Source organism: Ochotona princeps, chromosome 17 (assembly GCF_030435755.1).
Source record: "Ochotona princeps isolate mOchPri1 chromosome 17, mOchPri1.hap1, whole genome shotgun sequence".
Classification (NCBI taxonomy): domain Eukaryota; kingdom Metazoa; phylum Chordata; class Mammalia; order Lagomorpha; family Ochotonidae; genus Ochotona; species Ochotona princeps.
In genome coordinates this window covers 20574699-20644189 of record NC_080848.1, presented here as the reverse complement: position 1 = coordinate 20644189, position 69491 = coordinate 20574699, and the positions used below count along the sequence as shown (strand labels likewise).

The 69491-nt window shown below is 55.8% G+C and overlaps 1 protein-coding gene across 1 annotated transcript; it reads right to left on the bottom strand.

Moving 5' to 3' along the window:
• Window positions 1-42661: 42661 nt before the first annotated feature.
• On the bottom strand, window positions 42662-61029 carry NGFR (nerve growth factor receptor). The gene is made up of 8 exons (XM_058675886.1): window positions 60964-61029; window positions 59263-59375; window positions 57859-58069; window positions 52046-52187; window positions 48316-48675; window positions 44975-45227; window positions 43745-43905; window positions 42662-43185 (listed from the first exon to the last, which is right to left on the bottom strand). Exons 1-8 carry the CDS (start codon window positions 61027-61029, stop codon window positions 42884-42886), a joined length of 1608 nt encoding a protein of 535 aa, XP_058531869.1. The 3' UTR covers window positions 42662-42883.
• Window positions 61030-69491: the final 8462 nt, after the last annotated feature.

Here is a 69491-nt window from a genome sequence, read left to right as displayed (position 1 = left end):
CGCTGCCCCGCGCCGCGAGCGCTCTGGGCGCCCCGGCGACTCCCGCTTCCTCGTTCCTCCCACCGGCGGCGGTGGCGGCGGCAGGTACAGTGAGCCCAGCCGGTACCTCCGGAGTTAACTCCTCCCCTGCCGGCCCGCAGCGCGGGCACCTAGGACACTGGCCCTCCAGCCCGAGCCAGTCAGGACGCCGGGCCGGGGAGCTCTGGAGGGCCAGGACGAGAATGGTGGCCAGTGACTAGCAGCTCTGACCTTTCTGACGCCTTTCGCAGGTCATCGGTTCTCCCTGGAGCGGACGTCGGGGTCGGCTGCGTCGTCCCCCCCGCTGGAATTGGGACAGAGCCGTTTTCCCCCCCATCCCATTCTAAGAGCCAAATGAGGACATCTCCTCGGAAGGGCAGCCTGGGCCCTCAAGGGCATGTCCACTCTCTGCAGGACTTGCTTTTGTGCCAAGGGAAGTTCTTCCAGGTGTCTAGCCAGCACTCCTTTGGTTACCAAATCCTTCCCAACTGCTGTACTCGGAGAGGCTGGCATCATCTCTGGGCCTTCTCAGAAGGTACAGAGGATGTGGCAGGGGGTCCTGAGTGGAAAAGACCCAGATGGGCTGGGCTGGATTCTGGGGCTTGGGTCAGGGGTCAGCCCCTTGAGAGCCCTCAAGGGATGGGGGTGAGGCAGGCAAGGGGCTCTCTGGTGGCTGAGGTTCTGTCCTTAACCATGGCACAGGCATCACCATGTGGAGGTGCTCCTGTGTCCCCCCCCCCCCCCCCGGTCCTCATATCTCTGGGCTCTACAAAGCACTTGGTGGAGGAGGAAGCAGGAGCCCTTGACTGGAGGTCCCCAAAGGTTGTGGGGGTGGGGCTGTCTCCATCCCCTCCACGCTCCCTCTCTCCAGGTCTCCTTCCTGGGATTTCAGGCGCCCCCCATTTAGGAGGAAAGGTCAAGTCCTTGCACCCCCTTGGAGGCTGTGAGGCAAATGGGTACTGTGCCCTGTGGCCCTCCCGGGCCCAGCACGCACCCAGCCTCCTCCCCCACCATCTGCCAGGCGGGTGCGCTGGGAATGCAGATGAATCTTAATATCAGCCTGGGCCAAGTGCGATGAGGGAGACAGATCTGCAGAACCCAGACAGCAACCACTGAGCCCCCCCATTATGTGCCAGGACCCCTCCCCCGCCATACAGGGCGCAGCAGCAACCCCTAGGGCAGGTGTAAGGGGTTGGAGGATCTAGTCCCAGACTCCAGAAGCCAGGGGAGGCAGGGAGGAACAGAGCGATCCTGGGGTGGCCTCCTAGCCTCCGGACTGGCTGGGAGGAAGAAGCCGGAGCGTGGGCAGCTGGTTCCGGCGCTAAGCCAGGCAGAGGCGGAGCCGGGCCCACTCCTTGTCCGTTCCAGAAGGTCTTGTCCCCGGGAGGCCAGTGTGGTCCGGCAGCTAACTTGGTACTCGGCATTTGGGCCAGACAGCCACAGATTTCCTTCCACACCTGGCCCTGCTGTGTGACCTTGGGCAGGGGAATGAGACTCTCTGATGCCAGTTGTTCCGGTCTAGTGTTGCAAGAACAGAATGAGATGAGGGAGGTGTGCAGACAAGGTGGCCGGCAGGCAGGCAGGCAGGCAGTCGTAGGAGTTCTCACAGCTCCGCTGCTTCCCACACATTTGCTCTGGCTGCTTCTGCTGCTAGACTTGCCCTCGCGCCCCTCTTGGCCGTTCCTGGCTCCCACTTCCTACCAGTTTCAGCTCCGTGTTCATCCATCAAACACTGGCTGAGCCTGTCTTCCGTGCTAGGCACCTGGCCAGGGGCTGGGCTGCAGAGATGAATGGGGTGTGGGCCCTACCCTCCAGGATCTCAGCAGCTAATGGGGAGCAAGGACACATATGTTTAGCATCACATCTCTCAGTTGACGATTGGAATAGCAGGTCCACGCACAAGGCATATGAACGCAGAGTAGGGGGCCAGGGTGAGGCAATCAGAGGTGGTTTCCTGGAGGAGGCGTCCTGGAGTGTGAGGACTCAGCTGGACCAGAGGGCATTGAATGAGTGGGAGCTGAGGGCAGGTTGATGTTGCTGGAGCCAGAGTAGAGAGGCAGGGCAAACCTGAGGGTGTAGGACCCTCGTTAAAAGCAAAGCCTTTAAATCTTAAAGGGGCTGGTGATTACCATCTGATTTGCCTTTTCGAAAGCTTTTGGAGAATTTTCCTGGAGGAGGAGGAGACACTCGAGGGAGGAAGAAGGAAGGAAGTAGTTAGGACTGAAATGGGTGGGCTAGGGAGGGGTGGGGAATGTCGGGTCCCCCTATGGGCTGGATGCCAAAATCCTTAGACCTGCCCCTGTCAAGGCAACCACAGGTGGGATTCAAAATTCCATCCCTCTAGAGAGAGCAGCTGACTTTTTTTTTTTTTTTTAAGATTTTATTATTATTGGAAAGCCAGATATACAGAGAGGAGGAGAGACAGAGAAGAAGATCTTCCATCCGATGTTTCACTCCCCAAGTGAGCCGCAACGGGCTGGTACGCGCCAATCCGATGCCGGGAACCAGGAACCTCTTCCAGGTCTCCCACGCGGGTGCAGGGTCCCAAAGCTTTGGGCCGTCCTCGACTGCTTTCCCAGGCCACAAGCAGGGAGCTGGATGGGAAGTGGAGCTGCCGAGATTAGAACTGGCAACCATATGGGATCCCGGGGCTTTTAAGGCGAGGACTTTAGCTGCTGGACTATGCCACCGGGCCCGAGAGCAGCTGACTTTTAAGTTGATAATTGTGCCAGGGCAGTGCAGGGTAGACAGAAGACCAGATGGGGAGGAAGGGGTGGTGCCCTTGGCTGGCTGATCAGATGGGCACCGCAAGCGGGGCTGGAGGATGAGACAGAGTTGAGTGGGATCAGCAAGAGCCACCAAAGGGAAGAGAACGTCCAGCCTGGGGTGCTGGAGTGGGGAAGGTTCGAGAGAAGCAGCAGGCAGGAGCCTGGGGCACCCTGACATTTAAGGGGTGAGCAGCAGAGGGGACCCCCCTGAAAAAAAAACACCCTAAGGAGGAACAGGCAGCCAGGGCAGTGGGGCATGTAGGGTGGAGTCTGGCAGCATTGAGCAGGGGTGTTCACACTTGCGGGGTTCAGCAGAGTGGGAAGCATAATGGCCCCAGTCACTGCGCATCCTCCGAGGTCCACCCCACACAGCCTGAGCTGGCTTGTGGGGCCCTGCGACTGTGCAGCCTCAGTGGAGACTGGAGGAGAAACTCAGGGGTGTGTGTGTGTGTGTGTGTGTTGGGAGGCTGCCACAAGGAGGAAATGAACAGCAAACATTGCCAAGAACCTGGGAGACCTGGCATGGGAGAGACAGAAAGGGGACCCCTGGGTCTGGCTGAGATTCCTCCAGCAGCCGCACCCCCAGGGGTGGCGTGGGGTCAAGACAGGCCACAGGCACAGCCTGAGGCACCACAGCGACTGAGCTTCAGGGGATGCCCAGGCCATGTCTGTCTTTCAGACCCACTGTTTTGTGTCTCCATCAGTCTCTGCCCCTTGGCCTGCACACCGTGGTTATCCCAAGAAGGGGTGCTGGGGGGGGGGGCGGCTGGAGGGGGAGGCAGAACTAAATGCACAAGTGCCCGCCCTCAGCCCCCCACGCCTCCTGGTGCCCTGGGGTGAGATTGTCAGACGTAGGCCTGGCTCCTGGACTGATCTTCCCTGGTCCTGCCTTGCCTTGAGAGCTATCCTGTCTGCCTGGCTTCCCTCCCCAGCAATGACTGTGGTGGAGACAACAGCTCACTAGGCACTTGTTCAGAGCCTCATGGGTGATTGGCAAACAGGGTTCCTGATAGCCCGAGAGGCACCCACTGGAAGCCGTTGAGTTGGTTGGAGGGGCCAGGGCAGAGACAGGTGCAGGTCTTTCTTGCTAATAACTGCTCCTGTGAACTGGCAATGTGCAATTTTCAAGCTTTAGGATTGAGCCCCGCATACCTGGGGAAGGCAGCGGGGGGGGGGGGGGCACTGAGAGACTCTGAGTCCCAGGGAAGGGCCAAGGCTGTGTCCCCTAGAACTTAGCCTTCAGTGCTGGGGGACTGGCCCCAGTGGGAGGGGGAGGCAGGAAGCTTCCTGCCAAGGGGGCCCCTCCTGCCAAGGACAGAGATGAAAGCGCGTCTGAGTGTGGGGTTCTGAAGAGGACGAGATGAAAGGCCCATTTGTTCTACAAATAGTTAGCCAGGGTCCACTTTTATGTCCAGCTTGGGCTGGGGTACGGCCAGGAGTGGGAGAGACCACAGTCTGCCTGTGCATGGAGGATTGGGCCTGTAGGCGCGACAAGCTCAGCTGGCGGAAACACTGGCTCTCTAATGCTGGCAGGTGGCATTAGGGAAGAAGGTGACCACTTCCCAAGGACAGGCCAACTAGGGAGGGTCCTAATGGACAGGGAGGGGCCTGAGTAAGCCTCGGTGTGTGTGTGGGGGGAATGCCACCCTGCAGCCAGGACCCAGGGGACGAGCAGGCTCGCACCAGCTACGCAGCAAGGGGAGGAGTCTGCCCGGAAAAGGAAACAAACACATGTTAAGACCCTGAGTTCTGGAAGAGCCCTGCGCTGTGGCCAAATGGAAGAAGGCTAAGTGTCCAGGAGGAGGAGAGAGCCTGGCCGTGAGGGGGTCGGCCAGGGCTTTGTGGGGTCGCCCCCTTGTAACTCAGGTGTTTGTGCTTTAAGCCAGAGTGAGATCTGCACTTGAGAAAGATCTTTCTGTGGGCAGCGTGACGGTGGGCCCGAGAGTGTGGGTGAACCAAAGCTGCCAGGTGAGGCTGGCCCGAATGAGCACAATGACAGCAGGCTTGGAAGAAGCAGGTGGCCCAAGAGACACGAGGGGACAAACAGGCGAATTAAGAACTGAAGATTCCAAGATGTCCCCTTAGTCTCTGGTTGAAAGAACACACGTGTTCCTTCTCCTGGATCGGAGGCTGGGCAGGTGGCTAAGGGGGCCCAGAAGTGGAGGCCAGACTGGGAGGTCGGGGTGTGGGAATTTGCAATGGCCAGAGTAAGGGTGAGGTAGGTGGGAGCCATCAGAGCGGGTTTGAGGTGGAGGCCCCGGTGAGGGGGGACGGGCTCTGGCAGGAGCCAAAGCGCCAGGCACGTGGTTAGGGGATCCACAAAGAGTCCTGCAGCTCTGCGTCTGAGCTGGGCCGCCCGGGACCATCTATCTCTCCAAGGGACAATCCTGCCCCTCTCGTGGGTCGCAGCCATGGGCAGCGCCAGAGCCTGGCTCCCCTGCTAGGCTTCTCTTCTGCTGCTGGAAGACGCCTGGTACACAGCAAAGTCCTGGATGAAAGGACTTGAGGCGTTTCCGCGTCCTCAGAGGTGTGAGGCCGGGGGTGGCAACAGCCGCTGTGAGACTGCACGAAACCAACACCTGGCACCGAGTCAGGGGCTGCCCGCCCCCCGCCCTCGGCCACCTGTCGGCTCGCCCTGAGGCGCTGCGGCCAACGCCGGCTCCGCTGGGGGCGATGGAGAGCCGGCGCGGTGTGGCCGGCCCGCGCCACCTGCTGGGCGCCCGGCAAGTGCGCGGCCACACGCACCCAACTCCGACGCCAGCCCCAGCCTGGCACCTAGGGGCACGCCAGGAAGGCATTTTTCAAAGAATGATGAGTGCCGCTCAGAGGCGTCGTGACGCGCGGTTACTCCGGCCAGACCGTCTGGATTCCCATCCTGGGTTTGCCACTGTGTCTTGGGCCCAATTTTTTCCCCGTCCCGTGCCTCAGTTTCCCCCGTAGGGAAAGCCCCAGGATCTACACGGAGGGTTGTGGAGCGCCTTGCCTGGCACGGGGTTGGAGCTCATGGCGCGCCGGCAACCCTCAGGGCCTCCTTGCTGCATTCACCCGCCCACACGGCGGCCGCAGAGGGGTCGCGCAGCAGAGCACCGGGGCCTGTCTGGGACTCGGGCTGCAGCCTCGGCGCCGCCAAGTGCCCGTGGCCTCCGCCGTCGAGGAGCGCGCAGGGACAGCACCCAGGGCTCCACCGTAGCTCTGGTCCCCGCTTTCGGGAGTCAGGGAGGGAGTGCTTGTCACTTGGACCCCCGATGAACTTTAGGGCCAGAAAACCTGCTGGCAGCCAACTTTGGAAGTCTGGGATCCCCATCGGAGGCGTTTCAGGGCCGCTCCAACCCGCCCTGGGGGGATGGTTCCTGGGCGCCAGACCCACCAGGCTGCGCCTTCATCTGCAGGCAGCGAGTGACGCCTGGCGGTGGAGAGGAGGATCGCCGCGACCCCACCCCCTACGAGGTGCAGGAGGCTCCCGGGGAGGGCGCGAGGTCCTCCTTGTCCCTGCGCTGTCCCTGCGATCAGCGCATGCCACTCCACACTGCGCGGCACTTCCCGCTCAGAGCCGGCTGGGAGGGAAGTGGAGCGGCCGGGACATGATCCGGCATTCCTATGGGATTCTGGCGGAACTTTACCCATTATGCCACAATGCTGAGCTGAGATGTGAATCCGATGGTGTCCCTCTCCCGTCCCAAAGGCCTGAGCAGCGTCCCGTGGGCCCAAAGTGGCCAAGGAAAAAGCATTTCTTGTCGCTCACACACTCTTGCCTTTAATTACACAGCCCGTGAGTTGGGTTCCATTGGTGCCATGTTATACAGATGAGACCACGGAGGCTTCGGAAGGTGAGGCGGGTTCCCCACAGACCTGCAGCCAGTGCTGCACGTTCGGAGCCCCTGCCTGCGTCACCTGGGAGACTGCTCTTGTTTTTATACATAGGACACTTTACATGTGAACAAAAAATGTTTTTTCTGTTACATTAGTGGCAATGGACTACTACTTCCCATTTGTGGGAATGTTGCAAGATGTTCTCAAATAAACTTACAGGGGCTGGCGCTGTGGTATAGCCAGTAAAACCACTGCCTGAAGCGCCAGCATCCCGGATGGGCGCTGGTTCATGTCCCAGCTGCTGTACTTCTGATCCAGCTCCCTGCTTGTGGCCTGGGAAATCAGTAGAGGACAGCCCAAAACTTTGGGACCCTGCACCCACGTCGGAGACCCAGAAGCTCCTGACTCCTGGCTTTGGATCGGCTCGGTCCGGCTGTTGCAGAAACTTGGGGAGTGAACTAGCAGATGCTTGGGCCCCTGCCACCTATGAGGCAGACCAAGAAGAAACTCCTGGCTCTTGGCATCAGCCTGGCCCAAAAGAGAAGTCGTGCTCATGTTTGACGGGGTGGAGGAGTGTGGCTGTGCAGAGGTGAGATAGCTGACTTAGGAGGGACCCCAGCCCCACCCCTGCCATTTCTCTTCCTCACCTTCCTCTCACTGCTGAGCCTCTGAAGCAGCATAACCCTCCTTGCAGTAGGCACTGTGTGTGTGCTGTTCCCTCCACCCCACCTCCTCCTTCCTGAGCCTTCCCCAGCTCAGGCATCAGCCTCCCTCGCCCTCCACTACCCGCCCCTGCCCCAAGCTCCACCAAGCCTTTCAGGTCCCTCCAGAGTCACCTGTCCACAGGCTTAATGACACCTTGTTTTCCTTCTCCCCTGCCCTCTCCCCGTCCTCCTGCCGGGCCCTCCACCATCCATGGTGCCAACATTACTAGGTCACCAGCCAGCAGCCACGTGGGAGGACTCGGGGCGGAGGGACGTGACCTTCAGAGCAGGGTGGTGATGGAGGTCAGCGTGGAGAAGCAGGAGCTGGCCTCGCCGAAGCCCTCCAGACGCTGGACGATCTCTGTAAGGACGAAATGTCAGCTCGGGCGGAAAGTCAGCTTGGTTAATAACTGATGTTGCTGCACCCGTGGTCCATCTGGAAGGAATAAAGCAAATCCTTTTTCCCATCCGACACCACCTGCAAAATCGATCCCAGATGGATACAAGATTTATGGCGTAAAAGGAAATACGTTAGAAGAAACTAAAAACATTAGAAGAAACTTTAGAAGATTCATTCTTTAACCTTTGGGGATGAGGAAGCTCTTTCTAAGTAAGACAGGAAATCAAGAAGAGAGACTGCCGCAGCCAGGCCCGAGTCTCCCATGTGGGTGCAGGGACCCAGGCACTTGGCCATCTCACACTGCTTTTCCAAGCACTTTAACAGTGCGCTGGATCAGAAGCGGAGTAACTGGGACTCCGACTAGAACTCACATAAGATGCCAGCATTGGAGTGGCAGCTTAACCCTCTGCACTACAAGGCAGACCCTGAGATGTGTATTTTTAAAACAGCAGATTTTAGTTTTTAGAACACTTTAAAAATATTTATATTTTATTTTTACTCGAAAGAGTTACAGAGAGAAGAGACTAGTTCATTCCCCAAATGACTATAGTGGCCAGAGCTAGATAATCTGAAGCCAGAAGCCAGGACCCTTGTCTGAGTCTCCCATGTAGGTGTAGAAAATCGAGGCCTTGGGCCACCTGCTGCTTTACTAGGCCGTTCGCAGGGAGCTGGATCAGAAGCGGAGCATCCATGATTAGAACCCTTGCCTATATGGCATGCCGGAGCCTCAGGCAGAAAATTGAAAGTGTGCTGGCCCCAGAACTTTTTAAAAAGACTTATATTTTTCTTTGAAAGGCAGATTTACAGAAAGGAGACACAGAGAGAGATCTCCCATCTGCTGGTTCACTCCCCAAATGGCTGCAACAGAGCTTCTTCTGAAGTTCTCACATGGATATAGGGGTCCAAGGATTCAGGCCATCCTCTGCTGCTTTCCCAGGCACATCGGGGGGAGCTGGATTGGAAGTGCAGCAACTGGGACTCGAACCAGTGCCCATATGGAATGTTGGCATCATAGGCTGAGACCCAACCTTCCACACCACGGCAATGGCCCCTGAACACTTTAAACTTACAGGAAAACGTTGTACAAATAGTACAGAGTTCTGGCTTCTTCTACAGCCCAGCTCCCCTGCTTACTGAGGCTGTAACCATGAAGGAACCAACTTTGAGGTATTGGTAACTCAAGGCCCCATCACTAGGATGTCCTCTGCTGATAGCTGAGGCCCTTCTGTCCCGCGACACTTCATCATGCCGAGTCATCATTTCTCTAGCGGATCCTCCTGGCCGCGGTCAGTTCTCAGCCTTGACCTTGGCACTTGGAGTAGCGGCCAGATGCCCTGTGGGATGCTGCTCTATTGGAAGTTTGCTTGGTCTTTTTCTCCTGAATGGGCGGTAGGTTTCAAGGAGGGGGGGGACCCATGTTCATCCCGGCACACCGCAGGTCTCCACTGTGCGCAGGGCTTCCTCCCATGTACACGGCCCCAGGTCACCTGGCTGTGGTGCTGTGCCAGGCTCCTCCTTGGCGGCCGTCTCCCCTGCAGTGCTGTTTAGAATTAAGTCCTTGTGTGCAGCCCTGGGGAGGGACTGCGGAGTCGTAGCCCCCACTTGAAGGGTGAAACCACCACAAGTTCATCACCTGTCACTCCTCCATCCATTACCTACCATGTATCAATCACCTACTATTATCTATCATCTATTCATCACCTACCATCTGTATAGCTCCCTGTCACCTACCTGCTGACCTAACCTGTCTCCCTACAGCCACACCGTGTCACCCAGTCTCCACCCAGCAGACATATCATGTCACTCATTCTTTTTTTTTTAAAGATTTATTTATTTTATTACAAAGCTAGATATACACAGAGGAGGAGAGACAGAGAGGAAGATCTTCCGTCCGATGAGTCACTCCCCAAGTGAGCCACAACGGCCGGTGCTGCGCCGATCCGGCGCTGGGAACCTGGAACCTCCTCCAGGTCTCCCACGTGGGTGCAGGGTCCCAATGCATTGGGCCGTCCTCGACTGCTTTCGCAGGCCACAAGCAGGGAGCTGGATGGGAAGTGGAGCTGCCGGAACCAGAACCGGTGCCCATATGGAATCCCGGTGCGTTCAAGGCGAGGACTTTAGCCACTAGGCCACGCCGCCGGGCCCCCATGTCACTCATTCTCCACCCAGCAAACACTGGGGGAGACCCTGACCATCCCTATTAAACCAGCCTCCTCCCTCCCCTCTTAGAGTCCTACTCGGCCTCCTTCTGGTGGCCTCCAGCACCCTCTGCCGGAGTTCCACTCAAATGTCCCTGTCAGAGAGCCCTCCCCCAGCAGTGCCACCAGGATCCCTCCCCCTTACCCCTTCCCTTACCCTCCCCTCCCCCTCCTCCCTGTGTGAGTCACTGCTCCTCCCAACATGAGACTCCCATTCTGTCTGGTTTGCTCCAGGGCCCAGGCTCTGGCCAGGGCTGCTGTCTTTGTGCTTGGCCAGTGACTGGCAGTGCAGCAGCGGGAGCTGGGCCACCCAGCCCTGTTGCCCTCCGCCCCCAGAGCTGGGGCTGGCAGGCAGGAAGCTACCAGCTGCATGTCTCTGCACCTCTAGTTTGTTTGCACTGTTATAAAAGAACATGTCATACTACGGTTTGTAATTAAAGAGAAAAATTCAATAAAGTTAGTATATAAAAAAGAAAAGCTTTCATTTCCCTGGGCAAAATAAGGAAGCACAAAGTTTCAAGTGGGAAATTGTTGGCACTGGAGGAAAACAGGTGGTCTCTTGAGTCTGGGGAGTTGGAGTGGGGCCAACAGGGCGATGAAGTTGGGATTGGTGTAGACTGTGGGGTTTGCAACTAGGAGTGGCGGGGGAAAAAGGTGAGGCGGCATGCTTTCTAGAAGCTGTGTTTGTAGTTGACTTGGGGAAGGTTTGGAGGTGGAGATAGCTAGGGGATCCAGGCCATCCGATTGGGGTGTACGGTGGGGATAGCAGCTCTTCAGAACGATTGAGGGGTTCCAGGTTGTCCTCTGTTCCACCCTTGGGACTGGAATAGCTCCATAGTCCAAACCCTGCTCTATCACCTTTTGGGGACAATGACGTCTCATCTCTTGGCCTTAGTATTCCAGGGTTGAACGACAGTCACTGTATGCCGACTCCTGAGACCCTTGTGGTTCCAGGGAGAGCCTCAACCCACAACGACCCCTTCTCAGACCCTGGTCCCAGTCCTGAACAGATGCCGCCGCTCCGCTGATGGCCAGCAGAGGGCGCTGCTGTCCCGCCGCACCTGCTCTCTCCTGTAAGTGAGGCATTGGTGGCTGCTGAGATCACCCAGAAACCTGGATTGAAGAGGGGTCAGCCTCACGATATAGACCTTCCCGTCTTCAGACAGGCGTCTGCCAGACTAGCTCGTCTCTGCACAGCCCTCTTCCTCCTCCTCCCCACTTCACATGGGCCAGGTCAGCCGAATCCTCTCCCTTCCAGATTTTGTTTCAGGTTTTGGCCCAGTTCTTCCTCCCCTACTGCCTGCCTTCTGGACTTGACCCTCCTGTCCCAGGATCAGAGAGCATCCAAACGCCCAGTGTGTCCCTCTTTTCTCTGTCCTTCGTACTCTGAACATGCAGGCAAGCGGTTAGGACCAGGTCTCCAGATGAAACATCTGAGGACTCCGGCCACCTGACACCCAAGGCCCAATAGTGTGGGTGAAGGGGGTTCCTGGCTGGCCCGGCCTTGCTGCTGCCAGATGTCCAATTTCTGTCCTTCTGGCCCTGTGCAGCCCCAGAGTGCTCCTCAGGAGGACTGAGGGTCCCCATGAGGCTTGCTGGCCTGGGGTCTCAGTGGGATGCCTAGAAGTGCATCCCAGGGGGATGCCTAGACACGTGTCTAGTAGATGTGCTCTTTGCCTTGGGCCTAGCCTGTCCCCCTCCCTGCATAGAACCCTGCTGCCAGATTGCTACTGATGGACTTAGTCAGGGGAAGCAGGCTAATGGGCAGCTCCTTCTCAGGGTGTCCCCTGCCCTCTACCAGGCCTGCTGTGACAGATGTCGTGGTTTACAACAGGAAGTCCTAGGCCGAGCATTTGGTCTGTTTTCCCAGAGCCCTCCTATCCTAACCGTACCTGGACCACAGCAGGACAAGGGGTTCTGAGTCCACCAGGGCCCAGTTCAAATCTGGGGTCTGATACTTCCCTTGTGATCGCAGCAAAGAGGCACCCACACCATCTAAGCCTTTCATCCCTTTCTGTAAAGTGGGGTAACAATGCTTCCAACAACACAAGGCTGTTAAGATCAGCTCTCTCCCCCAGAATCCTATTACCACTGCTGGTAGAGCCGCTGCAAAGCCGCTTGTTCAGCCAGTCACTTGGGAATGTAGCTGCCCGACTTGTCCTAAGAGTGGGGTGGGGGTGGGGATGGGGGCTCTAGGTAAGGGCCAGCTGCTTGCAGCACCTTACTCGGCAGCCAGACCCAGCACACGGAGGAAGCATGGGCGGGCCCCAGGCCCCTGTGTGAAGCTGAGTGTGTGCATTGCAGATATAGGACGCACTGGAGGTGTGGCGACTTATGCATGCTGGAGTGTGGAGGCGGGTGGGCGGATTTGAGAGCTGTGTGCTGCTGCCTATGGAGTGTGTACGTGTGTGTATCAGCAAAAGTCCCCATGGGCATAAGTGAGTGTACATAGGCACTCAGGGCTGCCTTTGCATGTGCCTGCAGGTGGGTGTGCTGTTGGGGCACAGGTGCAGGTCTGTAGATGTACTGACAGAGTGAGTGTGTGTGTGTACGCACGTGTGTGTGTGTGTGTGTGTGTGCAACAGCTCCTTAGGAGGTGCCTGGGCCTGGGGAGGTGGAGAGAAGCAAGCCCTTCCCAAGCCCTACTCCCCACCACTCCACCACAGAATCAGCATCCTGTGAAGCTGGAATTCCAGTTGCTTAGAAATGCCCAATCAGGAGGCACATGCAAATCAGAGGAAGCAACATGCAAATGAGCAGACTTCTCTTTCCTGGCCTGAGTTGGGGCCCCCAGCAGCATTGCACTGGATCTCTGAGGGCGGGAGGCATGGAAGACAGAGCCCTCCCTGGTTGAGCAGGGGGCAGAGCTCTTTTGTCCCTCGGTCCTTTCAGGCTTCTGGGTTAAGGCTCTGAATCCCTCCTTGCCTTCTCTGCCAACTGACCCCGTGGGACTTTGAGCTGCCACTAAGCCTACTTCCCAGCCATGGGGGCAGGGCTGGGGCAGGAGGGGATGGGAGAGGGGAAGGTACTTGGGAGCTCCCAGACCCCACCAAGGAGAATGGATGTCACAGTGACAGCTGGCCCGGCCCAGTCGTTGGGGCGCCAGGGCGAGGGATCAAGGGCAGACAGAAGTCATGGTGACGGGCATGGAGGGCTCCTGGGGCTTTCACTGGCGCTCGAGGGCCCAGACACATGGATTCCATGGAGAAACCTCGCCTGGCTCTCCGACCCCTCCCGACAGGCGGGGGACCCGAGAGGAACCAGCACGGAGTGGTGGGGCCATGCTTGTGCCCATGCTTCTGGCTTGGGTTGATGCTTGTCCTTTTGCCAGGGCCCATGTGTCCTGCACGCGCCATGCACGTGCCTCTGCAGCACATGCTGTAGAGCGACCACGTGCCAGGGTACACCCAGTTCCCAGGCCTGGGGACAGTGGCCAGGGCACCTGCCCATGCATGCGCCCAGGGCTTGTGCTCGGGTCTACAGCGTCCATGAGCACCCGAGTCACTGCAGGACCTGCTCCCCCACAGCTCCTCCTCCAGTCTCAGATTCCCACGCAGTTCAGGGTCCAGCTGCCTCCACAACACAGGCCTGGTATCTGCCTCCTGGGTCTTTTTTTTTTTTTTTTTTTTTTTTTTTTTGCAGTGACAGGTGACAGCCCAGTTTCCTCCCTCTAACTGGGACCTCCATCAGATCAGGGACCCTGAAGGTGGGGCCTGTCCCCGCGCTCACTCTGCGGTGTCCCAAAGGCATGCATGTGCCTGCCTCTGCCCCCGTCACAGTGGTCTGGTCTGAGTGGACAGTGCTGTTCCATGCCCAGCCAGAGGGCACAGGTGCAGCCCCATGCATATCAGGATGGGTAATCCAGCTGGGTTTGCAGAGCCTGGGTCGGAGAGCTGGAGCAGGTTGTAGACAAAACCCTGGTGGCAGGCCATGGAGGGCACCGGTGTCTGAGTTGGCCTGGGCCACCGATCCCAGCTGCTCTTCAGTTAGTGGGAGCCTTAAACAGCCTGTCCAGGGGGTTCAGACCCTTTCTCCCAGGAAGTCCTTCCGAGAATCAGCCTCAGGTTTCTCATGCTGTGACACTTTTGGGTAATAGCTCCTGTCCATCCCATTTTCCAAAAACATTTCGCATTTCGTCCTTGTTGAAACGTGACAACTAGAGGAGACCACAGTAACCATCTTCGTCCTACTGCCTTGGGCTGGTAGGATGGGCGAGGCTTGCTAAGGGCCCTCTGGAATTGAACACTGTGGCAGGGAGCCACATGGTCCAGTCCTCTAGCCTGTTCCTGAGTCCCTTCCTGCAGCAATATCCCATTCAGCAGTCACCCCAGCATCAGTACTTTGGGGCAAGCTTGGGGGCTGGGAGCCTCTGGGCAGCTCCGGCTGGGGCTGGAGGCAGGGCGTGGCGCAACCAGGGCAGGTAGAGTCCTCAGGCCCGGCCAGACTCCACAGGTGCTTCTGAGACAACCAGGTGGGCATAGCTGGAGAAAGTACAAGCAGCCAGTGAGGGTTTTGAGATGGTGGACCCACAACCTGTTGCCCTGGCGCTTTTGGGGTGTGGAGAGTCGCAGGGCCTGGGGGTCTGATTGCAGGCCTGGCAGCAGACAGACGCTGGCTCAGGGAGCCCACAGTGTCTGGTCCCAGGCACCTCCCCTGAGATGGAGAGACCCAGCTGCGGGGAGCACCAGGTCAGAGCCCACTGCCCCACACCACTTTCCTCCCACGAGCGTCAACCCTGATGTCATTGCTTTACGTCATAAGCCTCCACTAGGCTGTGAGCTTCGTGACATGGCTCATGTGTTGTGTTCTTAGCTCTAGCTCTCATTTGCCTTTTTAAAAAAAAAAAAAAAAAAAAAGATTTATTTATTTTTATTGCAAAGTCAGATACACACAGAGGAGGAGAGACAGAGAGGGAGATCTTCTGTCCAATGATTCACTCCCCAAGTGACCACAACGGCCATGCTGCGCTGATCCCAAGCCAGGAGCCAGGAACTTTCTCCAGGTCTCCCACACAAGTGCAGGGTCCCAAGACTTTGGGCCGTCCTCGACTGCTTTCCCAGGCCACAAGCAGGGAGCTGGAAGGGAAGTGGAGCTGCTGGGATTAGAACCAGCGCCCATATGGAATCCCAACACATGCAAGGCTAGGACTTTAGCCACTACACTACTGCACCAGGCCCTCAATTGCCTTTTTTTTTTTTAACGATTTATTCATTTTATTACAGCCAGATATACACAGAGGAGGAGAGACAGAGAGGAAGATCTTCTGTCCGATGATTCACTCCCCAAGTGAGCCGCAACGGGCCGATGTGCTCCAATCCGAAGCCAGGAACCTGGAACCTCTTCCGGGTCTCCCATGCAGGTGCAGTATCCCAATGCATTGGGCCATCCTCAACTGCTTTCCCAGGCCACAAGCAGGGAGCTGGATGGGAAGTGGAGCTGCCGGGATTAGAACCGGTGCCCATATGGGATCCCGGGGCTTTCAAGGCGAGGACTTTAGCCACTAGGCCACACCGCCGGGCCCTCAATTGCCTTTTAAAACTTAATTTATTCAGGGGCTGGTGCAATGGCTTAATTGGGTAATCCTCCCTCTGCAAGTTTCAGCATCCCATATGGGCGCTGGTTCTAATTCTAGCTGCTCCACTTCCCATCCAAATTCCTGCCTGTGGCCTGGGAAAGCATTTGAGGATGGCCCAAAGCCTTGGGACCCTGCACCTGCGTGGGAGACCTGGAAGATTTTCCTGGCTCCTGGCTTGGGATCAGCGCAGCATGGCCGTTGTGGTCACTTGGGGAGTGAATCATTGAACAGAAGATCTTCCTCTCTGTCTCTCCTCCTCTCTGTATATCTGACTCTGCCATAAAAATAAATAAACCTTTTAAAACAACAAAAACAACAAAACCCCTCTCAGCCCTGGATCCAGTCCCTAAATGCCTGCAGTAGCCAAGGCTGGAAGAAGCCAAAGCTGGGGACCTGGAACCAGTCATGGTCTCCCTCATGGGTGGCTGGAGCTCTGGGGACATGGGCTGTCACTGACTGCTGCCTCCTGGAGCATAGCCCCAAGTCTCACTTCTACCGTCTGCCTGTTGTGTACCCCATCACCCTGCAGGCATCAGGACTAGAGAGGGATCCCGGGGGGGGGGGCGGGATCGGGCGGAGTGGGCAGGGCCTGGAACCCACCCACTTGTGGGTCTCTGTCTCTGTAAGTCAGTGAGTGAGGGCACCTACTTACCGAGCACAAGGGCTTTGGCAGGAGACAGAGGAACATGGGCCTCTGTGGGACTGTGCTGGCAGGGACGGGGTTAAACCCAGGCCCTGGCCAGGCTGCTTGCTCAGCCCTAGTGGGTGTGTGTGCTTTGGCTCTGGGGAAGTGGGGGAGTCGCATCTGTTGATCTGAGGGGTCCTTTCTGTGCCCTGCCTCCCAGGACTACTGGCAGGCCTGCTGTCCCACAGCTGTGCAGCTGTCTGGGCTGTGTCTGGGGCATTGGGGCGTGAGAACATCTGTGGCTAGACGTGCAGAACTGGGGTGGATAGCCAGGGGCAGCTTGTGTTCCTTCAGGAAGGGGTCCCACTGCCTGGGGGACCCACAGCAGTGCCTGAGCAAGGGGCACTGATCGGCACGGTGTATTGAGTTCCAGGGAGGGTGCTGGCTTGGAGCTGGCTCATGGGAATCCCTGTTGGTGGCCCCTGTGCTACAAGCTATTGAGGGAGAACTCCAACCTGCTCTGTCCCCTCCGCCGAGCATCACACAGCAGTCCCAGCAGGCTGGCCTGACCCTGTCTCTTGCAGCCCCTCCAGCCCCGCTTGTTCTGAGGACTCCCAGCAATCCTGTTCTTGCCTTGTAGTCCATATTCCAGGTGCAACTTGTCTGTGATGTATCCCCAAGGTCCCCTCACTGTGGCCTCCATATGACATGGCCAGTGCCCAGCAAGGTAGGGGGTCTTGGTGGGAGTCCAGTGCAGAGAAGGACCTGGACTATCAGAAGGGGTCCCCGATCAGGTACCCTTCTGTCCTGACCACTCCCCTGCCAGCCACTCCCATGCCTGTTCTTGGGTCTCCATGGCCCCATAATAAGTGAATAAGTGAAAGGTGAAGGGGTTTTGCGGATGTAATGAGCTTCCTTGCTGAGTAATGACCAAAGTGGAAATTGTGCTGGTGGACCTGACTAATCAGGTGAAGTCACTTACCTGCTAAGGAGACCCCCTGGCTGACCATAAGGGAGTAACACCAGGCTCTGTGGGAAGGGGGTCCAGAAGAGGCTTCCCGGAGTGAGGGCAGCTGCCAGCCCCAGTGAGATCTGCCTTGCATGGGAGCCCCCACTTAGAAGGGTATCCTCTGTGTTCTCCCATGGGAAGGCAAAGGCAACTTAGGCCCACCTGCAGCCCTGGAGGGACCCCAAGCACGAGACTGGGTCCTGATGTCCAGAATCAGTGACATTTCTTCTCTGGCCGTGGACATGGGGAGGCCGGAGGACAAGCAGTCTCTTGGGGCCACTAACAAATGGGAAGGTCAGGGGCGAGAACCTGTGGTTAGCAAGAGACTGTGGTCACTAACCGGAACTAACTTCTGGGCTACCAAACTCCACCTCACTGTTACTGCCTGGCTTCATGTGGGAGCTGGTGGGCTCAGTGAAATGCTGGGAGGAAACAAAATGGTTTTAGTGGGTGACTTGGGGGAGCACTCAACTTGGGGATCCCCATCTCTACCAACATTTCCTTGTATGCAGACGTTCAACTGACCCTGGACATACATACCCCCAAACCCTCACACCAACTGTGAGGCCCCAAATCACCATGGAGGCAGGTGGCATGTGCATCTTCGTCGCCCCCCACAGAGCCACGGCGCCCAGACAGCCCCGAGCTGCAGACAGCTGCCGCTTGCCTTGGCTCAACTCGTGGTCGCCACCAGGCCAGCCTCTGGCTGTGTGTGGGAGACTACAGAGAGGAGTTCACAGCCTCATGGTGGCCGGCAGCTGGGGCTCCAGATGTGGGGGGGGACCCGGACCTGGGGATAGAGTTACACCCTGGCAGGCGGCTGGTCTGCTTCTCAGGAGAGAAAGGGGTGTTAGGGTGCATGGGAACCTGGGGATACAGCACCTACCCTACTCTTACCCCAGGCTCTGCTCCAGGGCACCCTAAAAGGGTGCTTGAGAGTGGATTGGGTACAAACCATCAACAGTCTCTTGGGGTCTTCTCTGCCCTTGGAGAGAGAGTACGTGACCCAGATGTCTCACCTTGTTGGAAGACTGCAACCAGAGCCCCTGGTGACCCCTCCACCTCCCTCCCTTTGTCCCTAGTGAATATACTGGGATTTGGTTTCTCTCCTGACCCCCTGGCCTCTGGCCCCCAGCTCTCCATCCACCCCTCCCAGGGCTTCAGTCTCCCATCCATCCTGTCTCCAGCCAGCCTCCCTCTCTCCCTCCTCCCAGAGGCAGACAAAGACAGCATCTCATGTTGCCCCATGGGGCGCCTGCCCTTTGATCTGCCCCCTTTCCTCCCCTGCCTGGGGGTGGTTCTGGGGCACCCCAAGGGAGGTTTCTTCCAGGGGCCGGCTCAGAGATAAGATCAGGATGGGAAGGAGACAGAGACACAAGAAACTCTAACGGGTGCCCTGGAGAGGCCCCCACCCCAGCGCCCCCTCCCTCTGGTCCTCTCCCTGTGGGATGTTATCTGGGTGATGGTCAGGACACTGAGGCCACGGGGCCCTGTTCCTGTCCAGCAGATCCAGGGAGAGAGGAGGGGGAGACGTCCTATGCCTGGGAGCTCAGAGGATGAGTTCCACCCATGCCCCATGAACCCCAGGACTCAGCAAGTCTCTCATCCGTCCCCTACCTGGAACTACCTGGGGAACACAACCCAGCTGAGCCCCTGGCAAACTAGCCTCTGCCCTCCTGGTCTGCTGCTCCCAGGGGTATGGGAAGCCTCAGGTGGGCTCCGTCCAGGTGGGCGCCCGGGCAGGCTGCTCTGCTTCCCTGTGGCCATGGCCGGCTAGCCAGGCTGTCTTGCAGGAGGAAGGCACAGCCTAAGCTCCACGCTCAGCCCTGACTTGGCCTGTCTGAGTGTGCATCCTGAGGTGGCTGCCCCACTGCCTTGCTCATTCCCTCCCTGCTCCCACCTGTCTGCCATTTCTCTTCTCCTGCAGCAATGGGCCCTCTCTCCGTTGAGTCCCCTTTCTTTGCTTCAATTTCCTTCCGGTATGTTTTCAGCCCATGCTACCTCCCGCGTCCCTACCCCATGCCTTGCCTGAACCATTCTGGTGTCCTTCCCCCTCCCAACCCTGCCTGTCTAAACCAGAATCGAGGAGACTTGTATGAAGCAGAGAGCAAGATGTAAAGCTGGGAGAGGAACAGAAATCCAGGGATATACCCACAGGGAAGGCAGTTGCCCACCCCCTTAAGCCAGCCTGAAGATCCTAAAATCAGGTCCAGTGCTGTGGTTCAGCTGATTAAACTGTCACTTGGGGGCACCGGTTCGAGTCCTAGCAGCTCCACTTCTGATTCAACTCACTGCTGATGTGCCTGGCAAAGCAGCAAAGGAAAATCCAACTCTTGGGCGCCTGCATTTACATGGGAAACTCAAATGGAGCCCTGGCTCCCAGCTTCAGCCAAGTCCGGTGTTGGCCCTTGTGCCTATTTGCAGAGTGAATCAGTGGATGTAAGATTCTCTTTCTGTCTCTCCCTCTCTGTGTGTAACTGTCCTTCAAGTAAATAAATAAATAAATATTTGAGGTGCGTGAAAAAAAGATCCTGGGTGTAAAGGCGAAGAAGGAACACAACAAGCCGAACCCTGAGATTCCCCAGCTCACTATGGGTACAGCACAGGAGACTCAGGGAAAGCCTGGAGGGAGGGTTCCTGGGGAGGAGTAGGTGGGGAGAGGCCAAGAGGCCGAAGCATGTGGAGGTGGCAGATTGGAGAGCCGGAGTAGGGGTCTGCAGACAGGGCCAGCTCTACAGTGTAGAAGGAGCCCCTTGAGGCCCATGCACAGTTCTGATCCATGCACATACATAGTTCTGCATGTAAGGAAACCACCTGTCGCTGGGGAAAACCTAGACAGGAGGCTCGGGACAGGGCCTGATGCTGGGGGCTAGGGGTGGTGCCTGCTGCCCCCTGCCAGGTTGCAAAAGCCCTCTGAGCTCTGCTGTGGCCTGCTTTAGAAACAGAACAGGAGGTCCCAGCACAGTAGCTTAGCGGCTAAAAGTCCTCACCTTGCACGTGCCAGGATCCCGTGAGGGCACCGGTTCTAATCCCGACAGCCCTGCTTCCCATCCAGCTCTCTGCTCGTGGCCTGGGAAAGCAGTTGAAGATAACCCAAAGCCTTGGGACCCTGCACCCGTGTGGGAGACCTGGAAGAGGCTCCAAGCTCCTGGCTTCGGGTCGGCGTGACTCTAGCCGTTGCGGCAGCTTGGGGAGTGGATCATTGGATGGAAGATCTTCCTCTCTGTCTCTCCTGCTCTCTGTATATCTGGCTTTCCAATAAAAAGAAATAAATCTTAAAAAAAAAAAAAAAAAAAAAAAAAAACAGAACAGGGGAGGACGCTGTGGCACAGCCATTTACTTTGGTGCTTGGGAAGCCCCCATCCCATATGGGAGTGCCTAGTTTAAGATCCGGTGGTGACTCTACCTTCAACCCAGTTTCCTGTTACTGCAGCCTGCAAGGCAATAGGTAACTTGGTCCCCTACCACCCTTTTGGGAGACCTGGATGGAGTTCTGGGTTCCTGGCTTTGGCCTGGCACAGCCCTGGCCAGTCGCAGATATTTGTGTAATGAGCCAGAGAATGGAAGATTTCTCTTTCTCTCTTCAAAACGAAACGAAACAAAACAAAACAAAACAAAAAACTTCTAAAAAGAACAAAGTTGTAGGGAGGAGCTTGTTATAAGTCCATCAGAATTGAGGCATCGTTGTGTTGATGTAAAGACAAACAGACCAATGAAACAAAGAATCCAGATATGGACCCACACGGACATGGGTAATTGAGTTTTTCTTGAAGATCTATCCATCTTTTGTGAAAGGAAGCTTTACAGAGAGAAAGAGAGACAGAAAGATCTTCTGTCTGATGGTTCATTCCCCAAATGACTGCAACGGCTGATGCCAATCTGAAGCCAGGAGCCACCCCCAGGGTCTCCTACATGGGTGCAGGGTCCCACGACCTTGAGCCATCCTCCACTGTCCCCCAAGGCCACAGGCAGGGAGCTGGATGGAAAATGAAGCAGCCAGGACATGAACCAGTGCCCGCATAGGATCCCAACGTGTGCAAGGTGAGGATTTAACCACTAAGCCATCACGCTGGGCCTGGGTGATTGATTTTTGAGTAAGAGGCAGAGGCAATTCCATGGCGGAAGGCTAACCTTCTCAGCAAACAGCACGGGACCACTGGAAGGCTGTTATATGTCCAATACTAATCCCTCACCACCTCCTGAAACCAACTCAAAAGTTGCTGCATGCTAAATGACACACTTAAAATGATGAAATTTCCAGAAGAAACCCTAAGAGAGATATGACTGTGGGCTAGGCAAACAATCTTAGAGAAGAGCCCCAAGACCAGGATTTGCAAAAGAGAAAGTTGCTAAATTGGATGTGATCAAAATAAACAGCTTTTCAAAGGACACTGGTAGGGAAATGACCAAAGCCACATGCTGGGGAGAAATATTTGTGAAGCATTTCTGAAAGAGGACTAGCATCCAAAAGACACAGAGGATTCTTAAAACTCAACAGTAAGAAAACAAACAAGCCAGTTAAATATGGGCAAAAGGTCTCACTAGACATCTCCACAGACAGCAAAGCAATGGTGGGGTGGGGTAAGAGGCTCCCTGGCACCCCTACCCCAGAGTGGCAACTGCACAGTGAGATTCCAAGGCATGTCCATCAGAACGACTGACACCGACAAAGCTGATGCCCTTGGCTGCTGGCAAGGCCACAGGGTTAGAGGGCCTCTCACCCACTGCCAGTGGCAATGCATCATGGCTACTTGGAAGACACATGCTGGCTTCCTATGTTTTTTGCAGGTTTCTTTATTTTTATTGGAAAGTCAGATATACAGAGAGGAGGAGAGCCAGAAAGGAAGATCGACCGCGCTGGGAAGACCCGCCCCCTTTTTTTTAAGATTTATTTATTTTCATTTGAAAGGCAGATTTACAGAGAAAGAGGGAGGGAGGGAGAGATAGATCTTTCATCTGCTGGTTCATTTCCCAATGGCCACAACAGCCAGAACTGGGCTGGTCTGAAGCCAAGAGCCAAGGGTCTCCCACATGGGTGCAGGAACCCAAAGACTTGGGCTCTCCTCTGCTGCCTTCTCTGGCCATTAGCAGGGAGGTAGATGAGAGGTGGAGCCATCAGGACTTGATTGGACACCCGTATGGGATGCTGGAGCCACAGTCAAAGGCTCAGCCTGCTACACCATGGCACCAGCTCCACTGGTTCCTTATGAAACCCACTGACGCCAGCACATGGGCCCACACTTGGCCTATTGTGTCCTTGTCTGTCCATCGTCCTAAGGGATTCATTGAGTTGATGGGTGTGTATGTGTGTGTGTGTGTGGGTGATACAGTTAGCCCAAGAAAGTTCTAATCACCAGGCTTAAGGAGTCTTTTGCATACTAGTCCTTAGGGGATCCCAACTCCCCATTCTTAGTAATCTCAGTTCCGGAGTAGACTTCTGAATTCTCAAAAATTAGAAAACGTTCAGGGGTCAGAGTTGCGGATCAGCCAGTAAAGCTGCCACCTGTAATGCTGGCATCCCATGTGAATACTGGTTCCAGTCCCGGCTGCTCTACCTTCAATTCATCTACCTGCTAATGGCCCGGGGAAAGCAGTGGAAGGTGGTCTCAAGTTCTTGGACCACCTTCATGAGAGATCCAGATGAAACTCCTGACTTCTGCTTGATCCAGCCCAGGTGGATGGGGACCTCTCTCTCTATGTCTTAGTTAAATCTTTCTTAGTCTTTCTTAGTTAAATCTTTCTAAATAAATAAATAAAAATTTTAAACAGCCATTTGCTTTTCTAATAGATAGAACCCTGCTAGCCAGTATTGTTGGTGGGGGAGCTTGGGTAGAGTAACTCCAAGTCCAGGTAGGGAGATGGCAGGTCTAGGCAAAAGAAACCACATGTAACCTGGCCCCCTCCCCCAGGGCCAACTGAAGCCCATCTGACCATCCTAACAACCTGATGGTCACGCCACTGCTGACCAATCAAAGGAAGGTCATGAGCATCACTGACCACACAGGACATGACCACCTTGAACATGAACTTTTGTTTCTTCTGCTTTTTTTTTTTTTTTTTTTTGTTAATATTAGTTTCGTTTATTTGGAAGGTTAAGTTAGAAAGGGCAGAGGGGAGGTTTAATCCACTGATTCATTCCCCCAAATGGCCACAATGGCCAGGGTGGGGCCATGCCAAAGCCAGGAGCCAGAAGCTTCTTGAGGGTCTCCCATGTGAAGGGCCTAAGGCTTTGGGTCATTTTCTGCTGCTTTCTTAGCAGGGAGTTGGGTTGGAAGTGGAGCATCCTGGACAGAAACAAGCACCGACATAGGATGTCAGCACTGTAGATGGCAGCTTAACTGCTGTGCCCCAGCACCTACCCCTCAAGCTTTGGGCTATAAAAACCTTCACCTTGAAGTCCTCCAGTGACCTGGACGTTAGGTGATAGCTGACCAGCTCCTTGCTCTGTGCTTGGTAAATGAAGAGCTGGTCTTTCCCATCACCCTGATTGTCAGTGATTGGCTTTCTGTATGTTGATCAAGCAGACCCAGGTGTGGGGGACCTATAACGACTCTTCCAACTGGTTTGGTGGTGGTGGTAGGGGGTGTTTCTGCAGCACAGAAGAGCAATCAGACTACAATATTGTCGAATTCCAGCACAGATGAGTCTGTAAAAGGCAAGATAGGCAAGTGCTCAAACCAAACAAGGCAACCCCACAATGATAGGAGCACAGGAACTAGTTAAGACAGTTCCCAACAGTCACATGAAATCACGTGACCAACAGGATAAATCAAGTAGTGTGTGGTCAAGAACCAGGTTTGGGATCATCTCAGATGAAGTTTCTTTGGAGATCCCGCCAACTGAACTGCTGATCTCAGAACCCCAACCATGAAGAGACTATGTCAGCCAGTGGATTCTGAATAGGTTTCATTGCAATTGAAACGGCAAGATTGGCAGCAATTCAGACCTGTTGAACTATCAAAACTCCTTGAGCAGGACCCTCAGAGCGCGCCTCACGTCGGGGACCTGGGATGGCTGGGAGGCTGGGTGGGGCTTTTCCCTTTGTTTCTCCCTTGACCCCAGATACAGGGGAAAAATGATTATTAGTGTGGAAACAGTAGTATTACCCACTTTCCTGTAGCCCTTGACCCTTTGTACCCTAAGCAACTAAGCAAGGTCATTTAAAAAATTTAATTAGAAAAAGTAATGTGTGGTTATTACCCCATGTGTGAGTCCATGCTGATATAAAAAAAGGAAGAAAAAAGTCTCTTCTGCAGAAGGTTTCCAAGGTGGAAGCCTTTCAGTGTGCTGATGTGGGAGCAGGTGGCTAGCTCAGGGGTGAGATGCCGAGGTCCACTCTGGAGTGCCTGGGCTGGTTTGCCAGCTCCAGCTCCCGACTCCAGCTTCCTACCAATGCGGACCCTGGTAAGTGGCAGTGATGTCTCAGGGGCTGGGTCCCTGTCACCCACGTGGGAGACCTGGGTTGCAGTCTTGGCTTCTGACTTTTCTCTGGTGCAGCCCTGGTTGATGCAGCCAATGAGATCTCTGTGCTTTGCTCTCTCTCTCTAGTACATAAATGTAGTTTTTAAAAAATTTATTAATTTCTATTAAAAAGATGGATTTTGCAGAGAGAAGGGACAGAAAGAAAGCTATTCCATTCACTGACTTACTCCCCAGATGTAATGGCTGGGGCTGAGTCAGTCTGAAAGGCAGGAGCCAGGAGCTTCTGGGTCTCCCATGCGGTGCAGGGTCCCAAGGCTTTGGGCCATCCTTGACTGCTTTCCCAGGCCACAAGCAGGGAGTTGGATGGGAAGTGGAGCAGCTGGGACACGAACTGGTGCCCATGTGGGATGTCAACACTTGCAGGGGAGAAGGATTAGCCAATTGAGCTGTCACACCTGCTCCATGATTTTTTTTTTTTAATGATGAAAGTTCAAAACAGGAGGAAAAGGAGTGAGTGTTGAGGGATCTGTTGGAGAAATAGCTCAGCCCGGTCAAGGTAAGCACTGGTGGTGAAGCAATGTCAACACTCCGCCTGCTGGATAGAATGTGATTAAAAATGGTATTTTCTCTCCTAAACCCAGAACCCCAGCTTAATTATGAGAAAAATGTCAGGCACATCCCAAGGCAGGGACACACCAGCACCTGACCAGTCCTTCTCAGAACTGTCAAGGTCATCAGATAAAGGGGAGGTCTGAGAAAGCGGCTCAACCGAATGGAGCACCAAGACTCAGCAATGGGTGTGGGGTCCAGTGTGGACCAGAAGAACATCAGCGAAGAAATCAAGGGAACCAGAACGATGGATGGGCCTGAACTGACATTCATGTATCACTGTTTGCTCATTAGTTATAGCAAATATAACATAATAATATAGGATGTTAATAAGTGTGCACTATGTGGATCCTGTATTATTTCTGTAATTTTTATGCAAATTTAACACTTCTCTTGGCTGCTCCACTTCTGATCCAGCTCCCTGTTAATGACGAGGGAAAACAGTGGAGGATGACACAAGTGGTTGGGTCTCTGCACTCGCGTGGGAGATCCAAAAGAAGCTTCTGGAACCTGTCTTTGACTGGTCTAGCTCTGGATATTGTGGCCAACTGGGGAGTGAACCAGTGGATAGCAGATCATTCTCTCTCTTCTCTCGGCAAGATCTGCCTTCCCAATGAAAATAAATAAATGTTTACAAAATTATTTTAAAATAAATACAAGTCCTGACTCGGTAGCCTAGTGACTAAAGTCCTTGCCTGGCATGCGCCGGGATCCCATGGGCACTGGTTCTAATCCTGGAAGCCTCCTTCCCATCCAGTTCCCTGCCTGTGGCCTGGGAAAGCAGTCAAGGATGGTCCAAAGCCTTGGGACTCCCGGAAGAAGCTCCTGGCTCCTGGCTTTGGATTAGCTCAGCTCTGGCCATTGCACCTGCTTGTGGAGTGAATCAGCAGATGGAAGATCTTCCTCTCTGTCTTTCCTTCTCTCTGCGTCTCTGACTTTCCAATAAAAATAAAATAAATATTAAAATAAACCCTAATGTATTATTTTCTTAAAAAGTCATTCACAGTTATCATCTAGGATATAATCATAGAAGACTTGTCTTCTGTGACTTGTCGTTGATCCTTTTTTTTAAGACATAAGGGGTCTGAATTTAGGTATAGCTGGTAAAGCCACCCCCTGCAGTGCCAGCGTCTCATTTGGACACAGATTCAAGTCTCAGTTGCTCCATTCTGGTCCAGTTCCCTGTTAACATGTCTTGGAACGCAACATAAGATGGGCCAAAGCCTGGTGCCCTTATCCTCACATAATGAGTAGAGCAGACTCAGCATGTCGGGACTTGAGCCGATGCATCAGTTCAGCCAGCGTGTCTTTGACAACAGAGTGAGGGTGATAACACAGAGCAAAGATAGTCTTTCCTGCAGCTGGTGCCAGAACTACTGGACATCCACATGTGAAAAACGGGTTAGATGCACATTCTACAGCCTTCACAATACCCAACTCCAAATGGATGACAGACCTTAGGGAAAACAGAACTGGAAACTTCTGGAAGCTAACATAGGAGAACATTGAATTGGTGTTGGGTGTGGCAATGGGTTTCTTAGACATAACACAACCCACAGGAGAAACAATTGCAGAGCTGGATCTCATTAAAAATAAGAAAATTTCTAGCTGCAAAAGACAATGTCAAGAGAACAATAAGGTGAACCACAAAGTGGGAGAAAATATTAGCAACAGATACATCTGATAAAAGAGTTTAACCAGAATCATACAAAGAACACTTAAAACTTGACAGAAGAAGAAGAATATAATTTAAAAGAAAATGGTAGAAGACTCGGGAGAAATTTCACCCAAGAAATATGCAAATGGGAAGGAATTGTATGTATCATGCGGGAACTACAGGTTAAAACAATAGTAAGATGCTGCTATATACCGCCAAGAACAGCCAAAATCCAAAATCCTGATGACACTAAACACTGGCGAGGATCCAGAGGAGGAAGAACTCCCCTTCAGGGCTGCCAGGCACACAGTGTCCCACCCACCGCCACCTCGGAGAGGCGACGCACTGTGCTATGTGCAGCCAAAGGTTGTCATTCACTGCTGAAGAGAAACAAGCCATCGACCCACGAAGAAAACAGAAGGGAAACTGAAATGCATAGCACTGAGTGAAAGAAACCCATGTGAAAAGGTTACCTACTGTGGGATGCCAAGTCTGTGACATTCTAGAAAACACAGCCCTGTGAGGATGATGAAAAGATCAGTGGGGATGGGAAAGACTGACCAGACAGACCACAGGAAGCCCTTGCCATAGTTTCCATGCATTTAAAGGCAGAGAGACAGAGACATACAAAGCCAGACCCAAAGAGATCTTCCACCTGCTGGCTCACTCTTCAAATTCCTGTAACAGCCGGGGCAGGAGCAGCAGACAGCTGGGAGCCTGGACCACCATCCAAATCTCCCACACGGGTGACAGGGACTCAAGCCCATGGGCCATCCCTGCTGTCTCCCAGGGTGTACACTGCTCTGCATGGTACCACAATGGTGGGTCCCAGCCTCTAGACCTTTGTCAATACAGAACGTGCTCCCTATGGCTGTGGGGCAATGATTACAGCATCATGGAGGGTAGGGAGGGAAGGAGGGAGGGAGGGAGGAAGCAGGGGAGCGTCTTCCTTATAAACGTACTCCTGTGGTAGAGGACGGCAATGGCGGTGGAGGTTGTATGTAGGGCAGGCATGGGGTCCAGTCTTGCTGTTAGCCTCAAACTGCTCTACAAAATCAAGGGCATTCAGTTCGTATCCTGGCTGTTCCAATTTCCTTCCAGCTCCCTGTTTGTAGCCTGGGAAAGCAGTAGAGGACAGCCCAGGGCCATGGTTTCATGCACCTACGTGGGAAACCTGGTAGAGGCTCCTGGCTCCAACTGTTCTGGCCTCTTGGGAGTGAACCAGTAGATGGAGGATCTTTCTGTCTCTCCTCTCTGTAAATCTGCCTTTCCAATAAAAATACATCTTTTTTTAAAAAGGTCAAGTGCATTAAGAGTAGCGAGGGAGGAAGTTTTGCTACTGTTCTGTTTTTAGAAGAGCTATGCAAACAAACATAAATGAGTGGGTGTGTGGTGTTGGTAGCATATACAGACAGTTGTGTCTGTCAGATAAGCAGAACATTATCAGTATAGAGGCAGTCCCAGCTCACACACCCGGGAGCTGTGGCGAATGGGGATGGGGCTCAGGGCAGTGGGTTCTGCTCCCCCTGGAGTGGAGGGAGTAAGAGGCCGAGACACGGACCTGAAGCAAGTGCAGAGGTTTGTTGTGGGCTAAGGAGTTGATTAGCACTCCTTAAGCTGAGCACTACAGGAAATGGGCTTGTGGCTAAAAGCACCTGGTCTAATCAGACTCATTGGCATCCTATTGTTCTGTTAAAAGATTTGGGGGAAAGAGTATATAAGGAGTAATGAAGAAAGGCTTGAGAGAGACTTCCACCATCACTGGTCTCCTGTCGGTGCCTCATCCCCCAGACCCTCGCTGTGTCCACGTTACTGGCTCTGCTGGCGGAAACAGATTCATTCTGTGTCCCTGCGGCTCCCAGAGGTTGAGTTCCTTGGGGGCAGGCCATCCACAATCCCACAGGGAAGGGGCAAGTGAGTAACAGGAAGGAGTAAGGGACCAACGGGGGATCAGGTGCTGTTGCTTGGCGGTGCGAGGGATGAGGGGTTGTAGAGTTGGAGTCAGGCCAGGAAGGTGGGGGCAGTGGACAGAAGTGTTAGAGGGTGCAGAGCACAAGGCAGGTGTTTATAGACTGATGGAGCCAGTACACAGGTGCAGGGGGCAAAAGGACAACTTCATGAGTTGCTGTGGTTGACTGTAGAAAATGTATAGCATTATTAAAGAGAGAAATTGAAAACCTCTACAATTCCATCACCCGGCAGGCTTGCTATTTCCAATCCCCAGACCACAGCCGGCCCTGGGAGGGCCCAGGGATGGACAGGTGCTGAACTGGGTGCTGAGGACCCAGCATGAGGCTGAGATGTGTCCCCAGCTTCCTCCCCAGCTCTTCTTTGGGCCACCCTTTCCCAGGGTGATCCCCAAACCCCTGTGCATGGGGTAAGGGGTGGGGAGTGTTGGCGCCACACTGCCGTGCAAGGAGTAGAGGCTAGGCAGTAATTGAATCCAGGGGTTTCAAGACAGGCTGAGGCCAATGGCTTTTCCTGGCCTAATTACAGGGATTTTTTTTTCTTTACCCCAGGAAGCAAATCCATATGGTCGACAGTTCTGTTCTCAGGCTCTTTCCCCTCCTGAAGTCGTAAATGTCCTGGGCTTTTTAGCACTGGGGAGGACCATGAGGGGGAGGGCTCACAGGCTTAGATTTCCTCATCCAGGATCTGGGGCCTCCAGGACCGTGGTCCTGCCCTGCTCTTGCTCCCCAGCCCTCTGGACTGTGTTTCTAGTACTGGCCCACAGCCTGCAGCCTCCACCCACGCAAACCTCCCAGTCTCTGTATTTCTGGTCTCCTCAAATCTTGCCTCCCGCCAAAACTGTTCCACATCCAAACCTTCTTCCCTGACTCTCCCTGCCCATTCAAAGCAGTCTCCCTATGTCCCCTGCCCCCAGCCTGCCTAATACTCTCTGCTCTCTCTCCAGCCACCCCATGTGGGATCTATTGTCACCCCAGACTAGAAGCCAACTTTCTACCTTTCTGGCGGGAGGGGCTTCTGCAAGGTTGCTCCTGGATTATCTATCTGCTGTAAATATCAGGAGGCACTGCAGTTAGACTCAAGGCAGGCACGGGGGGGAGAATGCATGGAAGGATCCAGAGAACTGGAAAGCTGGGGGCTGAGCCAGCAGCAGAGCCTACTGGGCTGCACTGCTCAAGCCCGGCTCCTGGCACTGCCAGCACCTCAGGGCCTCCCTGGCAGCCATCCTGGAAGCCAGCCCTCAGGTCAGTAGCCGAATGACTTGCCTTGGGACCCTGGAAGCCAAGAGGGCTCCCCCTTCCATTCTGGGAGACCTGGGATGCCGAGCTGGAGAGAAAAACAGCTGATGTCAGTATGGGAGACATGCAGATGTCACTAGGCCTTATCAGCAGGGGGCATCTTGCCCGGGAGACCCCCACACCCTGGTCCAGGGACCTGTGAATACAGTGCTGTCTTTCAGAGACCCGAGGGTTCAAGCAAGTCTTCACTTCTGCTTTGTGTCCTTGCCGTGACCTTGGGGAGGGTACAGTGCCTCTTCCAGCCTCATGTTCTCCCTTGTACAATGGGGTGACAGGACTAACCACTGTCCAGCAGCATAGTGCTGGGACCGGGACTGGCACATCACTCAGAGCCAGTCTCTCACTATAAGAGCTTGTAGCTGTGACAAAATGCAGACAGAGACTTCAGGCTTGCCGCAGGCTGGGGTCGAGGTGCAGAGGCCCGAAGGTAGACAGCTGTCTGATGCCTCTGTCCCCAACCCTGGGCAGCAGCTGCCAGCTCAGCCAGCATCACTCTTTACTTCCACCCACCCCACAGTCTTACTCCAGCTCCCACCTGCAAGCCCAGCCAATGTCTGTCTCATGCATTGGTGCCTGTGGGTGGTGAGTCCTTCTCCACGTGGGTCGAGAATGGGAGAAGGCATGAGCTGCAGGCCTGCTTGGAGCCTGAGGGACAGCGGTGCATGGCTTTTACCAAACTACAGGGCTGACTCTGCCAGTGTGCACGCGTGTGTGTCCCTCTCTCCTGGTCTCTTATCTGCCAATCTGGGCACAGCTGACATCTGGGCTCCTCCTGAAGGTTGCCACTATGAGAACTCTGCATGCGAAGGTTCTGCATGGAAGTGGGTCCAGGTGGAAGTCCAAGCAGGTGGGAGGGATGGGATCAGCATGCAGGTGTGCAGGTGCAGGGTGGGGGCACCGGGGACAGGGAGGGATGCAGACAGGGATCCACTGAGAATTTAATATGAGACGTAAGGCAAGGACCCAAAGTCGAGTAGAATCATTACTTTTTAAAAATGCTTTTATTAGCTGAGAGCCACATGCACATCTCCATGGTGAGCCATCCCCACTACTTCCCAGGGTCTGCATGGGCAGAAAGGTGGAATGAGAAGCAGGAGCCGGAATAGGACGCAGGTGCTCCCACGTGAGAGGTGAGTGTCTCACCCAATAGGCTAAATAGCTGCTCCCAGGGGTTTTGTTTTGAATCAAAGTGTAGAATAACTGAAATTATAACAAATAATTAATCCCGATCTGCTGTGCCTTGATAAGTAAATCAAAAGCTTTCATAAAGCTAGTATTATAAAAATAGCTTTCCTCTTTATTCAATACAGAATTACAAGAAAGATTTAAAGAGTAGTTAAGCCAAGGAATCATATTAAAAAGAATCTATTGATCAAATATAATCTTGTGGAATCCAGTCACAAAATGGAGTCACTTTGGTTCAGACGTGCATAAGTTTGCTAATCTGATCCTTACGCTTGTGTACAAAATGCTTTGCCAGCTTCCTGCTTCTTGGGCCAAAGCACAAGGTGTAACATGCCCTGCCACTACCCTCAGTTTCAGGAACTAGTATTGTAAGATTTGCTTCACCTGTTGTCCTCATGGCTGCCTCCTATGGCTGCCCAAACCCACCATGGTTCCCATGGCTGCCCCCAACTCACCTGGTTCCCATGGCTAACTCCCTCATTCTATAAAAACCCTTATAATCCTCATCCCAGGGTCACCTCTGAACGGAAGAAGAGCTGACCCCAGCCGGCTGGCCTGTTTACCTGCCTCCTCGATAAACTTTGCTGCTTTGCAGAGTTATCTGGGCTGCACCGCTTGGGGGAGAGACTCGGGTTGGACGCAACAATCTGATACGAATGACAGCCAAGAGAATAAACAGCAGGTGGAAGCATAAAGTGTGACCACTGAAAAGAACTTGGGAACTTGCTTTCCCCATTTACAAACTTCAGAGCACACACATATGTGTACTAAGTACTTGCTTGTGTGAGTCAGACTTAAAGTTCAATTTTACCTGCCATGGAATCTGGGGTAGACTGTGTAACCTTTGAGACTGAATTTCTACTCTAAAATAAGAGTAATGTTGTCTTAATTAAATCTAAAGGTTACTGTGAAGATAAATAATAAAGGATTACAAAGGGAAAAAATGCTTTCATTTATTTCCATTCCATTTGAAAGACAGAAAGAGAAAAAGAGATTTTTCACCTACTGATTCACTCCCCCAAAGGGCTGCGACAGCTAGAACAACTCCAGGTTGAAGCAAGAATGCAGAACTCCATTCAGATCTTCCATGTCGGTGGCAGGGGCCCTGTACTCCAGCCATCATCTGCTGTATAGTAACAGAAGGCTAGATGAGCAGTGGAGTAGCCAGGACACAAAACAGGCCCCCAGAGGGGAGGCAGGTGTATTAACTGCTACACCAAATACCTGCCCTGAGTAGGATCAACTGAGAAAGTCCCAGAGGCAACATGTTAAAGCAAAATCCAGAAAGTCTTTCCACGGAGGAGTTGGCGATGGAGGGAGGGCGTCCCACAGGCAGCAGGTGCAGCAGCGAAGGCGTCAGATGAGAGAGTCTGGCGGTCCTCAGGGCACATGGTTAACCAGTCTGGCTACAATAAGGGAATAAAGACAGCAGAACGTGATTCCACTATGACCTTCATTGCTGGCAAGAGGGTTGATGCCCCAGGCTCTCCTAGGTCAGCAGCCAGTTCTAGTTCTCCGTCTATTAGTTTGAAGTTGTATAGCCTATTTCCAAAGTGGTTACTGATTGTCGCTCTTTTCCAGTAGCAAAAGCAAAGTTCAGGCGGATAGGTGCCAGCCTTGCCTGAGATCCCAGAGCTGGCAGTTGCAGGGGCTGGCCCCTAGGCCAAGTGGGCACATCTCGGAGGTCCACAGTCTCTCCCATGTCCCCTGGAAGAACAAGACCAAAGTAGGTGGCAACTCAGTGGGAGGTGAGCCCTTACAGGTGGCCTGGTGTACGTCTGTCCCCACAAGGGGCTGCAGTGAGGCCAGGCCGACTGCTGCCCCTTCCCACCAGGCCTGGCCAGATGCCAGGGCCCCCAGTGGCGCCAGCCTCCTCCTGCCTGGGGAGGGGGCTGGAAGTCGAGGGGGTAGGGGTGCTGGAGGGGGCGGCATCAAGGTTAAGACGCCCAGCTGTGAATTGGGATCCCTTTTCTCCTTCTTCTCGTGGGCTCCAGCTGTTCCTGCCACTCTAGGAAGATTAGAGTTAGGAGAACAAAACTGGGTCCATTTCTCACTCTGCATGCCCGTCTCTGAATTCCAGTCTCACTCCAGGTTCCCTACATCTCCGGCCCCCAGCAACTGCCTTGGCTCCCATGTCAACCCTCAGCCTGTGGACAGCAGGACCAGAACTGGAAATTAGGGCATGAGGTGTGGCCAAGGCTGTCAGGGACGTGGGGCATTGGGCACAGCTCTGGGTGTGACTTGCCTCACGGTCTGAGCCCATCTCTCTGGCAGGACTAACAAGGCCATCACACATCACTCTGGCTGTGAGGTGTTCAGGAAGCACCCACCCCACCCCATCCCATCCCACTCCCAGTGCTAGATGAATTCTACATATTGTTATTAAGCAGTGTCCCCAGGGGCACCAGTTAACAGGCAGTGCAGCAGCTGGTTCTGCTGCTTCAGTAACTGTGGCTGCCGCTTTGTCCCCAATGGTGGGGCCTGGCTGATGGAGAGCCACCTAGCATTAGAGCATCAACTCTGAGTTTGAGTGGGTCTGCCAAGCAGAGCTGTCTCTCACCAAACTTTTAGAAGACAGTACAGCCCCTGTGCCTTGGCACTGCCAGCCCTGTCCCTTGTTAACCTGACCCCTGGTGCTGCCCTCCGGCCCCAACAGCAGCCTCCTTTCCCCATCCCTCACCACACCCCTGAGTCACCAGTCTGGGTTTGCCCAGCTCCAGGGCTTCTGGCAGCCTTTCCGGAGAGGCGCAAGGCAGGCCCCAGCCTGCCAGGCCTATGGCACCCTCTGGGCATGTGCCTGGCCCATGTGCTCCCCCAGGGAAGAGATGGATGACTATTGCACAGATCTAATGTGGCTCATTCAATGACTATCCTGGAAGAGAGAGGCTAGGGAACTGGCTCTTGGTTCCTGTTGGGAGTCCAGGGAGTCTCCAAGGGGTAGCTAGTGGGCTGCCAGGGGGTCTTGGCTGGGCTTTATTCTGAACTGACCTCTGAGCTTCTAGAGAAGGCCCTGGCTCTTTGTCATCTCTGACAGTGAGATGGAGTGAGTGGGGAATCCAGGGAGGGCATTGAAGACAAGGCCGGTAGGTGCCAACAGGTGGGCAATGAGGAATGGCAGCCAGGCCCTGCAGTTGGCCTAGATCCAAGAGGCTGCAATGTTTCTTTTTAAAGTTCTTTCCTTTTATTTGAAAGCAAACAGAGACAGAGACAAAGTTTTTCCATCTCAATTGCCTGCAACAGATGGGGCTGGGCCAGGCTAAACCCAGAAGCCCACAACTCCACTTTGGTTTCCCACATGGGTGATAGGGACCCAAGTACTTGGGTTGTTATCTGCTGCCCTCAGCGGTGCGCATGAGCAAGAAGCTGGATTGGGTGCAGAGTGGGTGGCCTCAGAACCCAGGTACTTGGACATGGAAAGCAGGAGCCCTACACAGTACCTTAACCATTGCACCATCCACCCATCCTGGAGGCCATGGGCATTCCCACAGAGGAGCTGGGGTGCAGTGGGAAAGGGTGGGCTGCAAAGGATCCCAGGTGAGGCTTGGGCCTCCAGCTCTAGAACCTAAAGCTCCGTGACCGCATCCACCACTCCCACTCCCAAACTAAGCCCTTCTTCCCCTTTTCTCCTCTTCTCAGAGAAGCTTCTGGAAGGGAGATTGTTCAGTGGCATCTTCACTATCTCCCCTGACACTCCTTCCTCTGCCCATTGCCATCTGTCTCCCTCCATCACAGCCCACCTAGCAGCCCCTTCCAACTTTCTGCCTCCTGGGCCTTCCCGGGGCTCCTGGGCTGGGGACCACCTGCTCCAGCCCTCTTTTTGGCTTTCTTTGGCTTCCAGCTCACTGGCCAGTCCCCCTTGATCATCTGCCTCCTCTCCCAAGAGTGCCTCTCCTGGCATGCGGTGGTCTCACCCAGTGGCTAGTGGGAGAATCAGAAAACGCCCCCTCTAATCCTGGTGTGGCCCTGATCTCTTAACGCCTACACCCCAATGCCTCCTGACCTTCTCGCCGGATGTGCCATGGACTCTGCCAACTCCACGTGGAATTCTTTGCCGCCCACACAAACCTGCTCCTGCCCCAGAGTCCTCCCCCAATGTACATCTGTTGCTAGCTCCCCCGCCAAGGCTGGAGCCAACATGCCGTCCTGAACCCTCTGACCAGGGCCTGGCCAGTGTATCCTTCTTTCTTAACATCCACTTCCCTCCCTGCCACTGGGTGAACCACCACCCAGCTCCTCATGTTCCTTCCTTCATTCCAAGCATAGGCTTGCTCAAACCTCAGTAGCTGTCCATTCAGTCTTGGCTAGACCTTGGGTGTTCCCCGTCACATACTTCTTGTTATTCATGCTGCCCACACTGGGGGGTCCTTGTGACCCCCTGCTAGAACCCTGGCTCCAGCCAATTCCTGCCCAGCTCTGTTCCATACCCACAACCCATCTGCTCCTTGTTGCAGGCTCACCTCAAGCGCCTCTTCCTACTGGGCCCTCTTTGGTTCCTCCCTCGGGGAACTCCAGTGCCCCCTGGATACTCTTGCACCCCAATCCACCTTGCTTCGTAGTGATTCTTACTGGAAACACGCTTCAGTCCAGGATGGGGATCTTACTTAGATTACCTGGTAAAGACAAAGGAGTTCTGGTGCTACATGGCAAGGGGAGTGGGGAGCTACATTAATTGCTTTGGGAGGGGGATCCTGTTTTTGATAACTGACTCAGTTTCCTCTACTTGATCCTCAGGCTGTGGAAGACACCTGTGGCACCTGGCAATCACCTTCCCCTGCTACAGAGCTGGGCCAGTTGGAACCAGGTCACCTGGACTCTGCTGTTGAAATGAGGAGGGTTGAGGCTGGCTCTGTCCCACAACCTTGCACTTGAAGCCGGGCAGCTCTGGCCACCCTGTGTCCGTGGGGGCAGTAGGCGATGACAGGAGAACCCAGCCCTATGGCCGGGTCCAGCTATGCCTGGAGTCATCGTTGCCTGAGGTTTTCATTTCCCAGCAACCACAAGTTCCCTTGGGCTGTTTCCATCTTTTGGAGCTAAGACTGCTAACGGAAGGGTCCCAGGGGCAGTGTTGGGACTCCTGGCATCCTTTTCCAGGAGCAACACTGCAGAGTGAGCGGCAGCCTGTGCAGGCATTCCCGGGTCGGGAGGGCAATGAGAAACATCTGGCCCTTGAATGGGCGCCTGGGCCCTGGGGTACAGCTGGCCCTGGAAGGTGGATGCTGAACCCCAGCCCAAGGGCTTCTCCTGAGGAGCCTTGGGTCTCTGCTGGAGGATGCCAAGGCACCCCCAAATTCTGTGAGACATTAGAGTGTGGGAGGTGGTGGGAGCAGCCGCAGCCCACCTCCCCCAAGGGCCCTTAGGGAATGTTGCTGGAACAGCTGGAGCAGGGATTGCTGGGAAGGGAGTGCAGGGACTGGGAAGTGCCTGGATGCTGTGGGAAGAGTGCCCTGGGAGGGGTAAGGGGTGGGAACTGGAATGTTCCTGAATGTTCGTCTTCCTTTCAGGGCCTTGGGCAAACATCCCTGTGGGGCTGGAATGGGTAGGTGCTGCAGTGGCAACAATGCAGGAAATGGGAATTAGTGTGGAAAATGCTGGCTGCCAAGTTGTGCCTGGGAGGCCTCACTTTGCATGTGGGGAGAGTGAGGGCTGGTTAGGGTCTGATGAGGGCACGGTGAACACAGGTTCCCACTGCCATGGAACTTGGGGACAGCCAGGGCAGGTAGAGGGCTGGGGGTGGGGCTGAAGTGGCTGGGATGCTTCAGCAGGAGGGCAGAGGTGAGGGTGTGTTGGGGGGAGGAAGAGTAATATGGGGGTGGAGGAGAGCAGAGCAGGAGGCCAAAACAGGGGCCCACCTCGCCTCAGCTCTCCTGTAGCCAGATGTCTGGGGCCCAGCCTTGTCCTCTGGCCTTCTGCCCACCGGCTGCCACCAAGCCAAGAGGAATCTGCTTTGCGTTATCAGAGGAGCTGCCTCCCGCAGGCATATGGTCAACAGGCCCCAGCCTGGAGCATCCTGGGAAAATACCCCAGCACAAGCCCACTCTCCCTCCCCTGGAACATGCACACGTGCACACATACACACACACACACACACACACACACACACGGGGTGGGGACTGGGGGAAGCTGCAGGCTCAGAGTGTCCCTCCCCTTCACCTTCACCTTGTCCTGCCTCAGCTTCTCTGCCCTGCAGTGATGGGTCTACAGCCCAGAGAACAGCAAAACCCTCAAGGCTCAAGGTCTGAGCTGAGAGCAGAGAGGCTGTACGGGGTGACCCTGGAGAGTAGGGGGCAACTACAGACCTCAGGCCCACCGGGACAGATGATCTGCATGGGGCAGGGGTCACCAGGAAGTCCCCTCCAACAACCACACCCCTGCTGTAGGAGCCACAAGTCCCTGTAGTGGCTACCAGTCCCCAGGGCTACTGAATGCTTGGCCAGTGGCTGGTCCAAACTGGCATGTGTCGGAAGAATCAAAAGGCACATTGGCATTTGGAAACTTGGTAGTACAAAAAGATTCTAGTTATTTACTTTAAACTGTAAAAATAATTTTTAAATAGTGATCATATGTCTAAATAATACTGTAGATTGATCGACTGAATTAAAAAAAAACATTAGTACAACCTGGCGTGGTAGCCTAACGGCTAAAGTCTCACCTTGAACGCGCCGGGATCCCATATGGGCGCCAACTCTAATCCCAGCAGCCCTGTTTCCCATCCAGATCCCTGCTTGTGGCCTGGAAAAGCAGTCGAGGATGGCCCAAAACCTTGGGACCCTGCACCCGTGTGGGAGAACCGAAAGAGGATCCTGGCTCCTGGCTTCGGATTAGCACAGCACCGGCCATTGTGGTCACTTAGGGAGTGAATCATCGGACAGAAGATCTTCCTCTCTATCTTTCCTCCTCTCCGTATATCTGATTTTGTAACAAAAATAAATAAATCTTTTTTAAAAAATTAGTAAGTGGAGCTGGCCTTGTGAGGCAGCTGGTTAAGCTGTGCTGCCTAGGGGCCCGGCGGCGTGGCCTAGCAGCTAAAAGTTCTCACCTTGAACACCCCGGGATCCCATATGGGCGCTGATTCTAATCCCGGCAGCTCCACTTCCCATCCAGCACCCTGCTTGTGGCCAATGCTTTGGGACTCTGCACCCACGTGGGAGACCTGGAAGAGGTTCCTGGTTCCTGGCTTCGGATCGGCACAGCACCGGCCATTGTGCTCACTTGGGGAGTGAATCATCAGATGGAAGATCTTCCTCTCTGTCTCTCCTCCTCTCTGTATATCTGACTTTGTAATAAAAATAAATAAATCTTTAAAAAAAAAGGCCATGCTGCCTATAACCTTGGCATCCTATGTGAGCGCCCATTCAAATCCCGGCTGCTCCTCTTCCAGTCCAGCTCCCTGCCGCCCTGCTGGGGAGGCAGTAGAAGATGGCCCGAGTGCTCAGGCCCCCCATCCACTCAGGAGACCCAGATGAGTCCCGAGTTGCCTGGTCTGTCTCCAGCCTTGTGACCATTTAGAGAATGAAGCAGTGGAAGAAAGATAGTCTTTCTCTCCTCACCCTCCTCCATAGTAATTCTACCTTTCAAATAAATAAATCTTAAAAAGAAAAAGTAAGTTCACCTATTTCTTTCACTTGTATAATGTGTCTGCTAAAAAAATTGAGAATGGCAATGATGCTGATGTTGCATTTCCAAGGCACTGGGGGTCTTCAGGGCTCATTTATTCAACATAATTCTATTGAGTGCCAGCTACCTGCCAGGCGAGGCGTGAAGGATTAGAAGGTGAGCAAAAACAGAGCCTGTCTCTGGTTTCCTGGAGTTTGCGGTAATCAAATAATCACTCGGATGGCAGCTGAATTGCCAAGAGACTGAGTGCTCTGACGCGGAGGGGCAGGGCAGGCTGCTGCCGGAGCTGAATGGAGGAACTGACTGGGACCCGGCACTCAACCAAAGGCTGGTGGGGGCAGCAGGGCAGGTCGTTTTAAGGGTGGGAGTGGCAGGAAGAGATTTAGAAAGGTAAAGCAGAGGGTTTCTGCCCACTGCAGGGAGGGGTGCAAAGGAAACCAATGGAGCAAGGTTCCCATGTCTGCCAGGAGCACTTGGCCAGGGTAGCCACTGCTTGACCCTGCCCTCACCCCCAGCATCACACCTGTTGGGAGTAGGTCAGAGCCCTCTCTTCTGAGCTCTTCTCACCATTCTGCTGCTCTCTCCTTGATTTTGGGCCTATCCTGTCCCATCTTGCCTCGTGGTCACCCTTCCTACACACACACACACACATACACACACACACACTGTTCTGCAGCCAGAACTGGTGTCACCTGAAATACGGATCTGCTGACAGCACCCAAGGTTCTCAGCAGAGAGTCCAGACCTTCAGCAAGGCTCCTCCTGAGCCACCCTCCCCTTCACTCTGCTGTCCTCCCTCCCAGTCACCCCCATCCCACCCTGCCCAATGCTCTGGCCTCTCGACCCCCAAAGGCCTTTGCTCAGAACCTCTCCTCCCCTGGCCTGCTAATTCCACTCTCCTTACGGGCTCAGCACATTGCCACTTCTTTGAGAAACCTTTCCTGGTGCCTGGCTTGAGCAAGTTCACACCAGGACACCCCACCAGCACCCCAACTGATCTGGCAATGCCCAGGGGCAGTGTCCTGCTCTCGACACTGGCTCCTGCAGGCAGGCCTGTGCTCTCTCACTGGTATCTCAGGACAGCCACTGACTCTCCCAAGCCTGGTCTGAGGCTCACTTAAGGAAAAGACAGCACCCCTCAACAGAATGGGGGCTCTCTTAGCCAGGATTACTGCCTTACCAAATCATATAAGACCCCCCAAGTCTGGGATCATGGTGGGTTATCTCAACATACAGACTGGCGCCCCATCACTCGAGGTACTTTCCAAAGTCTGGGATCAATTCTCCCCTCTTCTTCCCACAGTCCCCACAGTTTCCTCCCACCCCTTGTCTCACTCTTGGCTGGGGCCCCACTGGCCCTTCTCCCTGGTCCTGGCGCTCACACAGCCTCCCCCTTCCTGGGAAGAACAAGCCTCCCCCAGCCATTCCCCCAATGACCACGAGTCCATCTCACCAGAACACCTAGCCTGGCCACCAGCAGGACTCAGTGGCTAAGACCACCAGTATGGGCAGCCTCAAGAGAGATGGAGAGGCACAAGCTTGGGCCAGGCGGGTCTCCCAATTCAGGCTGGCAGGAGCCTAAGTTAGGATCTTCCCACCAGAGCTCCAAGGGAGGGGCCTCCTCCTTGCCTAACTGCAAGCTGGGCCAGCCAGACTCCTGCCAGGCCATCTGGAGTCAGCACTGTGTGTGTGTGTGTGTGTGTGTGCACACGTGTGCATGTGTCCCAGTCCATGTGGGTGGCAGGGAGTCTGCGGGGTTGTGACCTGGCCCTCCTAACAAGCCTCTGGCTCCCTTGTGGTCAGTCTCACTCTTGACATCTGGTCAAGTTCACAGCTGGCCAGCTTCCTGCGTGGCCGTTTTCACTTTCCCTCTCCCAGATCTGGGGGCAAGAGGCCTCCACTTCTTCTCTGCCCCGGCATTCCGTGGCCACACATGTGAACTTGCTGGCTTTCTGCTAAAACCGTTCTTGTTTCAGAGAAGAAAAACAGGACAGGAATTTCCCAAGTTGGAGACCTGGGTAACACACACACACAGACGCCCCTCAATCCACGAATATTTCCAGAAAATCTCTTGGCACAATTTTTTCTTTGCTATTTAATGTTCATCACTTATGATTTATGTGTAGGCTTCAGGAGGGCCCAAGAAAAGATTACACGGGATGCAGAGGTCAGGACAGGGGTGATGGGGAAGGTAACGGGGGTCTGGAGCTTACAGCCCTCAGCTGGCGGGGTGGGGGGAGAGAGGTGGCCAAGAGGGTTCCATCTCAGCCGAGAGGGAGATAGGAAGGGCCCCCAAACAGAACACATGCTCAGACATACCTACAGTCCCCTAACCTGCACCCCATGTGCTGGGGAGGAAAATAAATACACCCAGACTCCATCCCACTCCCCAGGTGCATGGGGGAGGAGGGGCCAGCAGGTGAGTTTCCTCCTCTCCATCCCAGGTTGGGGGCAATGGAACGCCTTCTAGGTGCAGCGCTCCAAGTCCCCTGCATAGGTTGGGTGTGCGCCTCATTGGGGGCACCTTCTCACTAAATACAGGGGCAGCCACACTCAGTCCAACATCAAGCAAAGCAGAACAGGCCAGGAATGGGCCGGCAATGCCCCTCAGAGTCCTCATGGCTCTTTTCTGGCTGAGCTTAGGGCAAGTCAGTCCCTTGCAGGTCCCCTAGGGACAGCCAGAACCGGCTCCTGGCCACATCCCTCACTTGGTCCCTTCCTGCTACATTTGCACACTGGCTCACTCCTGTCTTCAGCACAGGTTTGAGAGCCTAGCCGTTCTCATGCTTGCAGAGGTGGGGAGGGGAGCCTGGAGGGGGAAGCATTCCTCCACGTGCAGGTTCTTGGAACACAGAAGCCGCCGCTGCCGGCTCAAGCCCCAGCAGCCCGAGACCTGCCAAACCTGGGGGCGAGGGAAGACAGCCGGCCAGCTCGGAACTCAATTCCCTCCCAGGCATCTTTGGAAGCTGCCCCAGGAAGGATCTCATGGAGAAAAGCAAGGTTTTTTTAATCTCTGTGTGTGTGTGTGTGTGTAGGATGGAATAGGGAGTCCTTAGTCCCTGACTCCTAGGGCTGATTCTAGGGGTCAAGGTCAGCTCCAGGTCTGTGCTGGGGCTGCAGGTGCCACACTGATGTGCCTAACACAGATGGGGGACAGGCAAGAGGGGAACAGCACCCTCTTCCCCAAGCCCCAAACCTGACTTTGCCATGATGGATGGATGGATCGATGGAGCAAGACACAGGCAAGCAACCTATGTCTGCAGCGGTCTAAGACGGTGGAGGAAGACATTGCCCAAAACATCACTTTGCCTGCCTCCTCATCCCTCAAGCAAACCTGAGGCCTCTCACACAAAGAGGAAGATACCAGCCCACACTGTGCCTCCCCTATTGCTGGGCACCTTTGGGCAATTCACGGCCTCTCTCTGGGCCTCACTGTCCTGTGTGTAGGAGTAGGGTGGCTTGGTTTTCAGACCCCCTTGCAAACTCAGGTCTCTGCTCCTCTCCAGCTCCAGCCCCAGCCAGAGGGGCAAGAAGAGCCCAGGGAATTTGTTGGGGGGGACACTAAAGGAGGGTTTAGGCCCCTGCGCTCCATGCTCCCTGGTCCCCAAGTTCACAGTGTCAAGTCCATGGCTCTGTTCCTTGGGCCCTCCTTCTGAGTTTCGAGGGCTTGTCACCACCACTACCCTCAACCATTGCTGGCATCAGTCCTGGAAAAGACACCAGCAGTGTAGAGCTAAGGGAAGAGGCGTCCTGGGGTACAGGGGGCAGGGGTGGGGGCAGGCAGCAGTGAGGGGACACTGCAAGGGAGCGGGATCAGAAGCAAGGGGGCTACACAAGGGGAGCAGCAACAGGGCGGAGGACTGGGAACCCCACACTCCGAGGCCTTGCCCAAGGAGAGCTGGGCTCTGGTGGCTGGCTCACCCCAGGGTGGGGTATGAGGGGCGGGCTCCTGGGGATTGGCTGGAGCATCTGTCATTGGCGCATGGGGGTGCGGTAGGGGCTCCCCAGGGCAGCGGCGGCGGCTCACACTGGGGACGTGGCCGTAGACTCACTGCACAGGCTCTCCACGATGTCAGCTCGCTGGATGCGGCGCAGCGCAGCCAGGAGGGCATCCAGTGTGGCGCTGTCCTGGGCGGCCCAGCTGGCCATCAGGGCGTGGGCAGGATAGGCCTCATGCGTGAAGGAGTCTATGTGCTCAGGTGGGTAACCCAGCTCGCCTGCCAGGTGCCGCCAGGTGTCCCCCGCCGAACCGTCAAGCAGCTTCTCCACCTCCTCGCGCTTGGCAGGTGGCAGGCTGCTGTAGAGGCCTCCGTCACCCTTCAGGGCTGCTGAGAAACCAGAAGAGGTCAGCACCCATGCGACCCCTTCCCCCACAGTGGGGGGTGGGGAGTACAAGAGAGGCAAAGACAGGTCCTGCATGGGGGTAGGGGGTCAAGGCTGTGGAGGGACCATGGGGCTTGCCGACTCATTGTCCCTCCTTCATTGGCACTGTCTCAGCTGCTAGGGCTCCCAGCAGTTAATCAAGGCAGAGGAGGAGATGGGGATGCTCAGGCCAGGCACCTGCTGCCATGGCTGTGGCCAGGCTGGGGGCCACTGATTAGGGCACAGACTTCTTGCCGTCCCCAGAAACGCAGGGTAGGAGGCAAATTGCAGCTACTTCGGGCAGTAATTAGCCCCCAGGGAGGACAATTAGCTTGATGAGCCTGGAAGCTCTGATTTGTAAAAGCCTCCACTTTCCCATATTCCCCTGGAAAGCCCAGGTCTTTCCTACCCCCTCACCGCAGGGGAGCTGCCCTTTTCCCCCAGTCCCATCCTGGTCACATCTGCCTCCCTCTCAGGCCCCATCCTCCCCTGCCCTCAGTGTCCAGGCTGCCAGGTGCGTACCCTGGGCAGAGGCTGTCTGCGTGTGTGGCTGCTGGTCATGCAGGCTCTGACTGTCCACGGAGATGCCGCTGTCACTGTGCAGTTTTTCTCCCTCAGGTGGGGGCGTCTGGTTCACGGGGCGGCTGTCGGCTCCTTGCTTGCTCTGCTTACAGCTGTTCCACCTGCAGCAGGGCACAGGCCTAGTCAATTGAGGGATCTGGGCTTCAACAACGAGCACATGGGAGGGGTCCAACTAGCGCTCCAGTTCAGGATCAAAGGTGTCTGTTTCTTTAACTAACTGTCCACGGCCTGCCTGACAGGGCACTTTACCAGCACTGGGTAGACATTTATGAGATGAACAGCACACACAAAAATGAGCTCCCAGGAAGGCCGCTTTCCTGGGTCTACCCTCTTAAAATACTACCACATGTGAGCCATCACATATACAAGAATTTCCTCTGCAATTATAAGCAATAACAAAAAGCTGAACTCAAGCCAAATGTCCATCCTTAGGGGATTGACTAAACAAACATGGATGCCTGCACATCAGTCAAGGAGCGGGTTCCAGTGCTCAGCTGGTCTGGGCATCCTGAACTCCTCCAAGGACGATGCAGTGGAGAAGGTGGGCAGGAAAGGTATGGCGTAGAGCTTCACAAAAACCAGTGTGCTTCGGTGTCATTATGAGAAGTTTTATATACACGGGTTTATTTCACAAATGCACAGCAAATGCTTAGAAAAGGAAGCGTCCAGACTTTTCAAGTGGGGGAGGATGGGGGAGATGAAAGGGGTTTTTAGGTTTTGCTTTGGGAGACGTCTTGTTTGCATTTTCTTAAACAAGCCTGGATTACTTTGATGATTAAAAAAATAATAATGGAAGATGCATTTAAAACTTGAAAGTGCACGCTCGAAGAAGAGTTCCTGCACGCTCGGGATTCCTGCAAGTGGAGGCCACTGGATCCCAGTGTAATGTGGGTGGGGGAGGGAACCCTGAGGGCAATGGCTGTCAGGGAGGGGGGAGAGTTGGTGAGGCTACAGGCAGGAAGATGAGGGGAGAGGCAAGGAGGAAAGGGAACATGGGAGCAGGCAAAGGCTGAGCTGGGATAGGCCAGGCACCTTACCACCTGCTGACCCCCTATGCCCTGGAATAGGGCAGAGAGAGGTGGAGCTTGATTTGGGGTCTAATGGGTGTGCATGCTTTCAGGTCAAAGTCAGAGCAAAGTGCCTCTGGAGGGCACACATGCCCCCTCTCACCTCTTGAAGGCGATGTAGGCCACAAGGCCCACAACCACAGCAGCCAGAATGGAGCAGTAGACCGGGATGAGGCTGTCAGCAGTGCCCCGGGTCACCACGGGTTGGGAGCTGCCCATCACGGTGGTCACCACATCCGCTGCTGTGCTGGCCAGAAGCTCTTGTTCTGGAGGTCCCTCAGGTGCCTGGGTGCTGGGGGCCATGCTGTCTGAGCCCTCCGGAGGCGGGGACCGTGTCATCCACCGGCCAGGAATCTCTGGGAGAAAGTCACAGGAGTGAAGGTCCACCCCTCCTCTGCCTCTCCTGACATTGGCTGCTTCCATGTCCAACTGTTATGCCCAGGGGTGGGGGGCCAGGGCTGTGTGCGTGATGGGAGGATAGTGGAAAAGCAGGACCTGCACTTCCCCATCTGTAGAATGGGAATATTTGATGGTTTCTAAAGTCTCCCTTTGATCGCCAATTGGGGTCTAAATTCTATTCTGCCTTCCTCTGGAAACCTGGAGACCTGGTTCAAACACAAAAAGGCTTTGCCTTTGAGAAGCCCCAAACTGGAGTCACTCTGGATGCCTACTCTAAGCCACTCATGCCCACCAGAGGTGCTTCCCCATGCCACCTCCTCAAGAGCTGGCACCAATCCCAGTTCCTGTCTTTGAGAAGCCCCAGGATCCAGCCTCTGGCTGAAGGTGCAGTGGGTGGCTTGCTTGCTTGCTCTTCCAGGCATTCTTGGCCAGCCATCAGACTACTTCCTGCCCTGCTTGGTCCAAGCCTGATCCTGCCACCAGGGAAGCCCAACTTTGAGCCCAGCTTACATGAAGCAGAGAAAGGTGGGGAGAGGCCCCACAAGGCAGGTACTGCCCACAGCCTCAGGGGAAGGCAGGCTGTACCTGGCCACCCACCTAGACCCTCTGGTGCCAGTTGGGCATTGCCAGTCTCCCTGGCAGAGACCCCAACACCTCCTGGCACCAGCAGGTAGGTTTTCCATCTGCGCCTGAGATGGGGCCAGTGCTGGAGGAAGGCAGGGAGGGGGGTGTGGGCTCTGGCTGGCCTGGGGGTGCTTGTCTGGGCAAAGCTGCCTATCCCATCCATCCTCACTTCCCACGCCTGGGGCAGGCAGGGACAGCAGACAGAACATGCCAAAGGGGTGATGGGGAGGGCAGCACGCTCTCCGGCTCTGCTCCACCCAGCCCTCTGTTTGCCCACCCAGGTTGGAGCCTGAGTGGCCCACTGGCCTTGAGGCCTCCTGCGTTCAAGATGAGAATGTTTCAAAGGCCCCCATTTTCAGCACCCTCCAAAGGAGAAAGGTCCCCAGATGTGAAGTTGGACTCCATCTGGATGGTACTTGGGAGGGGACCGCCATCTGCCGCCCATCCTCCCCTCCCCTTTGTCCTGGGGGGATGGGGGAGACACAGAGGAAGCATGGCACTGTTTCCTGGCAACCTTACTCCTGACCCTGGATTAGGGAGAGTCTTTATGGGGTTCTGCTAGTGGACTGGGCAAGCTGGGGACTGCCAGAGCTGGAGGCTGAGGGTGCAGCATAGGTCAGTTCAGACCGCCCAGCCCACAGGCTGATGAGGGGTGTGGAGGAGAGGGTGTCTGCCCTGGGGCAGGAAAGTGAGAGAGGGAACAGGGACAAGTCAGACCAGTGCGCCTGCTTCACCCCGCCACCCCCTCTGATGCGGGGCTGGGATGAGACCCAGATGTGGTGACGTCCACTCGCATTCCAGCCCGCTAAGCCCCTGGCAGGTCCTGACAGCTGTTTTCCGGCATGGGAGTTGTATGACTTGGGAATAGGAGGAGAAACCTGGTGACCCCTCCCTGAGCCTGAATTTCACTGGTGGGGGGTTGGTGAGGGATGGAGGCTGGGAGGTTGGGGTAGCCCTCAGCCCTGAAATGGGTAAGTCACCATGTTGACACCTGGAATGTATCCACAGGAAAGCTGGTGCCCCAAAACAAGGATCAGATTCTGTTTCCTGAAGGGGTCCCTGGGCCCCAGCTGGCCCCCAGAGCTGACATTTAACCCCTTAGAGGCTGGAGCTGAATGGGGAGCAACAACAGGGCAAACACAGCCCCTGGTGGGGGGTGGGGGATGAAGGGGCGCACACTACTCCTTCAGGGTAGGATGGGTGAGTAGGGGTGGCACCTGCAAGGCACCCAGGAACTCCCTAAAGGCAAGGTCCTCTCCTCCCCTGAAGCTGCCTTCCTCGGCTCTCATCACACCCCTGAGCAAGGCCCACACCACTCCACTTAGACTCGTCCAGTCTTGCCCCGTGCCTGCTGCCTGGCTGCAGGGATCCCTCCCAGTTCCACCTTGTGCCTACCTCCCGGGCCCCAGGCAGTCACCCCGGAACCTCCCCATCCTCCCCTTCTTCTCTACTTTCACACACCTGGCCTCCACCCAGCATCAGAGTCTCCTCTGCCTGCCCTGAACTTCCAGGCTCAGATCCCAGGGCTTGGAGAGCACGCATGAGCGTATGTGTGTGTTTGTGGGGTTATCAGCCTGGGGGCACCCCGGGGACAGGGGAGGGGAAGGGGCGCAGCTGATGGAAGGTGGAGGCTGTGCTGTCTTAGTCAGCATGGGGGTTTCCAAAGTTCCCTCTGCTGGGTGAGATCTGGGACCCATCTCTGGCATGATTGTTTTTCTCCTGTCAAACTGGGTGCTTCCTGTAGGAGGTGTTGCATTACCTGGCTCAGTAGGAGCCCGAGGCCAGGGGTTGATGGAAGGTTGATTGGCGATCTCTCCTTGCTGGGGTAAAGCCCATCTGCCTAACCCCTAGCTGAGACCCAAACAGTCCTGCGTCCTTGTTCATCCCACGCATCTGCTGGGGCCCCTGTGCCTGACTGAAGTGAGCACTCCCACTCCCTCCCACACAGGGACTGCCAGCCCTCCATTCAGACCCTCAGCTATCCCTTGCCAGCCCCAGTATGTGTTCCCTGCCCTGGAGAACCAAGGGACCACGTGGCACCCATGCTGGGGACAGGTGCAGAGAAGGAGGGGACAGTAGATTTCCCTGGTAAAACCTCAGAACCAAGGGGTCCTACCAACCCTCAGTCCTCTACTCCTTCTCTGGTTCGCAGGGCCTGCCTCCAAGATCCCGCAGGTCCTGCTATGTGCCCTGCAGCCATCTGCTGCCATCCAATCCCTGGCTGGCAGCTGCGAAGGGAGGGGAGAACTCCTGGGAGCCTTAGGAGGTGGGGAAAGGAGCGGTGGTCCTTCGGTGGGCTGGGCTTCCTCCCAGCAAGGATAGAGCCTCGGGTCAGTGCACCCCCAGCTCTAGGGTCTGAGAGGTGTCCCGATAACCCAGGTGGGGCCCGCCCGCTGCCCACATCACCACCATCCTGCTCACCCTCACACTCGGCGTCTGCCCAGCGCGTGCACTCGCGTAGCTGGCGCTCGGTGTCTTCACACACGGTGCACGGCAGACATGGGTCCACGTGGTTGGCCTCATCGGAGTAGGTGCCGTCGGGGCACTCCTCGCACACGGTATTCTGCTTGTCCTGGCAGGAGAACACCAGGCCCGAGCCTGCCTCGCACACCCGACACGCTTCGCACCGCCCGGTCGCCTCATCTTGGTAGTAGCCGTAGGCGCAGCGGCACACGGCATCGTCAGCCTCCACGCACGGCGCTGACATGCTCTGCAGACCCACGCACTCGGTGCACGGCTTGCACGGCTCGGTGGCACTCACCACGTCGGAGAATGTCACACCTGCAGGCAAAGGGCGAGTGGTGGGAACACTGGGGTCTAGGTGTCGCCTGGGATTTCTTCCCACTTCCACGGCCGCAGGATAACTGGAGGAGTCTCCAGGCTGTGACCTGTGGCCAAGACACCCCCACCCTCTTGCAAGGGCCCGGAAGTTCAGGCCTGAGGTTCCCCTGGGGCAGCACAGCTGGTGCCGGTAAACTTCTTGGCAAACGTTCTCCTCTGGTTCTCACAATGAGTAAGGAATAAGCGATCACATGCTGCACCCAGCCTTCCCCAGGGGCTGAGCAGGGCTCTGAGCCCAACCCGGGGAAGGGCAACCTCTCCTTAGGGCGCCTCCACCTCCGAGTGACTACCCAGGGTGTTTCCCCAAGCAGCTGAAGGGCTTGGTCAGGAGGGTGAGGACAGCTGACTCCAGGGGAGCCAGAGAGTTCAAGGACAGACCCCCCTGTGGGCTGAGGCTGGAAAGCCACAGTCCCTGACCCTTTCAAATGGCACCAAGAGGAGATTCCCAAGCTCCCTCCTGACTCATGCTTGTAATTAATGAATGCATGTGAGCTCTGGAATGAGGGGAGGGGCAGGAAACCAGAGGGGCTGGATTAGCTCCTCCCTGCCCCGCCCCCCCACACACCCTTTTCATTTTCAGGGAGGAGGTTGCAGCTGGAATCCCAGAGTGGCCAGCCTTGCTCCCAGGGCAGGTGGAGGAGGATTTGGGAAGGCCCGCCAAGGATAGCAGGCTACCAGTGGGGTCTGGTCCCTCCCTCATCTGCAAGCATGGTGGTTGGGGCAGGAGTGGGATGCAGAGGTAGAGCAGCAGAAATGGGGTGGGGGAAGGGTGGAGCAGCATGAGGAAGGTTTCTGTTTGGAGTCACTCTGATAAGAGATCCTGGATGCCTTCCCGAGAGAACCGGTGGCTCTGAACTCCAAACCTACTTGCACCGCTTGCTTGCTATGTGACTCCGAGTGCTGCACCCCACCTCTCTGAGCCTTGTTCTTCTGCAAAGTAGGGACTACTACCCTCTTCACAGAGTGAGAGGAACCAATGAAGTTCAACTATAATTTTTTTTTAAAGATTTATATATTTTTATTGGAAAGGCAGATATACAGAGAGGAGGAGAGACAGAGAGGAAGATCTTCCGTCCACTGACTCACTGCCCAAGTGGCCACAATGACTAAAGCTGAGCCAATCCGAAGCCAGGAGCCAGGAGCTTCTTATGGGTCTCCCACGTGGGTGCAGGATCCCAAAGCTTTGGGCCGTCCTAAACTGCTTTCTCAGGCCACAGGCAGAGAGCTGGATGGGAAGTGGGGCTGCTGGGATTAGAACCGGCGCCCATATGGGATCCCTGCACGTTCAAGGTGAGGACTTTTTAAACCACTACGCTATCGCGCCAGGCTCGTTCAGCTATAATTTTAACCCTGGGCACAAGATGGCCAGTGTGAATCAGAGTTCAACCACCACGTGAGACACCTGCCTCCCATGTCAGAGTGCCTGGGACGAGTTCCACATCTGCCTCTAATCAGATCCCTGCTAATGCACTGGGAAGCAGCAGAAGATGCTCCAAGCCCTCAGGTTCCTGCATCCATGTGGGAGACCTGGATGAAGCTCCTGGCTCCTGCCTTCAGCCTGGCCCAGCCCTTCGGCTGTTATGGACATGTGGGGAGTGAACCAGCAAATGGAAGATCAATCCATCTCTCTCCATCCCCCTGCTCACCCGCCTCCCTGCAAGTCACTCTGCCTTTCAAATGAATAAATAAATCTTAAAAGGCACTTAGCACATGGCCAGGATCCTTCAGTGGCTGGGCCCCAGGGGAGAGAGTGATGGTGAGTGCTGTGGATTTAGGCTGGGGGTGCAGTCAGAAAACAGCAGGAACTTCCAAGCAAATGGCCAAGGCAAGTGTGAGGTCTGTACAGACAAGGGGGCTTGACCGGCTGGTCCAGGGTTGAAAAGTGGGTCTGGGAAGAGAGCCCCCATCATGGGAAAACACAGAGATGGCCCAGGAAACTCCTGGGGGAGGGTTTTAGGTGGTGTGAAAAATGTGGTTGTTTTTGGCAGAGAATAAAGGCAAGAGCTTAATAGGTTTCCTTGTGGAAACATTTTGAGGGTAGAGGCAAAGCCCACTGGGCTCTCCATGCCATAAAGCGGGCTTGTAAAGGCAGCCTGTTAACCCAGCCAGGGGTGGGGAGGGGCGTTAGCGGGGAGGGGAGGAGGGGGTGGAGCAGAGAGAGTGGGAAGGAAGGTTCCCCAAGCCACATTGAGGCCCTGAGAGTGTCAGGATATGGAGGTTCCAGAATGCTGATAGTTGACACACCTGTTCATTGAGACAGACCTTGTTAGGGCAGAGCCAGGGCGTGTGGCATCCCTCCATGGGGCAGTGGGGTGAGAGTGTGTTTGGAGCCAACTAGGGAGTCAGGGTTAGTCAAAGGACAGACAAACTGGGGTGTAGAGGGGATGTCCGGACATACGACCAGGCCAGCAGGTGGGTATGGACTTCCATTGCCTACACTCTTATTCCCAGTGGGGCTAAAGGATAGCCTCAGTAGGGTGTCCAGCAGTCCTCTAAGTGGGCATCAAGTGCCAGGCAGAGGGCAGGAAAATAAAGGCCCTGCTTTAAGGTAGCAGGGGGAGACTGAGGCATGCAGCGAGGCCCGCGACTCCAGACTGCACACAGAATCCAGAACCAGGACAAGGTTGGGGCCAGGAAGCCCGCACTCACCGTGCCTGTGTCTGTACACCCTCCAGTCCAGGGCGGGATTCTTCCCTCCTGGAGGAAACCTTGGGCAGCAATGGCCATGGTTCCCTCCCCCCTGCCCCCATGTCACCCCACAGTAAGGATGAGCTCACAGTGTCCCAACCCCCATCCTTGCTACCTCTGGAAACCTCACTTCCCTGGTCTGCATTAAAAAAAAAAAGTTGGCCAGGGGGAGGGGTGGCCTCACCCTCACAGGATCCCCCAAGGTCAGTCTTCAGGGCAGCCTGGATTTGATCCGCTCCCCCAAGCCCAGGGAAGGTCAGTGGCAACCATTGATTTTGCAGTGGCTATTTTTAGCCGGGCTTGGCATCAGCTTCTCTTCCGTACAGAACCACGCCTCTCTTCCCCCAAGCCTCTCTGCCAGAAGCTGGGAAGGGGCACCCCCACGGGGGCGGGGGGAGAACTCCCCATCAGGCTCCCCCTCCTCCATCTGCACCCATCCCTCATCCATTCTCAGATTCTCTGCCTGCAGGCCCACTCTGGTGGCCATGCTATAGGGTGGGTGGGAGTCCTTGCCTGGAAGCAGACAACTTAGGTCACTAATATGCATGCTCCCTGCTGCCCAACCCCTGCCACAATCCCTCCCTTCCCTGCCTTCCCCCACTGCCCGCTCCCCTTTACTCACTGTCCAGGCAGGGCTCACACACAGTCTGGTTGGCTCCGCACGGCTGGGCCACACCCTCGCCCAGGTTGCAGGCTTTGCAGCACTCGCCACCATGGGTATACAGGTTGGTAGGGCATGCTTCCTTGGCACCTCCGAGGGACACCTGGGCATAGGGCAATCAGAGGGTCAAAATGGCAACAGAAGAGGGAGGGCAGGGATCAGATGCACCCCTCCTAATATCTTTTATTGGAACCACCTGGGCTGGGGTGAACTCAGCAGGCAGGCCTCAGACACATCAAAGCTGGTGAGGCAGGGGTGGGGGAGTGCGGGACAGGGAGGGAAGCTGGCGGGGGACAGCATGCTTTGCAGACTGCCAGGCGGGGCCAGGCTAGAGGCTCAGATGCTAACCTCCTGCAAATTTCATCTTGGAAATGACAGCTACCCCCTGGGATCTTCAGGATACACTACATGGACACAACAGCCTGGGCAGGGTCCAGTGCCTTCTATTCACGAATAGCTGCACAGGATGCAGCCTACACCAGCCTACAGACAGACCAGGGGCCAAGCAGGGCTGAAATCTGGCCCAAACTCCACTTACTAAGCTTTGCACCTGCAGAGCTCCATCTACCCAGAGGCCCTCCTCCAGGCCCTTCATCCCATAGGTGAACAACAAAGAGGGTGTGTCTGGGTTCAAGGGCTCAGGCACAGGGATGGAGACTGGGGTTCAAGCTGAGTCTGAATGAGGGGGGACAGTGGGGAGGTCTGGCCAGCCCCACCTTCCCTCTCTGTGTCTTCACCTCTCTGCACAGAAAAAGATGGTGACAGACTGGTGCCAGGGCAAGGGACCAGCCAGGCAGCAAGAGGCTGGCACCGAGAAAGGGATGCCGAAGTCGACTGTCACCACCCAGCAGCCTGGCCCCCTAGGGTTTGATTTCCTGCCACCAGCTCTGGAATGAGGGGAAAGCAAAAAGTCAGATTCCTGCCACTGAAGCTTCTTTCTCATGGATGGAACAATTTAGCACCAGGATCCCTAGAGGAAGGGGCTGCCGGAGGTTTGCTTTATATTTCTGTTTCTTTAAAAAAAAAAATCTTGATGTCTAATAAAACTCCAAAGCCTACTTGGCTGGTTCCAGAGTGTGCAGCACCGCCCCTTCCCCCACCCCTCCCTGTTTGATGCTGAGCTGTGTGGGTCCTTGGGCCAAGGGACCACTGGAGACAGCTTTACAAGGTCACAGGGGCATTCATCTGTCTCCGTGTTGGCCAGATCCTGGCCGGACATGCCCTCACCTCCAGTCCTTTCAGAAATCCTGCATTCCCAGCAGGGCTTGATGGGGAAGAAAAATGGGGAAGCAGGGCCAGGAACACAGTTTGGGTCGACTTGGGAGGCAGGCTGTAGTCCCCAATCTCCCAGGTAATAGTGGCATAAGGTGCTGGAAACATGTGCAAACCAGCAGCCTTGGGGTCGCAGATGCAGGCTGTCCCCCAGCAGGGGAGGTTCTCCGGAAGGCTCTGTTCTGATCTATTTTCATCCTGCAGGGCTCTGCTTAAACAGCACTTCCTTGAGGAAGTGGTCCTGCTGTCTCCACCTCTCCCAAATGAGGAGATGCATTCTCTCTCTCTCTCTCTCTCTCTCTCTCTCTGTCACATCCACCCTAGTCTCTGCAGCATCCGTGTTGCTACACTGTCAGCTCCCCTCTGCCCTTGCCCCCCATCCTGATGCAGAATTTAACAACATGAAGCTACTGTGTGACCTCAGCTAACTAGAACTCTAGGCCTAAGAGTCTGGATAACTGAGCTTCCAGGCCAGCAACCACTGGGGGAATCGTGTCTTGTTCTCAGCATGGTGGCTTCAGCTTTGTCTGTCCCTGGGACACACCTGCCTGGTGTCCCTATGCCTCACGTGCAGTTGGAGCCAGACAGTGGAGCTGTGGGCTCTGTATCTCAAATGACCATGCTTTTGTCTTTTTGAATTCTTCTGTTGGCTGCTGTGGAGTTTGCTTCCTGCTCCCTTTCTGTGAAGGTGTCAGCTGTCACTTCTTGCTGGTTGCTGTGTGACCTGGGGCAGTCCCCACCCCATTCCGGAACTCACCAGATCTAATGGGATCTTTAGGTCCCAGGTAAGCAGCTAGGCTAGAAAGGTGTGTCATGGGCACCAGGAAGGGTATATGTCTGAGCTCTGGTGCCTGCCTCCTGAGCTCCGGATCCTGGCCCCCTGCCTGCAGCTGGGTGACCCAGGACAGGCTCTGAGTTTCTCTGTGCCTTGGTACCTGCTCTGTAAGATGCTAGCACAGCTTGAGATTTCTCTTCCATTCCCAAGGTCTGCCTGGATGCCTGGGGTGGTGACTTGGGGTGGTGTTCCAGTTCACGGAGGTCAGTAGAGGCGGAAGTTCCAAAGAGTTGAGGGGGTCTGTGTTTGGTGCGGATGGGTGGTGTGGCAGCCTGGGCAAGCCCCCTGCTAGAAACCTTGCTCTCTCTGCCTCAGCCTTCAGCCCCCTCCCTACTATCAAGCCTTGCCAGGGATCTAGCAACTGTGAGTGTTCCAGGGGCATTTTATACTTCCCTAGATCCTCAAGTCCTGGAGCTACTAATTTAATGGAATGTGCTGTATTTGGAGCAAATTATTTAACTTCCCTTAAACCTCAGCTTTCCCACCAAAAGCATGGGTGGGGAGCATCCACTGCATGGGGCCATTTTGAGAGTTAGATGCAAGTACTGATAAAGATGTGGGAAATGCTAGAGCACAAGGGTCTTGTCCTGGAGCCAGACCCCAGGCAGGAGGGAGAGGGAGTGGCAGAGGCCCACCAGGCCTTGAGGGCTGGCTGAAGTTCAGGCTAATAGTGCCGGAATGACCAGTTGATCATATGATGCATGCATTTGCGTAGGTTTGATTACTCCACACTCGCTGTCTCAAATCTGGCAGAATGATTTCACCCCTTTGAAGAAGCTGTGCTATGGTTTTCATTTTATCACCGCCAGTCCCAGGCTTTCAAGGAACTAAGATAGAAATGTTGTTAGGCGAATTTTTAGAGATCATAATTTGTAATAAATTGGACCATAATTTGTAACAAATTTATTTGTAATAAATTGGAAGCCACACTAACACGCTGGGCGGGATCAGAACGTGAACGCGGGTCGGGGTCAGCGCTGACCCCTCCAAGATCCTCCAGCCAAGGGCTCTTCAGACAGCAGCGGCAACCACAGCCTCCGGCGGGGGAGGGGGAGAAGGGGATGCTTTTTAAGTGGGGGGGTCTTAGAAGCTCCATGCAAACATGGCGGGGTTGGGGGCTACTGGTAAATGCCCCCTACCGCCTGGGATACAAGTAGGGTGGACAGGGAGAGCCTGCAGCTGATGGTCCGGGGGGCGGGTGGACACAGGCGTGTACAGGTGTGTGGTGTGGTCCCAGAGGTCCAGGGCTGCAGATGCGCCGGCCAGTGCGAGTCTAGTCTCCTGGGGAAGATCTTGAAGCGGGAGGAGGAGAGCCCTAGCCATGCAAGAGAGTCAGCTCCGGGCCGCAGCTAGGAGCCTGGTCCCGAGCCTGCACGTCTGGGCGGTCCTCCCTTCTTGACGTGCGAATAACTCCATCTACTTCCTTCGAGATAACAGAGCAAGAAAGAGCCCAAGAGGTGCGAGGCACCCAGCAGCCACACAGGACCGGTATGGTTCCCGCTTCCCCAGTAGGCGTTTAAGGCAGCCTGGGCTAGGCTGGTGGTGAGGTCCCTTCCCTCCCGGAGCCACTTCCCACCCCCGCACGCCATCACCTCCGCCACGCAGGCCTCGCTGCTCACCCCGCCCCTCTGCTGCCCAGTGTGCGTCCCTATTAGACGCATTATCTGGCCCCGAGGCTCCGGTTACAGACGTCTGAATGACAAAGTGCCTCCATTACCGGCGCGACTTGCCCGCCGGACCGCCGCCGGGACGCGCGCTCTGGTTTCAGCGCTCTTGGGAAGACGCTCCGGCGGCGGCGGCGCTGCTCGATGACGGCCGGTCCCGAGCGGCCCCGCGCCGAGACGGAGGCCGAGGCCAAGGCCAAACCCGCAAGGGCAGCCGGCGGTCGGTGCTGCGCGGGGTCCACCGTCCCAAGCCCGTCGACGCCACGCTCGCCTCCACTCTGAAACACTTGCTTTCACCCACGTCCTCGTATCTTCGGAGCCCGACGGCAGGCCACCCCGAGCCCGCCTCCATCCCCACCTCCGGTCCACTTCCCACCCCACCACGGCCGAGAAGCCGCCCTCGCCCTCCGGTGGTGTTAACTTACACGCGTGGCTGAGCCAAAGGTACTGCCAGCCCCAGCCTGTCGGGCCGAGGTGCGGAGCTGGGCCAGCGCCCTCGAGGGTCTCTGCCCCGCCCACCCTCCCTTCCTGCCGCTTGCCCGCTTGCTTGCGTCCAGGGGTGCCTCTCACCCGGGGCTGGGACGCCCGGCTGCCCACTTAGGAGGCGGAGGTGGTACTGAGTAGGTGAGAGGCCGTCCAGCCTGAGAATACTACTCTCAGAGCTAGCTATAAAGTGGGGATTGGTGGCCCCCTCCATGACGATATCTTCCAAGGCATGCAGACTGGCCACAGGCCGCGTTGTAGTCCCGAAGGTAGGGTAGGAACCTCTCAGTGCCTCCCCACTCCCCAACCAGCCCTAAGATGCTGCCTTGGAGCGCCGGGACTGGGAGTGGGGTGGGGTGGGGCGACCCCAGCGAGCCCCTCTTATTAGGAGTCCAGCAGCTTCTACCCAAAGCCGGTCGGGACAGAGGGGGATGGATCCCGGCCCGCCTAGGCTCGGGAGCCGGAGAAGCGCGGTGCTGGGAGTGCGTAACTTAATGCAGGCGGTGTGCAACCCTGGGACGCACTCGGGCAACCGCACGCCCTCTCCCCTGCAGCGCCCTCTGCGGGCTACCTCCCCTCTGCACGGACCAGCGCTGCTCTCAGACCCGGACTGGCGCCCGCCTGGTGCAACGCGGTGCGCTCCTCACCCCAGACGCAAGACGCCCACCGCACTCCTGCCCGCTGACCGCACCCGCTTCGGCTGCGAGAGGGTGCACCTCGAAGGAGCTCGCTGGCTACCGAGGGAACCTGGAAAACGGCTTCGCCTCGGCGAGGTGGGCACTCCCTTCCTAGTCCCGGATCTGCAGGCGCAATGCCCGAACGGGGTGAGGCTGCTAGAAAGAGAGCCTTGGTGGGCATGGGGCACGTCCTCCGCTCCCTTCTCGCACTACCGCCTTACATGCCCTGTTCGGCCCACTTTTCTTTGGTTTCTGTTTCTCTACCTTTCTCGCCACCACCCACTATCACTCCCAGTCCCACAGCTCTCCCGCTCCCCAAATCGCCTCTCTGACGCCCCTCCCCCCCATTGTCTAGACGACCCCCATTGTCCGTGCCCGGTTCCTTTGCCTCCAGTCCGTCCAGCCTCCTCCCATTGTTTCATCCCCTCGTCTCCCGTCCCCGCCCAGCCCCGCATCTTCAGGGCCCGTCCCACTCCCCCTTCTGGCTCACCACGGGTCTGTCCCGTGACTCTCAGAGACCAAAATGCTGGACAGTGGGTGGGGGTCAGAGCAAGTTCCCTCGGAACTCCCGCATGTAGGTGCCTTCTTCTGAAGTACGCCGAGGTGCGAGGCCCCCTTGACCTCCTGAGATCCCTCGCAAAGACCAGCGCCCGTGCACCGGTCTTGCTCACACCTCTACCCCGGGGATCGCAGGTTCCTCTCTGCTGCAGAAAACCCTAGACGCCCCCCTGTGGATCCGTCCCCCACCCCAGGATCCTGGACCCCATCGCTCCACTTGAGTTCCCAAGTGGAGACGGCGCCCGGCTCCCCTCGGTGTTCGGATCCCTCTCGCTGATAACTCACCCCCTGGAACAGCAGCGGCAGCAACAGCAGCAGGCGCGATCGGTCCATGGCGCAGCCAGCGGCACCTGTCCCGATCGCAGGCCTCTCGCAGCAGCGCTTGGCTTCCAGCGCGTTCCGCTCTGCTACCTGATAGGGCTGCGCCGCTGGGCTCTTCGCACTCACCCGCCTGTGCGCTGGAGCTGGCCGAACCTCGGCTCGCTCTGGCTGCCGGCTGAGGGGCTGGGTGAAGCCAGTGCGGCGGCCCCGCCTCCTCCCCGCCCATCCCGCCCACCCCCGGAACCGCGCCCGCCCGCCCCGCCGCTGGGGTGGTGGGTAGGGGTAGGGTGGTGGTGGACGGGAGAGAGCCGCGCCCGGGCGCCCTGGGTCCGCTTCCCCGTGCTCTGGTCCTCGGAGCTTCTTGCCCGCCCCGCCCCGAATCCCAGCGCCTGGCCAGTGCAGCTGCACTGGGGTCCTGGATGCCTTAGGTCCAGGGCCCAGGGTGTTCTCACCACGGCTCTGGTTCCCAGGCTACGGCCCGCCGCAGGGTTTTCTCTCTGGCGCATCTACCTCTTGCTTCGGCTTCTCTCCAGTGGCGCCTTGCTCTCTACCCAGTCCTCCTTCTCAGCTACAGCTTCCACCGCCTCTCTTGCTCTTCACCTCCAGGTGCGTTCCCCACTCTGTGCCCCCTCCGCCAGTGTGGGGCGCCCTCAGGGCAAGGACCTATGGGAAAGGGAAAGTGCAGGTTGCCCGGCCGGGAAGCTATGCAGCGGGGATGTTCAGAGTGGAGTCTGTGCCCACCTCGCTGGAGTCCCTGATCGTGGGTGGGTAGGGGTCACAGGTGTGCACACAGAATACAAGAATACTGCCAGGTGCACCTGCCTGTGTGTCCCTGCCCTCATGTAGACCTGCACAGTCATACATGCGTGTGAGTGATGTTCAGACACATATGCACCTGCAGCCCCAAATACACAGGTACATGTGATCCTGCCTGTGGCGGCTCTCACAGGCACACACACACTAACACACAGAGGCATCCTTAACAATGGACTGCTCCACAATGAGGATTTCCATGAGCTGGTCAGCGCCTGACATGGGCATTTTTATTTGTTAGCTCAGTGATGCACAGGATAGAGCACCATGGATTCAGTCTAACTCGACATTTAAGAACTTGCATTGTGTAAAACACATCCATGTATATTTAAAAAAAAAGTGCACGGAGGCTGCTCAGTTGGAAGAAAGGCAAGAGACGGAAGGGACTCACATCCACATGTCCACTGTGCCCATTATGGAGGCATCCCTAGGACCACACTCGCTGCACTCTGGGGACCTTGGCAGGTCCAAACCATGGGTCCCCCCAATGCAGGGGAGTGACAAGCCCTCCACGGCTGAAGGAGTTCCCCCTCACCCCCGTGGCCTGGCCCCTACCTCTCTCGGTTTCCAGACGTGCAGGCCTCTAAGGTGGCCACACTGCTGGGCAGGAGGGAGGGAACATCTCCAGCGCTGGTATCTAGCAGCCTGAGCTTAGGTATGTCTGAACTCTAGACAGAAGAACCAGGACAAGTTCAGGAGCCCTCGGAGAGCAGATGTGCTGCTGGTAGGCAGTTGCCCAGATCAGCGGGAGTATATTCATTCATTCATAGGGGCAGGGATCTGCCCTGTGAATTTCTTTCCAGTGTAACCCACAAAAACCCAGGGGCCAGCCCTGCAAGGACAGGAGGCCCTGAAGGCAGTTTTGAGCTCTATGTGTGAGTGGCCAGGGCAGGGTAAAGAAATCCCCCAGGAGTCATTCCTCCTAGACAGCAAGTATTGGCCTCTAAGACTCCTCCTCCTCCTCTTCCTCTTCCCCTCCCCCCTCCTGCTTTCACAGACCTGCCCCCCACCGTATTGAAGGACTGAAAGGGCCAACAGCGGCATCAAGCTGCTTCCTACCCAGGCTATGGATGGCGTGGCATTCATTAAAATATTCCTGTTACTAATTTATGATCCCGGTTACTACCATTGCCAAGGTATCCATCTCAACCCAATTTAATATGACCCACACCACCACGGCCGGAGCGAGGTTATTAATAATTTCCACAAGCGTGATCGTCGAGGCCTGACTTGTACAATGACAAACAGCGATTGTTACTATTATTAGGAGCCTCTCCCTGATACAGCCTGCGTGGGAGACCACGATGTAAGGCTGAGTGCTGGCTGGGAGAGTAGCTATGCCAGGTGTGGCAGAAGTGCCCTCCCTGGAGAGCCACACCTGGGGGGAGGATGCCTGGGCCCCTGCCCGACTGTTCCCCACCTCACCCACCCATGTCATTGTAGGCAGCTTACGCCATTGCTGTCAGCCTTAGTTTTCTCATGTATAAAATGGGAAATCTGAGGGGGTAGGTTGAGGATCCAAGCAGGTAGCATAGTGTATTTCAAGAGGGACTCAATTTTGTTGCATTTGTTTGCTGTGTATTTCCTTTCTTTCTTTTTACTTCACTATGAAGAAATTATCTATTCATTTGAAAGGCAAAATTATATATGTAGAGACAGATCTTCCATTCACTGGTTTATTCCCCAAATGGCCACAATCACCAGGGCTGGGCCAGGCTGAAGCCATGAGCCAGGTGCCTCATCTGGCTCTCCCTCATGAGTGCAGGGGCCAAAGCACCTGATCCATCTTTCGCAGGCCATTTGCAGGGAGCTGGATCGGAACTGGAGCACACAAAACTGGAACTGGCGCCCATAGGGGATGCTGGTGCTGCAGGTATTGGCTTAACCTGTTGAGCCAAGCGCCAGTCCCATTGACTGTGTTTCTTGTGCCGCGGGATGAGCGACACACACACACACACACACACACACACACACACACACACACACACTGCTCAGGGGCCTGAGGATTCAGCAAGGAACATCAACAATCCTCCTGGAGTTCTTGTGTGTTACTGACTTCAGGAGAAGGGGTTTTCTTTAATTTTTGGAATTTATTTATTTGAGAGAGAGAGTTTCCACCTACAAAGTAGCTGGGGGTTCATTCTACGTCTCCCAGACAGGTAGCAAGGACCCAGTTCCTTGATGCTCCCCCTCACCACAGCCACAGCTGTTGCAAGTCACCAACATCAGCATCACTGCCAGAGCCACCACTCTCACCACAGCCATCTTCCTCACAGCCACCACTGTACTGGCCACCAGCATGACTGCCATGGCCACAGCCATGGCCAACGCTGCCCACCTCCCTACATCTGCATCCCTGTGGGCTGCAGGAATTCCTGCTCCTAATGAGAGCCAAATGCTCCCTTTCCCAAGAACTCCCAGAGGAGCCACCACCCCACCTGAGCATGCCCCACTGGGGTCCTGACTCCTGGCCCCAAGGAAATTATCTTCCATAATTTCTCCGCAGCCCATTCAGTCACACTCTCTCTAGCCTCTCCACTCATCCTCAGCACTAAACAACACAGCTATGGGAGAGGGCGAGGAACCAGGACCCTCAGGAACAGAGTGGCCAGTGGGGTGGGATCAGCTAGAGCACACCAAAGGGTCAGTGGATTTCCTGGAGGGTCCTGCACCCCTACAAAGCTGCACATAGGCTGGCTGCATCCTTCTTCCTCCTCCCGCTAACCCTCCTCCGGCTTGTGGGACCTGGGGTGATGCTTGGGCAGACAGGGGAGGACCCCCCATGCAGTTTCTCCTGTAGCTAGGGGTGGCAGGGGTGGGGCAGAACAACATGGGGTGGGGCAGAACAGCATGGGAGGGCTAGCCCTCCCCTACTCCTCCCACCTCCTCCCACCCTGCCTTCCCTAACTCCCAAGGAAGGCAGGCTCCCCAGCACATGCTCCCTGTCTTCCCAGTCGGTTCCAGCCCTCCCTTTAGCTTCTCAGCCAAGCATGGCTCCCAGCTCCCTGACCACTCTGCCAGAGAATCGGCCTGCAGAAGGGGGAGAGCTGTTGCCATGAGCCTACACTCCCTGGGACCTCCTGAGAGATCATCTCCCTCCATCCCACTGCAGTCCCAGGAAGGGAGCTAGTGCTAGGATCCCCATTTTACAGATGGGCAGACTGAGGCAAGAAGCAGTAATTCCTGCAGCTGTCAGCTGGAGGCTCTGCAGAGTCATACTCCTCACTAATAATGCAGGTTGATTCTCCCCTCCACCCCAGCCCCTGCCACGCAGCCATGAGTTAGTTTGTGACACTGCGACAGCTTGTTCCTAATGCACACTCACAGAGCTGGCTCCAGGCTGGCAGGATGCTTAGAGGCAAGTCCCACCAGCTCCCACTTTCCTTGCTTTGGGGGAACCACATCCCCTGCCCCCCAGGTCCGATGTCCAACCACAGATTGGGTGGAAGGATTGAGACAGTGAGGCATGGTAGCCTAGTTTCTAAAGTTCTTGCCTTGAATGCACCAGGATCCCATATGGCACTGGTTCAAGTCCCAGCTGCCCCCGCTTCCCATCCAGCTCCCTGCTTGTGGCCTGGGAAAGCAGTCAAAGACAGCCTAAGGCCTTGGGATTCTACACCCACATGGGAGACCCAGAAGAAGCTCCTGGCTCCTGGCTTCAGATTGGCTCAGCTCCAGCTGTTGTAGTCACTTGAGGAGTAAACCATCAGACAGGAGATCTTCCTCTTTGTCTGTCCCCCTCTCTGTATATCTGACTTTCCAATTAAAAAAATTTTTTTTAAGAGACAGGCAAGATGCTCATTTCTGAGCCAAGAGGAAGAGGGTGGGGAGGAGGTGCCGGGCTGCCCCCCTGTGTCTCATCTGCCTCAGGCGGGCAGCCAGGCAAGTTAAGTGAAACCCACTGCACACCCCCCCTTAGAGGTCGGCTCCATGGCTTTTTTTTTTTTTTTAAGATTTATTTATATTTATTACAAAGTCAGATATACAGAGAGGAGGAGAGATAGAGAGGAAGATCTTCCGTCTGATTATTCACTCCCCAAGTGAGCCACAATGGCCGGTGCTATGCCAATCCGAGGCCGGGAACCAGGAAACTCTTACTGGTTTCCCATGCGGGTGCAGGGTCTCAAGGCTTTGGGCCATCCTCGACTGCTTTCCCAAGTCACAAGCAGGGAGCTGGATGGGAAGTGGAGCTGCTGGGATCAGAACCGGTGCCCATATGGGATCCCATCATGTTCAAGGCGAGGACTTTAGCCGCTAGGCCACGCCTCCAGGCCCCGGCTCCATGGCTTTGAAGCGCAATGTAGTGATTGTACTGAGCTGACTCCTTCTGGGCCACAATGTGGAGAGGGGGTTCAAAGAGGAGCCAGGGGAGCTGGCTAGAGACTTCTGTCTGCACTCTGTCCTCTGCATTCAAAGCCACCTTCCTCTCACCCTCTTTCTGCCCAGCCCTCCTGTTAGGGAACCCTGAGTTCACATAACTCATTTTTTTTAAAGATTTATTTTATTTTTATTGGAAAGTCAGATGTACAGAGAAGAGAAGAAACAGAGAGGAAGAGCTTCCATCCGATGATTCACTTCCCAAGTGACTGCAATGGCTGGTGCTGCGCTGATCTGAAGCCAAGAGCCAGGAACTTCCTCCAGATCTCCCACGCGGGTGCAGGGTCCCAAGGTTTTGGGCCTCCTCGACTGCTTTCCCAGGCCACAAGCAGGGAGCTGGAAGGGAAGTGGGGCTGCCGGGATTAGAATTGGCGCCCACATGGGATCCCGGGGCGTTCAAGGCAAGGACTTTAGCCATTAGGCCACCGCGCCAAGCCCCACATAGTTCATTCAAACATGAGTGTCAAAGACCTCATTTCCCCCAGGTTTTGTGGTTTGGAGCAGGGGTGCCCCAATCAGGGCAATGCTGTACCCCATGACAGGGCACAGGGGTGGGGGATGATAGGCAAATGCTCCTTGTTTGGTCTCCCTTATTGATTTCTGGGGCCACTATGCCCTGCCTTTCAGCCCAGTCTCTCCCCTCATCTCTAGAGCGCATGTTCCTTTCTGGGGTGTTCCTCCTGTAACCCACTTGTTGTCCTGCCCAGCCCTGAAGGACTGCAGGGTGGCCCTATGGTTCAGGATTCAGTTGTCTCATTCATGCCATTCTGGCATCCACAGATGCATTAGTGAGGAGGCAGCAATGTGGCACAGTGGATGAGGCTGCCACCCAAAGTGCTAGTATCCCACATCACAGCATTCGTTCTAGTTTGAACTGCCCTGCTTGTGATCCAACATCCTACTGATGCACTCGGAAAGCGGTAGAGGATGGCCCAAGTACTTGGACCACCGCTACCCATGTGGAAGATTCAGATGGACCTACCCAGCCCCAGCCATTGTTGGTCATTTGGGGTAGTGAACCAGTAGGTGGAAAATCTCCCTATGTTTCTCTCTCAGCTACTCTGCTTTTCAAAAAGTAAAGTAAATGATGATTTAGAGAAACACTCGGTAAGACTGGACTGTAGTGGTGGCAGCGTGCAGTCAGTGGGTGGGAGGAACAGAGGAAGAGCTGTCAGAAGACCTGGGTGTTGGCGTGCCATTCATTCGCTTTGTGGCCTTGAACTGGTCGCTGCTTTTCTCTGACTCCCCACCCCCAATTTTCTTATCGGCACCATCAGATGTCAATCTTACAGCCACTTTGAGGAATCAAGGAGGGTGCTTTGAAAGTCCAGGGAGCTGCAGAGCTGCAAGTTCATCTTGTCTTATTTGTTGCCGCCTGCTGTGGTTTCTGGCCCATAGGGCTGGGGACAGGATGAAGGGTGAGCTGACATTTCAGCCCTAGAGAGGCTGGGCTTGGGTCCTTCCTGCTGCAGATAAGAACCAGACCCCCAGGACTCCAGCGGAATTCCCACGGGAATCACTGGGGGTGGAGGCATCCCAGGCCCCAGCTTATCTTCACTGCAGCGCGTCTGGGAAGTGGGGTCAAGTGCAATTGTCTGGGTTGGTTTCCAGCAAGGGAGAGTGAGGGGCATGGGCTGCATGGCCTACCATCATCGTTGTGAGAAAGGGCTGGGGTTGGAAGAACAGAAGGCGCAGTCACCAGCTCCCCGGCCCCTCCACCCGCCACCCCGGCAGCTCCAGTTGCTATCTGAAAGCCGCCCTTCCTTCCGGAGGGGCGGTAGAGGGCAGGGCACACACAGTCCGAAGTGAGGGGAGTGTACAGAGCCTCTGCCCTGGAGTCCCCCAGAGACATCGACTCTCTTCGGGGCTACAGGAAGGGACTTTAGTGTTGCTATGCTTTCTTATGCCTGTGCCCTGAGAGAAGGGGGAGCCAGCTACAGTCCTTGGCGAGCTCCTGGCTGAGGGGTTCCACCACCAAGCGGCAGCATCTCCCTGGAACAGGAGCATCTTGGCTGACACGCCCTAGCCCAGCAGTCAGATTTCAGATGTAGGAGGTAACCCTGAGGTCAGCTACAGATGGGGAAACTGAGGCCCAAGGATGTGAGCCACCAAGAAAGGGATGGGAGAGTGTCTTGCCTTTTTGTTTCTGATCTTCTGCTTTTTGTTTTATCTGTTTGACAGACAAGAAAGAGGCAGAATGTCCTCACCCTTAAATGCCTTACAAACCTGGGAAGTGGTCAGGAGCCAGCAACTCAATCAAATTCTCCCATGCAGGTTCCTGTGGAGTAAAGATGGCTCTGGGTGGGCAGCAGGCCACAGGGACTCTGCCATTCTCCAGGTCACTGGTATTTCTCCCTGAGCCTGTCCAGGGCCAGTACCCACCTGTGCTGTGAGCACATCTGTGTGTCCCCCACGGTCCCTGATCTTCCTCTACCACTGTGAGTCTGAGCCACCCCAGTCCAGCCCAGCCCAGCACTGCGCTGCCGCTGCCGGGGTGCCCTGGAGAGGAGGGGCCAGGGAGGGGTGGGGGACACCTCCTGAAGCAGCAGCGGGGAAGTGCTGAGTAGGCACCCAGAGCGGCAGCCACCTCCATTGCTCCTCCATTATTCATCGCTGGGAGAGGTCCTCCCTCCTCCCTCCAACCCCAGCCCAGCCTGCTCTCCCAGAGCCCCCTCCCAAGCTGGAAACTCTTAAGCAAAGAGGTCGTCAGGATGATTAAATGCGAACAGATTTTCAGCTCTTTTTCCACTTTAATTAAAAAATGTGCTCTCTTTTCAGAGGAAACTGGAGACGAAACAGTGGCTCCCTGAAGGCCCCCCAGGCTGCAAAGCGAGGGAAAAACACTCCCAGGTACCTAAGGGTTGGCCCATGGCTGCCTGGGTCTGCAGCCTGGCTAGGAGCTGCCACCTGCTCTTAAGAGATCACCAGGCACAGAGCATGAACACACGGTGGGTGGGCAGACCAGTGTCACCCTGAACCTGGGGCAGAGCTGAGGCGGCGGGGGAGGTGGGGGAGACAGAAAGAATCCTACATATTCACACCCCTAAATAGTATTAGGGAGCTCCAGGTTTGAGGGAGTCATGGTTCTCAAGGAAGACAAGAGGGATGGGCATTGTAGTGTGGTGGGTTAAGGTGCTTCTTAGAACATCCTCATCCATGTAGGAGTACTGGTTCGAGTCCTTGCTACTCTGCTTCTAATCCAGCTTCTTACTAACTGGGAAGCAGGAGACGATGATCTTATACTTGAGTCCCTGCTACCCATGTGAGAGACTTGGATAGGGTTCCTGACTCCTGGTTTTGGTCTGGCCCAGTCTCACTTGTTGTAGTCATCTGAGAAGTAACCAGTAGGTCAAGGAACTCTGTCACTCTGCCTTTCCAAAACAAACAAACAAACAAACAAAAGATACCTTTTTTAGGGAGCAAGGGTGGGGAACTGGAGTCTGACACAGAGCATGCTGGATAGGAAATGGGTAAGGGACACTTTCTACACCCACAGAGGTAGCCCCTGGTGCCAGCAACCCCAGGGGTGGATTGGCATCAGCAGGTGGCATCAGGAAGATCCCAGGGAGAGGAAGCTCCGAGAGATAGCTGGGCCAGAGCATCAGGGAAGGCTGGGCCAAGGGGCTAGATGTGCAAAGCAGGCCTCACCTGGTAGTCTGACTGGTGGGGAGCAGGCTCAAGCCAGCAGGAGGAGCACTCTGCCTCCCCTCCCCCTTCTCTGGGGATGGGGGAAGGAGGGGGCAGTGACAGGGGAAGGGATTTGGCCGGGACACCTGAGAACATCCGCAGGGAAAGGAGGGGGAGGGGGCTGGCACCGGCTGCAGGAACAAGTCGGGAGCCTGCGATCCTTGGTCACAGATCCCATTTCCGGTCTGGCTCCAGCCCTTGGCAGCCCTAGAGTGGGGCATCCCTCCAAGAGAGGAAGACAGGATGATGGCCTTTGAAGTTCCACTCCTTGTTTTTAGACCCACCTCTGTGCTTCAGTGGGAGAGGAGGAGGTGGAGGTGGCCTCCAGGGACCAGGGAGAGTGGCCTCCCACCACTGCCGGTACCTTCACTGTGGTGGTCCCACTTGCCCTCTGCCAGGCCTGGGGAGCAGATCCTTATCCTGGGAAGAAAGGCAACCCTTGCCAGGTGAGCCACAGGGTGGCCTTGAGTCTACCTCTCACCAACAGCAGCCAGGGAAGGCAGTCGCTGCCCAAGGGTGACTGTGGTAGCAGAGGTGAAACTGGGGTACAGAGACTGAACCGGCTGCTGAAGATGGAAATGCTGACCAATCTGCTTTGGGCGGCCGGGGAGACAGGGGGCAGGTGGATGGAGGTGGAGGTGGCCAGTGAGCCCAGGCAGCAGGCTCACAGTCACAGCTTCCCGCCCTGTCTCCTTCCAATCCCAGCCAGCTGTCTCCGGTGCCGATTGCCCTGGTGGGTCCAGCCTCTCTCCCAGGCTACGGAATGCCATCCAGACCAGCAGCCTAGCCCCTGCTTCTCCAATAAGGACATCTGTGCTCGAAGAGGAGAGGGACTGGGGCCCGACACAGCTGGGAGACCAGCAATGTGTCCACCTCCCCGCCCCCCGCATCCCTCCCCCTGTCTTCGTTCTACTTGCAAAAAGCCCAGGGACTCCATCATGCAGGAAGTAGCCTATTTTGACCAAGTCCAACTGGAGCAGCTGATGGGGAGGGGTAGCTGACGGGGTGGGAAGCATGTCTCTGTCGGCCAGTACTGCATTGCCTGGAACTCATGATTCCTCCCCTGTGTTAATTATCAAAATTAACCCAACACTATAAATAACTCAACTCGGAGACTTGAAGAACCTCACTTCTAATTAATTCATTTCCAATCAAGACACTTCTACGCCCCCCTACCCTAGAATCGGAGGGATGGAGAAACCTCATTGTGTGGCTTTTGCGATCTGGAAAGCTTGGGGAAATGAGAGGAAGGGAGGAGGGAAGGGGGCAGCCTATAAATCAGCCGGTATGGGTGCGTCTGATGGACAGCACCCGGGTCTAGATTGGCTTTAGTTGGGATGAGGAGACGGGCGAGCTAGATGGGGGGTGGGGTGGCAGAGACCTCCATCTGCTGCCTCGCTTGCCGGGCCATAAATTTTCAAGCAAGACTGTGAGTGCTATCCGGGGCCTCCGTGTTGGCCAGAGCTGGGGAGACTGATCGATAAGAGGGGAGGAGGAGGAGCAAAGGGGAAGGGGTGAGAAAAAGATGCAAGTTTCAGGAAGAGAGAAAGGGATGGGGAGAGGAGAGAAAGAAAGGGGACAAAAAGTGAAAGTACAGCCAGGAGAAAGGGTGAGAGGAGCCGGTAGAGCCACACCTGCTGTGACAACCCTGGCTGGGGGACCCTGGGAGCTGCCCAGGCACCATCCTCCATCTCCCACATCCTCCCCCTCTCGTTGCCCCAGGGCATGCCCCACCCAAGTGCCTTGGCAGCCCCTGGCAGCCAGGCCTGGACTCCTGGCTCCCAGCCGTGGGGGAAGAGACTCACGCCGAACAAGCAGGCCTCCCATGGGATCTGCTCATCATCATCATGGATCCAGTGACCTTCCAGACTGTGCACATGGGGGAGGGGAACAGGGTGCAGAGACTGAGTCAGAGGAGGGAGAGACAGGAAAGAAGGAAGGAGGGGGGACCGGGGAGGGAGAGATCGAGCAAGGCGGGTGGGGGGCTGAGGCCTGGGGTGGTGGGAGAGAGAGTCAGAGGCTGGGAGGCTAGTTAGCAAGGAGAAAGATGGAGGAGAAAGGAGAGGGGCAAGAAACAGCCGTGGCTCACAGGCCCCTCAGCGTCCAGTCGCAGGGCCAGCTGGAGCTGGTGGGAGCTGCCAAGCCTGTGCTGGGTGGGCTCTCTTGAGGGTTGTGTCCTTGAGCAGGTGCTACCTTTCCTCCGATCCTTGGCTGCCCCTCCTTCCCCTCCTGCCCCCTAGGCCGCGGGAAGGGTAAATGAGGTTGAATGACCCAGGGAGCTGGCACGCAATGGGCACTCAGTTGGGAGGCAAGCTGCTCCAGGAAGCCCCTGTGCTCTGCCATCTCATGCTGGCTTGTGGGGGCTTCCCAGGGACAGGTGTCACTGGTGTCATCCTGGCAGCAGTCACTGTGCCCACCTGGCTGGGGAGCTCCCTGAAGGCAGGGCCGTGTGCCCTTGTCCAGGCTAAGGAGCTTCCACCCCTTCTTGGCCAGAGGGTGCTGTGTATGCAGCATGCTGTCCACCCATACCACCGGCCTGGACACCTGTGTGCCCAAGGCTTAGGGGTGTGGTTATCGGGTTAGTAGCTTGCATACTCTCTCACCATCTCTGGCCACCTCCTGCTGGGCTGTTCCACCTGCTCCTCCTCCTCCTCCTCAGCTCTCACTTCCTGGACAGCAGCTGACTCCTGGGACAGACCAGGTGCAGGAGAAGCCCCCTT

What these genes read in the sequence shown, in the direction of transcription:
- NGFR (XM_058675886.1), bottom strand. Translation starts at nt 61,029, where the DNA reads ATGGCTGTGGCCATGGCAGTCATGCTGGTGGCCAGTACAGTGGTGGCT. An exon ending in ACGTCTGGAAACCGAGAGAG is followed by an intron (nt 58,070 to 59,262) that starts GTAGGGGCCAGG and finishes CCAGCCCCTCAG; the next exon opens with CCGGCAGCCAGAGCGAGCCG. An exon ending in GCAGACAGCCTCTGCCCAGG is followed by an intron (nt 43,186 to 43,744) that starts GTACGCACCTGG and finishes GTTTCTCAGCAG; the next exon opens with CCCTGAAGGGTGACGGAGGC.